General features: G+C 45.0%; 2 protein-coding genes across 7 annotated transcripts; both read right to left on the reverse strand.

The window, feature by feature from the left end:
* Nucleotides 1-967: 967 nt before the first annotated feature.
* LOC133380885 (uncharacterized) lies at nt 968-7,679 on the reverse strand. 2 transcript variants are annotated; one of them, XM_061619054.1, is made up of 2 exons: nt 7,256-7,679; nt 968-2,340 (listed from the first exon to the last, which is right to left on the reverse strand). In XM_061619054.1, the coding sequence occupies exon 2, from the start codon at nt 2,327-2,329 to the stop codon at nt 1,382-1,384; it is 948 nt and encodes a 315-aa protein (XP_061475038.1). In that variant the 5' UTR covers nt 2,330-2,340; nt 7,256-7,679; the 3' UTR covers nt 968-1,381. The 2 variants fall into 2 exon arrangements, with proteins under 2 accessions (XP_061475038.1, XP_061475039.1); XM_061619055.1 differs by lacking the exon at nt 7,256-7,679 and adding an exon at nt 3,756-3,822.
* A 20,688-nt stretch (nt 7,680-28,367) lies between these two features.
* On the reverse strand, nt 28,368-47,034 carry LOC133380886 (zinc finger protein 345-like). Of its 5 annotated transcripts, none has more exons than XM_061619059.1 (7): nt 46,544-47,034; nt 38,920-38,950; nt 37,998-38,151; nt 37,487-37,594; nt 36,417-36,488; nt 35,387-35,500; nt 28,368-34,075 (listed from the first exon to the last, which is right to left on the reverse strand). In XM_061619059.1, exons 4-7 carry the CDS (start codon nt 37,518-37,520, stop codon nt 31,797-31,799), a joined length of 2,499 nt encoding a protein of 832 aa, XP_061475043.1. In that variant the 5' UTR covers nt 37,521-37,594; nt 37,998-38,151; nt 38,920-38,950; nt 46,544-47,034; the 3' UTR covers nt 28,368-31,796. The 5 variants fall into 5 exon arrangements, with proteins under 5 accessions (XP_061475043.1, XP_061475044.1, XP_061475045.1 ...); XM_061619060.1 differs by lacking the exon at nt 46,544-47,034 and adding an exon at nt 39,054-39,089; XM_061619061.1 differs by lacking the exon at nt 37,998-38,151 and having other exon boundaries at nt 36,417-36,485.
* Nucleotides 47,035-71,502: the final 24,468 nt, after the last annotated feature.

The following is a 71,502-nucleotide window of genomic DNA, read 5'->3' on the forward strand; positions in this document are numbered from 1 at the left end:
CTGACTGGCAGTGGCTTTCCAGGGTTTCAGGCAGGGATCTCTCCCAGCCCTACTTGGTGATACTGGGGATTGAACCTGGGGCCTTCTGCATGCAAAGCAGATGCTCTGCCACTGAGCTATGGGCCTTCCTCTAAGAGACCACCCAGAAAGCGGTATATGATGGGGGCAGTGGCAAACAGACCAACATCAGCACCTGAGCACGGCAGGGCTGATGCTGGTTGCTGCAGCATCCTATTTTTTAAAATGTTAATAGTCAGGGGGTGACTGACTATCTACACACATGGTTACAGATGGCCTTTTTATTATCTTTATGTTAAAAATATATTATTCTCTTCTACATCAAAATGGTGCTGATTCCCAAGGGTGGCAGAAACAAACCTCACTCCTACAGTCATGATAGTTCTGTAACTGAAGTTACTTTAAGATGCAAAACTGCATCTGCTCAGAGTAATTTCTTCTTGTTGGAACCCTAATTTATTTTTGTTTGTTTTTCTTTAACATATCAGGACCATTGTAGAAGCAGTTGTGAAGCCTGGAGTAGCGATAGGAGAGAGAAAAGAAAAGGAATATTCTTTGTGTGCTTCACAAGTGAAGTAATATACAGACCATTAAGTTCAGGGTCTAAAATCATCTAGCTACACCACTTCAAACCAACACAGCAAATAACAGGCTACAACAGTAATAGATAATAGAGTTGGTGTAGCTCACAGGGTTGTTGTAAAGAGTACTGAAAAGTATGTGAAATTCTTGAGTGCTTAGAAAGGTATTACATAAATACCGTTATTACCAGTTCTATGAATAATTACCCTGCAAACTCCTGAGTGGGGCTTTGTGATACAAGTATCCTAAATTTATCCTAGGTCAAAGAAAACGAGTAAGATTAAAAATATAATATAGGTAATATATATCTCATATATTATAATATATAATTTTAAGTCCAGGGTGGCACAGAAGGAAAAGAAACGTATTTATTTAAATTTTTATTTAATAAATCACTAAACAGAACAAAAGAACAAGAGGCTTAAGGTGCAGCATGAGCTCAGGGGGCAGGGGGATTCTCACAAAAGATTCTGATCATTAATCACTTTTGCATATTTAGCATTATGATTAATACGTGCATAAAATTTCATTCTGAGGTTAAGACACTGTTGTTCACCTAGAAAGGATGCACCACCTGCCCTGGAATCATAAAATAGATTGTTTTAAGCATCACTTCTACATAATTCCTTGCCAACTATGTGATGGATAGGAACTGGATAGAACACTGGTCTTGAGACTGGTGCATAGTTGAAACCACAGCAGGGAGATGCTTTATAGTCAAGTCCTTGGACTCAGGAGAGCCACAAAGATACCTCCTGCACTGCCTCCTCCAGTCTGTCGCTCAACCTAGTCTCCCTTTGAAAAGCCTGGCCCACCAAGCCTGCCAGGTAGGTTTCACCTGAAACTGAATCTCCCCACGTTCTCTGTATACATTGATCTCGCTATCCCCATTACCAGAGATGAAGGTCAGATTCTCCCCTCCACATGTCACCACCAATTTAGCATTGTCCTGCAAAGTTGCTGGCTCAAGTGGAAATTCCTGCAAGGCCTTGCTGAGGCAACTCTGCAGCTCCCCCAAGCATTCCTGGGTCTTGGAGATGTTGGAGGCCAGGTCTTGGAGGACACCACTGATGCTGGCAAGACTGAGTGGCAATGGATGGCGGCCAAGCCTTGCCATATGGACTTCTGGAGTGGCCTCATCAAGTATGTAAGATGCCATGCCGTTGATCCAGACCACCTCAATGCGGATTTCCCCTTTTCCAGACACAAACTCCTGCCTTGTTCCATTACACTGGAGGATCATCCTGGCATTCTTCCGTACCATCTCTGGCTCCTCAGAGAACTTCTGAACAGCTTCAGCCAAGCAGTTATGCATGGCTCCCCAATGCGGTTCTTGATTCTTGGCATCAAGTAGGCTTGCAAGGCTGAGATTTTTGGCTGCTGTTGTGTTCTCCCCAGCTTCAAGTGAAGGTTGCTGTTTCCATGGGGAACAGAACAGAGCTCCAATAAAAGCGAGGGCAAGGAGGGTGACAAGGGCGAGGAGAACTAGAATCAAAATCCAGATTTTTCTTTTGACTAGGGGCCTAGTAGTCTGAGTCATAGTGGATTTATTGGAGAAACGGGGCACACCACAGTCTACGCTGTTTTTGATGTTAAGCCAGGATGGTGCAGAGCTTTGTGGAAGGATCCCCCAAAGTTTCTCTCTGTACGAGAGTCTCCGTACAGGTATGATCTTGCTGTCGTCTCCATCATCCAGGAGGGGCTCAAACAGGTTGCTGTCATCCCTCATGCTGGTGAAATCTGGGAATGAAAAACAGCTTAAAATGAATGTATTCACACCAGAATGCACCCCTTCGTATTAGTACTTCTTCACACAGTACATAACTGAATTCTTTAACCATTTGTTTTCTGGTTTAAATTCTTTTATCTGTGGCATTTTATCTTCTAAAGCTGCTTTGAGACTTTTTTCTTTTGTATAAAGTGACTAACAAATGTAATAATCTACATCTGTACTGAAACTGTTTCAAATATGTTTTTGTTGCTTTATTGTTTGTTGTTTGGTGGCGTGGGCTCCTTTGGGAGGAAGGGCAGGATACAGATTTAAATAATTAGATGATGATGATGATAACAATATATTGCATTATTATTATTATTATCAACAACAACAACAATAAATGCATTTATATCCCACGCTTTCCTCTAAGGAGCTGAAGGTAGTATACATGTTCTCTCCCCCTGTTGTCCATTTCATTCCCACAACAATGCTGTGAGGCAGATTAGGCTAAGAATCAGTGACTAGCCCAAGGTCACCCAGTGAGTTTCACAGCTGAGTGGGCATCTGAACCCTGGTTTCTCAGGCTCTCGTCCGACACACCGACACAATAACCACTACACCACACTGACTCCTCAGAGGTAAAAGGTGGGATATAAATACAATGATAAATAAATAAAACGGTATGAAAAACAACCCATGCTTCAATCTCCCTTCAGCTACAGTGATCATTGGTACATCGTCTAGGTTGTTGCACTGTGTCCTGATCGTACCACCACATCGATATTCGATCTGCACCAGTTATTTTATTTGTTTCTGGGCCCAATTTAAGTTGTTCTTGCCTTTAAGGCCCTAAATAGCCTGTCACCTGGGTATGTGAAGGATAGTGTTCCTCTATCTGTTCCTTCCCAAGTGTTTCATTCAACATCAGGCGCTCTGCTCTAGATTCCAGCTGGAGGGTGGTGGATATCTATAATGTGCAGCGCCTTTTCAGTTGTGCTGCCAATCCTATAGAACGCCCTTCTTGGGAAGCCTGCCTGAGCCCAACACAGAAGATTTTTAAATGCTCAGTCAAGACCTGACTTTTCAGACAGGCCTCTGGCATGGGCCGAGAATGGTTTGGGTGATTTAACTTTCTCTCCTGTGTTATGCTGGCTTTGCTTCTTTCATTTTTGGTTGCTTTCATTTTTGAGGATACTGTTTTGGGCTGTTGGTCGCATCCACACCATACATTTAGAGCACTATCATACCACTTTAAACAGTCATGGCTTCCCTCCAAAAATCATGGGAACTGCAGTTTATTACAGGTGCTAAGAGACCCTTAACAAACTATAGTTCCCATGATTCTTTGAGGGAAGCCATGACTGTTAAACGTTGTAGAAGGGTGCTTTCAATGTATGGTGTAGATGTGACAATTTCTCCAGGGTTTTGCTATTATCCTTACCAGCGACCGCAGAAGAGGGGAAAGCAGAGCCAGAAACAGGGGCTAAAGCTATGAAGATGCGGGACACAGTAGAAACGGCTGTAGCAGCAATAGTTGCTAGGGCAACAGAGGGGTGGAACCAGCTAGGAGGAAAAGAAAAATGGAGGGGTAGTATGGTGCTGTTGCCGCAGCAATGGAAATACATATCCCTGGTATACAAGACCTGGATGCTTCCTGAGGGAAAGGACTTCCCACTGCTCGTGCCAGAAGGCATTTAAAGGCTGGCAAAGGAAGCCCAGAACACTCTCAGGTCTGGGAGTGTCCGGCAGCAGCAGTAGGAGGGTACTGTAAACCCCCCTTCTGGAGCTGAGGCCACAGGAGGGCAAGTCAGCTCAGAAACTGGGCACAGGCCCAGCATGCACTTCATAGGGCAGAGCAAGAGGCCTGCACTGCACCCCCTCAGGTGCAGCGGAATAGACCATTCTATAACTAGTGATGAAGTAAGATTCAACCGCCAGTCTGGCTGGCTTCAGTGGGGCACCATCTTGTCCTTAGTTAAGCAGCCAAATTTCCCAGGGTGGCCCTGCTTCGAATATTACATTTCAAGTTTATCACACAAAATGTGCTATTTCTTAAGCAAAACATTTCAGTTCAACTGCTCTGGGCTATTGGGGGAAAAACGTTTCAGCTCATTTAGACCGCGTGTATATTTTGCTAACTAAATACAAGACAAATAAGCATGCTGAAACAGATCTCAATTGATTTAGAGCAGCCAACACCCCCCCCCCAAAAAAACTGGCACCACTGGAGGGAGGCAATGCTAGAGCAGTGAGACATATAAAGATGTAGTGGACAACCTCCTCTTCAGATGGTTACTTTTACATCAGGAACATAGGGATCTGCCTTATACTGAGTCAGAACCACTGGTCCATCTAGCTCAATATTGTCTACACTGACTGGCAGCAGCTCTCCAAGGTATGAGACAGGGGACATTCCCAACCCTCACAGAAGGTGCCAGGAACTGATCCTAGGACCTTCTGGGTGCAAAGCCAATGCTCTACCACTGAACCATGCCTCTTTCCCCTACTTGTGGTTCACAGGAGTATTTAATTCAGCAGATGGGGAAGCTGCAGATGCTGCTGGACCACAAGTTCCATAAACCCTCACCATGCTGGCTGGGGCCTGATGGGAGATGAAATCCAACAACATCTGCAGGTTTCCCATCCCTGCTCTCATGATTTCCTTCGTTTATTTCTCATGCCACGCTGATATTTCCTTTGTGGTGTGCAACTTTTACCCGCGTGAGGGCTGGCCGATTCTGACTGGCCACAGAGGACCAACTGGGAGGTGGTAGAGCCCAGGCTTTGCATGCTGAAGGTCCCAGGGTCAGACCCTGGCATCTCCAGTGAAAATGACAGGAAAGACCTCTGCTGCAGATCCTTGAGAGTGCCTGCTGCCAGTCAGAGTAAGAGACAATACAGGGCTACAGGGATAAAAACTGAGAAAAAGGGTAGGTGCATACCAAAGAAAAAGACCCACAGATTATCCTGCTACACATTATCAACAACTTCAGTAAATACCTCTGCAGCTGCAGAGGCGACAAGGGAGCCAACTGTAAATAATCTAGCCTGGTGAGAAGCCCCCCCCCAAGCTGCATCAATGCTAGGCTGCTGGGGTTCCTTGGAGTATAATAAGACAAGGCCTGTACCAGCAGCTGGAATTTGATTCTCTGTTCACTTTCTTCTTGCTTTGTATTTATGCATTTACGTCTAGAATATTTCTTTTGTAATATTGAATTTATTCTACATTTGCTAAATTGTTAACACTTGCTTATTTATTTATTTATTTGATTTATATCCCACCCTTCCTCCCAGTAGGAGCCCAGGGTGGCCAAAATTGTTTAAATTTATCAATATGTTTTGTAAACTGCTTTCTCCCCCAACCCTCCCTTCCATGTTTTGTATTTGATAATGAGTGTTTCTTGTAAGCCACTTTGGGCACAGCTCACTGTGGAAATGCAGCGTGCACACACATGTACATGTGTTTATGTATACTGCATGATGCCTTATTGTTCATGAACAAATGCTTACGTGTTGCCCCACTCAGCAATGTAAGTATGAGATGAGAGACTAGAGCAGGTATGGGGAACCTTTGGCTCATCAGGTGTTGCTGAACTACAACTCCATTGGCCATGCTTGCTGGCCCTGACAGGAGTTGAAGTTCAGTAACATCCGGAGTGCTAAAGGTTCCCCAGGAAGGGGGCTGAATGCCGAAGAATGGCTACTTTAGCAAATGGCAGGAACAAACTTTTAACAAAGCATCCTCAAAAAGACAATTATTTTTTTATTATTATTTATTAAATTTATATACCGCCCGACTAGCGATAGCTCTCTGAGAATAAGATAGGGAATAGTAATTGACCAAGAGCAGGGAACTGAAAATTAAACAGGAACAGCTAGAGCATAGGAACTCACAATGAGAAGGAAAACTACTATTGCCAGGCAGTTATGAAAAGATACAGGAGCCTTGCCTGAAGAAAACCAGTAACCATACTGACACGGGATCCTACCCATTTTTTGCACAGCACAACCAATCATAGAACCAGGCCATTAAAAGCCTCACAAGATTATTGCAGGAGGAATTTAATCACATACTGGAAACTTAGGTTTGCACAATTATTAAAGTGGATTGATGTGCTCTGGTGCAACAAATCCACTTTTTAAATAGGACTTTCCACGGTTAGGAAAGTGACAGGGAAAAGCACTAAAAAGTGTGGGAAGACGTGTAACCTCCCCCAGTGTTTCCCAACCTCTTTTTATTTTTTTGTTGCTGGACTGCAACTCCCATCAGCCCCAGTCAGCATGGCCAATGGTCAGGAATTATGGGAACTGTAGTCCAGCAACAAACAAAATAGCTAGCCTATTAACTCTGCGCAAGCTTTGTTCGAGCAAATTGGGATGAATCCTCAATAAAAACCAGATATGGTATAACCTCCGCGCAAGCAAATCAGGGCGGATGGTCAGTAAACAGGTCGTCTGCAGGAGCCCTAGCACCCTCTTATTTGGAAATTAAGAAACGTTAACATTTCAACAGGATTTACTTCCTGGTCAATGCTCTTATGATCAGACCATTAAGGAGGCCTCCAGCCACACACACACGCACACCCAAAACAATGAAAACTAGCTCCGCTTGCAGTATCTTTCCAGAAAATGGCAGTGGAGTTAAGTGCTCCGCTCTCTCTCGTTTTCGGCCCGCTGAAAGGCTTTTTAGTGATAGCTCCATAGCTACCTATGCAACGCGAAGCAGCAAAGCGCACACGTAGGCCCTTATGCTCGATCTATAAAGGAGCAGTGGAGCGAGGGAAGAGAAGACGGCGAGCGCGTATAATGGAAATGACATACAGGCGAGAAAGAACTATTGCCCGAAAAACAAGAAGAGAAGGAGAGGAGCAAGAGGAAGCGCGGTGGACTGCATCAGACAAGCAAACAGACAAACATTAGCAAGAGGAGATGTCGATTTACCACTCTACCCCACCAACGTGGGGCTCAGCTCTTTTCCCTCTCGTTTTCACGCAGGCTTGCTTTCACCTCCGCAGTCTCAGATATTCCTCCCTGCTGCCCAGCCCCGTTACGGTCTAAAGCGATCACTCCTCGTTCCAGCCAATGGGAAGCGATCCTAGAATTGTATTGGTCATCTGGTCTTAAGAGAGGTGGAGGAGGGTCTGGCAGGCGGAGCGTCAAGGGACGGTGTGTCTTCGCTTCAACCTTACCGGCAAAAGAACCCTTTATGTGCGCAGAGCAAGACTTCACGCGCAGGATTATAAAGTCACGGGGGGGGGAATCAGTTTTATGACGTGGGATATGCAACAAACGGGCTGTCCTTGTTCAGGGTTACAGCCAGCCTGGCCCTTTTCCAGGTACTCCATTCCATTCACCCAGCCCTTTTTCTGTTGTTTTATCCCATCGTTCATCAGCATTCTGTGGCCAGTGAGCATGCTCAGTCTTCACTGGGCTGTTTGGGGGGTTTCTCCTTTTAGGTTTTTTTTTTTTTAATTGGCTCTGCATAGAAGTTTCTAAAGACACTAGATCTTCAGGTTTTTCCTTTTGAAGGGGGCACGGGGCACACTGGATCCTGGAATGCGTCACTGTCTTTCTGTTTTCAGGCAAAATCTTAAATATTAAGAAGGGACAAACCTTTGAGCAATTAGCTGGCACAGAAGTCAGCATTTTCCCACTCCCTGACTATCACGTTGGAGCTGAAACAAACCCCTTTTTCAAGAAATTATGATCCCACGACCATCATTAACATCATGATTTTTTCTTCTAGTTTCTTTGAACAGAAGCTAACCTGACCTAGGTTAGTGGCAGAGCATCTGCTTTGCATGCATAAGGTCCCAGTTTCAATCCTTGCCATCTCCAAAAAGGGCTGGAAATGGCCCCTGTCTGAAATCCTGGAAAGCTGCTGCCAGTTAGCATATACAGGACTGAGCTAGATGGACCAATGGTATGAATCCATATAGGGCAATTTACTATGTAATTTATAATCCCATCTGAAGACTCCCCCACCCCAATTTTCATCCTAGCAAACTGGATTAAATTTAAACAGCTGGTCTGTAGATGCAAAGTGGGCATTTAATAACAAATCCTCTTAGGTTGCAAGTCCTGAAGCAGGAAGCTCATGGGTCTAGGAAATGAACAAGGGACAGAAAGTGTCAAAAATGACAGATCTTCGACCATCCTCCCAGCCTCAGTTCTTCATACCAACACTTCTTTGGGAGTCTTGGATCAGACATTTCTTTCAGTCTGCACCAATACCAAATCATGCTTTGGTTAACTTGATTGGACAAAGGTCAAACCTGGGCTCTGCTCTCAACGGAGCTGCTGGTGTACCCTGGGATAAAGCAAGTAATTTTCTTAAGAACCCATTCTGAAGTATTTCTCATGAAGTGACATTGCCCTCAAACCAGATCTTGGACCCAAAACACATTTGGACAACTGCTTTGCCTGCAAATATTTGTAGAACTGGCTCCACCATTTGACTGCATTTGGAGGGGGGGACTTTAAGATCTGTTGTAAAGTTTTAGGTACCATCACTTTGACTGCTTCCAAGTGGATTGTCCATTTCACTTTAATATTAAAATACATTCCCAGATTGTTAATGGAACTGCACTGCTCAAGAGAGCAGCCATCCATTAACCACTTATGCTTTCTATGACCTTTCCCCAAAACAGCTATCTCCGGCTGCAATCCAATACACACCAACCTGGGAGTAAGTCCCATTGCACCCAATAGAGCTTACTTCTGAGTAGACATATATTGGATTGCAGCCTTAGCTTTGGAATAGTTAACACTTAAGATATTCTGTCTTGCAGAAAGAACTGAGTTCAGTTGTCACAAATCTATCTGGTTAACAGATAACAGAACTACATTGTTGGCATGCATCAGGACTGGAACATTGCTGGTTTCAAGAGTAGTGGAAAAGAAGGCAGGGCACTGCACTATTAAAAAAATAAATAGAAAGGGTCCACAGTACATCATTGTCGGACCCCTTGACAAACATTAATGCCTTCTGCAAGATGTCAGTTTAAACCCCCTCTTATCTGAGTAACATTGTTCTGGTGGAGTTTTTGAATTAACCAAAGTAACCTTTTATCAATATTTGTATTAGCAAGCTTCTCCTATTTACTGAGTCAAAAGCTGAGGTCAGGTCTATAAACGCTTCAAACAAACTCTCAGAGGGTCCTTGTATAGTTTTTTTAAAAAATTAAATGGTAAAGGACAAAACATTCATCAATAGTGCTCTGGCCTTTATGAGATCCTCTTTGCTCATCACTGTGCTTGCTGGTTCCTAAGAAATTAATTTATGCAAAAGATACCTAGGGTATAGTTTAGATCATGGGTACGTAACCTCAGAGTGTTGAATTCTGATGATGACTCTTGCTTGCCTGGATATAGATGGGTGTTTGAGTGTGTGTAAAAACTAGACTACAAAGATAATGTTTACATTTATTGCTGTGCTCAATTTTGCCTCTTGCCCTACTCACCTCTGGCATGTGGCCCCTGAAAAGTTGCCCAGAAGGGAATGTGGCCCTTGATCTGAAAAATACTCCAGATTTAGATCCTACAATCAGCAGTCTTATTGGTCTATAGCTCTTGGGAAACCCAATTGTTACCTTTTTAAAAAATTGACCATCCTGGGGGTTAAATGCCTGTTGAACTGATGTATGTAAATTGTTCAGAAAGCAGGGGAACCTACCATTCAGGGTTGCTCTTAAATGACTCAGGGATAACATATCGCCTCCTGCTGCTTTTCCTTGAATCAATATGGCTAAGCTAGTTTCCTCTGATCCATATGACCTACCTTCCCTAATCTGTCTAAATAAGATATTAAGTATCAGGTGACCAGGATAAGAGGTAGCATACCTGTGGATACCAATTGCTGGAGAACAACAGTGGGAGGGAGCCATTGCACTGAGAAATTGTGTGTGTGTTATGTGCCTTCAAGTCGAATACGACTTATGGCGACCCTATGACTCAGCAACCTCCAATAGCATCTGTTGTAAACCACCCTATTCAGATCTTCTAAGTTCAGGTCTGTGGCTTCCTTTATGGAATCAATCCATCTCTTGTTTGGCCTTCATCTTTTTCTACTCCCTTCTGTTTTCCCCAGCATTATTGTCTTCTCATGATGTGCCCAAAGTATGATAGCCTCAGTTTCTTCATTTTAGCTTCTAGTGATAGTTCTGGTTTAATTTGTTCTAACACCCAATTATTTGTCTTTTTCGCAGTCCATGGTATCCGCAAAGCTCTCCTCCAGCACCACATTTCAAATGAGTAGATTTTTCTCTTACCCACTTTTTTCACTGTTCATCTTTCACATCCATTCATAGAGATTGGGAATACCACGGTCTGAATGATCCTGACTTTGGTGTTAAGTCATGCACTGAGAAATTAATATGATCAATTAAGGTTTCTTTAATTAGATTGCAACTGTAGTAATAATAAATGTGTGCCCATGTTAGTCTATCGCAACAAAAGCATCCTATGCAGGGATGTCTCAGGGGTCTTAGAGTCCTTACTTTTTTTGGAACAGTGTCCCAGCAGTGTCCCTATATCTCTAGCATCATATGAGACAATCAGCATGAAAAGGGAGTGTGCTTGCCACTGAGAAGAGTCTTCTAACATGCTTACTTGTACTTTCCTGCTGATTGGAGCCAATCAGAGTGAAAGGAGGTGCATCAGCAACTGAGAATTTTCTTCTCAGCAGAGAATACTCTCCCCTTTTATGATAAGAGGCTCCTAGGGATTCTGTCATTGTGGGAGAAGGCATTACCAAGGATCTCATTCTCAACCCAGCAGCAAAAGTGGTGGTGGTGACTGTGACTAACATGAAGGGACCCTTCACTTCTAAATTTGCCACTACAGTACTGGTGCTGTGGCACCTTTAAAGTGCATGGTTGCAATTCCAGCCATATTTACTGAGGAGTAAATCTCATTGTGACTTCCAAGTAGTCCACTCGAACCTATTTCATCAGATAATTATTTTATTAAATAATTGCTAAATTATTAATATTGCTAATTCATTGCCAGCTCATTCAAAATGATGTCATAGGGTTGTATAATAAAATAATTAAAACATCATACTGTCTCTCACTGTGAAGGGAGAACATGACAATCACAGCCAGTAGCCTTATCCTTCACAAATTTCTCTAACCCCCTTTCAAGTCATGCAAGTGGGTGCCCATCACTGCATCTCTATGCCAGGACAAGCTTCATGTACTCAGTGTTGTCTCAAGCAGCTGTTAGAGGAACTAGCTTTTACTCTGAATATATTTAGCTTTTTAATCTTGTATACTAAGTCTTTGTTTTTATTTTCTGTTTAACTGTATTTGTTTTTATGTCATATATGTTTTTGTGATTTATTATTGCCATGTATGTATTTTACCCTATGCTGTTTACCGCCCTGAGAGCTATTTGCTAAGGGCGGTATATAAATGTAACCAAATAAATAATAAATAAATAAATTCATTGAAATTAATAGACTTAAGTTAGTTATGGCCAATCATTTCAAGGAATCTGCTCTGAGTAAAAGGTAGCTGAATACACTCAAAGGTTGGCAATTGTAGCTTTCAGCATCAGAACTCAGTGTTGGATTGTGTAGCATTGGGGGCAGGGGGACAGCATCTTGAGCATGGAGCACCTTCCCCTCTCCCTGAGGAACGGCAATCATTCCCTCTCCTCTTTCCCAACTTGGTTTTGAGGGGTCAGCCCCTAAAACACATCTCGAGTGCCTCTGAATATATGGAGAGTGCCAAGAACCCACTGATCTCATTACTGTGCAGGTTTCTAGGTCCAAACACCAGCAGCTTAAGGCTGGTGCTAGCCCCTGCAGCACCATTTCTGCAAAGAAGCATCCAATTACCATCTCAATTAGGAGCCCCGTGGCTGTCACTTTTGGACTGCATATGTGCTAGTTGCTTTCTGAGGATTCATATTCGGTCTGTCTAGCAAGGGGCTGTCAGTACTGACCACAGATTAAAAAAATTCTCTTTTGCCTTCTCAGCCAGGTATCCCATAAGTCCTTCCTGGTTCAGATGCAACCACTGCATTCTGAGAGGTTTCAGCTGCCACCCCTGCAGTAGTGGTGACTTCAGCCTGTTCACATGTTCACACCTTGTCCTGAGCAACTTTGCTTTGAACTTTTCAACACCAGCTGAGACACTGGCAGGAGGGTCTTCCTGCAGAAGCTTTTAGCAGACCCCTCCCTTGGTAGGTGCCTCAATCATGCGCTTTTGTCTGCATCTCAGCTCACGAAGGGGGGTATGCAGTCAAGATGCCACAAAGCCAGCAGGGGTGGTGAACCTGTGGCCCTCCAGCTAGTGCAGGACTACAACCCCCCTCACCCCTCACCACTGGCCACAGCGGGGGGGGGGGGCTCAGGTTGATGGAGACTATAGTCCAAAACATCTGAAGGGGCATAGGGGTGGGGGAAGTTGGTTGAAAGCAGGGATTGCAAATCTTTGCTCTTCACCCTTAGCCTACTCTTTGGGGGCCACACGCCAGGGAAAGGTGTGGCTGCTTCAAATGCTTGCATGCACGCACTCATGCAGAAAGTATGATGTGTCACAATAACTCTTTGGGAGTCCCAACATCTGAAGCGCCAGAGGTTAGCCACCCTGGCCCCAGGACAGAACTCTGCTAAAGTTCCTGTTATCATTCTACTGCTTCCACCCACAAAGGAAAAAAACAGCAGGGAAGAAGTGGGCTGGGGGGGGGATTGTCATTGGGAGGCATGCTGGAGGGCAGGAAAAACCCTAGCAGCCTGCTGCCTAGCCTATCAACTAACAGCAAACTCATTCTCCAGCTGGGGACCTTCATGTAGGTCTTTCCCGACCTTTGGGTCCCCAGATGTTGCTAGACTACAATTCCCATCATTCCTGACCATCAGCCATGCTGGCTGGGGCTGATAGGAGCTGTAATCCAACAACAGCTGGGGACCCAAATGTTGGGACAGGCTGAGTCAAACATAAGGAAGGGTCGTAGATCAGTAGTGGAGCATCTGCCTTGCATGCAGAAGGTCCCAATTTCAACCCCAGCATCTCCAGGTAGGGTTGGGAGAGAACCCCGCCTAAAACCCCAGAGAGCTGCTGCCAGTCAGTGTAGACAATACTGAGCTAGATGGACCAATGGTCTGATTCAGTATAAGGCAGTTTCCTGTGTTCCTAAACAGTATCATCCATGCATAGGAGACCGATAGCAGCAGGCCTTAGGGGACCCCCAAGATTTACCAAAGTAGGGGGGAAAGCTCAAGGTGAGGACTGAGCATGCCCACAGGCCATCGAATGCTGGCTGACTGTACTAAGTGGTGGTGGATGGAAGGGAGTCTACTAGAAAAGGGCATAGCCAGGGACCCTGGCCAGGAATACTCCATACTGCAACATTTTGTTGTAGGTCTCACTTATCACTCCCTAATAAGCAATCTCCCTTGTAGCACCTCTAAGAATACATCTGGTGCAGTTTTCCGCTGTGCTATGAAGACAGAAACAGACATTCTGTATGCATGACAGTTTTATTGACATCTTTCGTTAAGTATTGTACACGAGTACACAAGTGCAATCAATTGCCATAGAAGAATAAGAGCAAGTGAATACATTCAGATAAATGAATACATTCAGGCCTATTTATCATTTTCTACACAGATGGACACTCTAAAAATATTCAGGCTACCAATGGAAAGGGAGGGTTTGGATACAGGACCAAGTATATACTATGAAGTTTTATCAAGCAGCTCAGGAACAAAAAAAATGGTTCCTATGCAAGTTCAAGTGAAATTAGTTAGATTGGTGCAGCAAGGCATCTGTGACCAGCCTCCCATTCATTCCAGTGGGGTATGTGCAGGAATGATTTACAGAAGCTTTTCTTGCAAGCCAAATATACATTTCTGATTTTTGGCACAGCTTAACAGCGCTATTTAGGCAACCAAAAGAACTTGGGCTGATATGCTTCACACATACCCAACACAAAGCTTTCTAAAAACACAGTTTGTCCAATCATCACTAGCAACTTAAATCACCAGGGATACCACCACAGTTATCGGCAGGCTCACATGCAATATACAATGATAGGACGCTGCATTGCATTTGATTATTCTGAAGCGCTGGAACAAAAGTGTCAGTAAAATGAAGAAATTAATAAGTGATGGTGTATTTGCTATCTCACACTGTCAGCTTAGAGAAAGTGCAATGGTGCTACCAAAAAACCCTGTCAGTTAACCATCCTGAGTATGATTACATTAAAACCCACCAGTGGGATTTGACACATAGAAGAGACCCTCTTCAATACACTGCAGTATTCAAGATCATATTGAAGAACAATTAGCTTCGGCTACTTCTGTTTATCAAGCATGGCTGAAATGGAAACACAGCTGAAGCTAGAGGCAGCTAATGGCACTGAACCTCACATTTATTACTTCACCCTTGAGTTTGAAGGTGAACCCATCCTCACTAGAGGTCTTCCATGTGGCACTAGGAGTAAGATGGACAAAAGCAGAGAAGTGGTCATCTCTAGAAAAGAAAGCTAATTACTTTTTTATTTCTGAGGAAGCTTCAAAAGCCTCAGGAGTCTTCCCAGCTAGACATACTGAAGGCTTAATGTCTTGATGCCAAGAGGCTTCTTCAGATGACTCTGGGGCTCCTTGATGAGTAAGGCTAGATCAAGGCAGGTCATATTTTAAAATAAATCACATCTTCATCCAAGGGAAAAAAGACATCCACGAGCCAGATGGAATAATTTTTTGAGAACTGTTTGTAGAAAGAGCAATGTTTATCTGCAAAGGTAGGATCTCCAGTACTGAGAATCTTTTATATTGTACAGCTAGTTATTTCTGTAGGTGCCGAAAGCATTGTTGTCAAGCTGCAAATAAGAGTCAGGCACACTTTGGATGGTGACCAGGACAATCAGTTGGCTATTTGGACGAGAACTTTCAACCCCAGTTGGCTTCATTACCAACTTGGTTGAGTTCTTGGGTGAACTGAGAGAGGATGTTCATCTCTTGCTCAATGGCTTGGACCTTATCTTCAATGGTGGACATGGTCTTCTGAAGCCTATCCACAAGATTCTTCAGCGTATCCTGGTTCATCAAGACCATTCGAAGAGCTTCTTGGTTCTTCAAGATGGCATCTGACCAGAACAAGACACTCATTTATACCCCACCATTACTCCAAAGCTGCCTCAAGTCCCTACATGGCTTCCCTCACACCTTCCCTTTCATCCTACCAACAACTCTTGTTAGGTAGGTTAAACTGAGAGACAGCGGCTGGCCCCCTAGTAAGCTTCATAACTGAATAGGGATTTGAGCGTGGGCCTCCCCAGTCCTAATTCACTACAGACATGGGCTCTCAGATGTAGTTTAAAGCAGCCTTCCCCAACGTTGAGCCCTCCAGATGTTGCTGGACTAGCACTCCCATAATCCCTGCTCACTGGCCACGCAGGGTGGGGTTGATGGGATTTGCAGTCCAAACATCTGGAGGGCACTGGATGGGGGAAGGATGGTTTAACACTGGAGTTGCTCATCTTTTTTGTGTGCTTCACTATTGAAGTGGAGGGGTAAGGAGAGAGAGAATACAAGACCATGAAGTCCAGGGCCTAAGTTTACTTAGCTGTACCACTGGAAACAAGCACAGAACTTCAACGCTGTGTAATCACGATACATTTAAAGCACATGCCTTCGCCCAAAGAGTCCCGAGAACTGTACCTGGTTAACAGGGGTGGAAATTGTAGCTCTGAACTACAGTTCCCAGGACTCTTTGGAGGAAGCAACGTGCTTTAAGTATGTTTTAAATGTGCACATTTAAACCCACACCTGTCAACAGGTACTACTTACCAAGCATTGGCATGTACCGCTCCCTGCTGTTGCCCAGATGCATCGCAGAGGCAGCCCTTGAAGGAGAAGTTGTCTGCAGCTGTTGTGGTGGGGGTGGGGGTGGGGGCGGCTGCAGCTGACTTGACTGTGCTTCTTCATCACCAGGGACCTTCTGGGGGCTGCCTTGATGTTCTTCACCATCTTTAACAAACTCATGGCCTACTTTAAAAAAATGCAGTCATGCATAAGCAGGGCCAGCCCACACCATTAAGTTGCCTGAGCCAAAGGACAAGATGGCACCCACCTCCATTTCACGTACAGAAGCCAACTGGTGTGGCAGTTAAATCTCATTTCAACAGTGGCCATGGCACAGCCCCATCCACCACAGGCTAGCCTAGGGAGGGGCAGATCATGTAAAATACACAGCTTTGCCCCCCTGACAGATGGGAATGGCTGGGGGAGCTCAGGAGGAACAGCTGGAGAGGTTTCCATAACTGCCCAGGCGTCCCAACGTACAACTGATGTTGTAAGCCGCCTTGAGCATGGCTCAGCTGTGGAAAGGCGGCATACAAATAAATGATGATGTCCCTCTGTCTAACGGTGGGGCTGGTCATGGCTGTTATACATTTGATGGCTTAGGCCAAATCTGCACTATACATTTAAAGCACTATTATACCACTTTACTAGTCATGGCTTTCCCCAAAATCTCCTGGGAGCTGCAGTTTCTTCAGGATGCTGAGAGTTAGGAGACCCCTATTCCCCTCACAGCAACAATTTCCAGAGTGGGTTAACAATGAATCCCTCTTCCCTGGTAACTCTGGGAACTGGAGCTCTGTGAGGAGAATAGGAGTCTCCTAACAACTCTCAGCAACCTTCACAAACTACACTTCCCATGATTCTTTTGCGGAAGCCATGACTGTTTAAAGTAGTATAATACTCCTTTAAATGTATATAGTGGGCATGGCCAAAGAGTCCTTGGGATGTCCTGGATTATAGAGAGGGCAGCTGACAAGATCCACCACCACTAATTTCTCTTTAAATTAGGTATAAAGCCTTAACTTCCTAAGTGGAGTAGCAGCTAGTTGTTGTGACTCTGTCAAATCACTGAGGGGGTTTGAAAGATCCCTCCCAGGAGATTTTGGTCCCCAAAGATACAGAGTCCAGAGGAACCCCTTCCCATATTAACATGGGGGGTCCTGTGGTACAATCCACCAGAAATATGTTCTTCTGTGTAAGGCTTACTGGAATCAAAGCTATACTGATAAAGAGCAGGGAAGCATGGCACATTAGGGCAAGTGGAGCACTGCCCCACCAAGTTCAGTCTGCCCTCAGCCAGCCCCCACCCGCCTACCTCAGTACTCACAACCAGTATAGGGGGTGGTAATGCCTGCCAGGCCCCTCCTCCTGAATCTCAGTGTTGCCGGAGTAGATTCAGCAGGGAGAAGGAAAACAAGCACAAACTAGAATTAGGCTGCAAGCCAATACATGTCTACTCAGAAGTAAGCTCCATTGGATTTAATGGAACTTACTCCCAGGTATGTGTGTATTGGATTGCAGCTCTGCCTGTCATTGGCTCTGGTTTCACCATGCTGATCTCCCTACCTTGTACCTTATCAGTCTCAATGAGTACTAGCCACCAGCTCTAGACTCTCTAACTCGTCCTTTAGAAAACCATCTCGTTAGCTGCATAGTATACTTATAGCCATAGTGTACTTACAGCCAAGAGGGAGCTCTGCCCCTAACCCCGTTTTCAGCTGCCTTGATTATTACTTCCAACGGTTAAGCTGCTCATACGCAGAGTGCATTTCCCTCGCTATTTAGCTATCGAGGCCTGTCTTTACATATCTGTGATTCAGGCACATAGTCAGATTCTAGCTCCAGTCAAGGGTTTTTTTGTTTTGTTTTTTGTTTAAATCCTATTTTTTGCGAAAGTTATGACAACAATGAAACAAATGGTAACATGGGAGAAAAATGTGTCTCAGTTATGAGTTCACAAGCATTTAATTTGTATGGGAAGCGTTCAGTAAACTGAAATGACTGATAAAAAAAGGAAATTGAGCCTTAAGTTTCATAAACTCACTAGACCTATATCTGCTGTGGAAGAGAATATTTTTTCCCCAGCCGAATGTTCCCCACGCTATTTTGAAAGGAAAACGACGACTGTGCACTTCAGAGTCAGATGCTCTCCCTCACCCAGTTCAACTTGCAAGTCTTCTTTCAAAGCGACCGCGCTCTGCACCAAGGCCACGATTCTCGCCCCCAACTCCTCCAGCCTTCCCACTCGTCCTTCCATCCTATCCACCTACAGAAACCTCGTCAACGGAACAGCAGCTAACCGCTCCAACGATTATACAGAGAGAGTTCCAGTCAGACTCTTAACGCCCCAACCAACACTCACCCCTTGACTTCCTCCTATGGGTTCCATTCAGGTCCGCCCTGATGAGGCCAATCAGTTTCTAGCATTATTCCATCCAGTTTCCTTTGATTGTTGCTTTAGCCTTGAAATCAGAGAGGAAGGCGCGTGGACGGCTTTTGTTTTTCTCGCTTTCAGTCGGGTTATTCAGTTTTTCTTAAGGTGGTGATGATGATGATGAAAAATCGAACAAAATCAGAAGGATATTGGGAGTTTCAAGGACGACATTTTTCTCCATTATTATTATTATTATTTGGTGTTTGTAGAAGATAATATGCTTTATCCTATTCACAAACTCTGGGTTATTTGTAGGAGAGCTTGTTTTACCCGAGTTTTAGGAGAGCCAAACTATACGAGACAACCCTGTGTCTTTTTTAGGCTGCAATCCTGCACTCCGTATTTTAGAATGGAATAAGTGCTATTGAACCCAATGGGACTTTTGAGTAAGATTATGCATAGGATTGCACAGTCAATCTATTTGAAAAGAAGTGGAGGAGTGGATCGGGACCATGGCGGTAGAGGAGAGGTGTGTTAAATTTCTTACCACAATTTTTTCTAAACTAAAAATCTTTGGTTCCCCAAAACGCTGTTTACATTAAAACACACACACACACCCAAACCCGCAGCCCCAAATCAGGTTGAAAACCAGGCTAATGGTAAGGGTTATAGACGTTGCAGTCCAACTACATCTGGAGGCTGTGTGGCTGTGTCAGGACCATAGGGACCAGGGTGTTACCTGCTCCTTACCACCAAGCTCCTAAGGAAGGATTGGGCAGCAGAAACAGATGCATTGCCATCTGACTGAATAAGCCTCTGCGCCTTTAACAGTTGCACAACAGAAATTCAACAGGGGAAGCTTTCCCTGACCGTGGGGAAGCAGTAATGGAAAATCTTCCGTCTCGATTTCTTCCTATTATCCAGCTGTTAGGAACCTGGCCAAGAAAAATCAAACAAAATCAGAAGGATATTTGGCATTGCAAGGATGATGTTTTCTCCTTTTATGGAGGCTCACCAATATAATAATAATAATAGCAGCATATAGTATAACAATTGTCATAGTGATTTTTCTGTACTGCTGAATTCCAGATGATTTCATTTCAGACTACTGTTACATTATGATCTCCCCAAATAATTTAAGAACAGTGTTGAGAGGTAAGAAGCATCAAGGCTAATAGAGCAATGGAGAACACAGAAGGGCAAACTGAGAAAGCAAAGGATCTGGTCTGTTTGTTGGGCTTCCTAATATTCTATTATCTGTTAACTCAGAAGTCCCACTGAGTTCAATGGAACTTACTCTTAAGGAAATGTTACTGGATTGCAGCCATCTTGGAATAAATGTTCTTGATCAACATGATTTGCATGTACAATTTGCCCTTTCTTGTCATTAATTTTTTTCTTTGCTGCAGCATAAAGCATGACTTTGGGGAAGGGCCATAGCTCAGTGGTAGAGCATCTGCCTTGCATGCAGAAGGCTCTAGGTTCAATCCCCACCTTCTCCAAGTGGGAGTGAGACAGACTCCTGCTTGAAACCCTAAACAGCCGTGGCCAGTCAATACTGAGCCAGATGGACCAATGGTCTGACTCAGTGTAAGGCAATGTCCTATGTTCCTGTCATTTTCTCTTGGGAAAGAGATGCTTTTTCCCACTTAAGTGCTATACTACACACCGAAAACCCATTTGGGCAGCTCTTCCCAGCACAGAGCTGCAAAGATGGAGAAAACGGCTTCTGCTGCATTTCTGCCTTTCAAACCCATGGGAATAAAGAAGTTCCTTCCCTCTGCTTGAATGTTGCCAGGTTTGAAATATCCCTCTGACCCAATAGGATACAAATGGGGAACCTGTATAGCCCTCCAGATGTGGCTGTACTCCAACTCCCATCAGCCGCAATGTGGCTAATGGTAAGGGTTATAGACGTTGCAGTCCAACTACATCTGGAGGCTGTGTGGCTGTGTCAGGACCATAGGGACCAGGGTGTTACCTGCTCCTTACCACCAAGCTCCTAAGGAAGGATTGGGCAGCAGAAACAAATTGGGGGTGGGGGGAGGAGACAGAGACTCCCACACATGCTTTAAATCTGGTTGCAATGGTCATTCATAGGAAACAGAACACGTTGCCCATTTTTGAGACTGACTAGAGTTTTGAGTGGTTGCTCTATGCCCCTGCATGTCTCATTCCAGTCACAAGTCCTATGTCAGTGCTCCATTCTTGGGATCTGAGGTCTCCTGTGCACCATTCCAGATTTTCCTGCCTGAAACCCTAGACAGCCACTGCCAGCCAGTGTGGACAATACTGAGCAAGATGAACCAGTGATTTGGCTCAGTATAATAAGGCTGCTTCTTACACTCTTTCTACTGCAGCACCATCATATAAGGCCAGAAGCATGTGCATGTGGAGGCCACCTCAGAAGAAGGTGTGCAGTTGCCCTCCTGATGAGTGAGGGACATTGTTGCACAGTGGTGCAACCGTGACACCTGTGATGCTTTGGCCATCTTTCAGAGGTTTCATTTCTGTAGCACGTAGGATCCTATGGGACTTGATTTTGAGAAGCAGGGGAATGTCAGAGAGGGATGTCGTGAAAAAAGGGAGGACAGGCTGGCTCATTTGAAACTGCATTATAACAAGTCAGGCCATTGGCCCATCTTGCCCAACATTTCCCAGCCTGGTGCCCTCCAGATGTTCTTCAACTTCAACTCCCATCAGCCCCAGATCAGAATACCCAGTGGTCAAGGATGATGGGAGCTGTAGTCCAGCAACGTTTGGAAGGCACCATGCTTGTTGCTGTTTACATACTTGGAGAGGACAGGCACCATCAGGACAGGACGTTAGGGCAGAGGTGTGGGGCTCCATTCAGCAAAATGAGCAGGAGGGCCCCCAAATCCAACTTATCACATTTTGAAGTCAGTGGAATAATATACACATGACCAACTAAAGTAGCCACCACCCCAATAAGACCATTAAATCTAGAGTCTAATATTATTTGAGTGGACCATTGAAGGCAGCAAGAACAAGGAGGAAGAGAAGCAAAGCCAGGGACTGTCAATGGGCTCCTTACTGGGATGTGGGCATTGGTGGGTGCCCATGATGCTGACCCCTGGTGCCGAGGGTGGCCATGTGTTCTCACTGACAAAGAACAGGCCTCTGTTTTCAGGTCTCTCAGGTCCACGTGTGGTTTAAAGACAGAGCACTAAGAAGGGAGAGTAGGAGTGCCCTTGAACTTACATCTGGACTGCACACTGAGCACATAGGTCACTTGGTTGCAGTTTTCCCTACTTTGGTGAGATATACTGCACTTCCATGTGAATTGATAGCAATAATGAGAAGACATGATTCACTAGAAAAGACAATAATGCTGGCAAAAACAGAAGGGAGTAGAAAAAGAGGAAGACCAAACAAGAGATGGATTGATTCCATAAAGGAAGCCACAGACCTGAACTTACAAGATCTGAACAGGGTGGTTTATGCTACTGGAGGTTGCTGATTCATAGGGTTGCCATAAGGAATAATCGACTTGAAGGCACATAACAACATTTTGACATTTGTTGCTTGTTGTTGTTGTTATGTGCCTCCAAGTCGACTGCGACTTATGGCAACCCTATGAATCAGCGTCCTCCAAGAGCATCTGTCACGAACCACCCTGTTCAGATCTTGTAAGTTCAGGTCTGTGGCTTCCCTTATGGAATCAATCCATCTCTTGTTTGGCCTTCCTCTTTTTCTACTCCCTTCTGTTTTTCCCAGCATGATTGTCTTTCCTAGTGAATCATGTATTCTCATGATGTGTCCAAAGTAGGATAACCTCAGTTTCATCATTTTAGCTTCTAGTGATAGTTCTGGTTTAATTTGTTCTAACACCCAATCATTGGTCTTTTTTGCAGTCCATGGTATCTGGAAAGCTCTCCTCCAACACCACATTTCAAATGAGTTGATTTTTCTCTTGTCTGCTTTTTTCACTGTCCAACTTTCACATCCATACATAGAGATTGGAAATACCATGGTCTGAATGATCCTGACTTTAGTGTTCAGTAATACATCTTTGCATTTGAGGACCTTTTCTAGTTCTCTCACAGCTGCTCTCCCCAGTCCTAGCCTTCTTCTGATTTCTTGACTATTGTCTCCAGTTTGGTTAATGACTGTGCCAAGGCATTGATAATCCTTGACAAGTTCAATGTCCTCATTGTCAACTGTAAAGTTACATAAATCTTCTGTTGTCATTACTTTAGTCTTCTTGACGTTCAGCTGTAGTCCTGCTTTTGTGCTTTCCTCTTCAACTTTCATCAGCATTTGTTTCAAATCATTACTGGTTTCTGCTAGTAATATGGTATCGTCTGCATATCTTAAATTATTTATATTTCTCCCTCCAATTTTCACACCTCCTTCATCTTGGTCCAATCCTCCTTTCCGTATGATATGTTCTGCGTATAGATTAAATAAATAGGGTGATAAAATACACCCCTGTCTCACCCCCTTTCTGATGGGGAACCAGTCAGTTTCTCCATATTCTGTCCTTACAGTAGCGTCTTGTGCAGAGTATAGGTTGCGCATCAGGACAATCAGATGCTGTGGCACCCCCATTTCTTTTAAAGCATTCCATAGTTTTTCATGATCTACACAGTCAAAGGCTTTGCTGTAATCTATAAAGCACAGGGTGATTTTCTTCTGAAATTCCTTGGTCCGTTCCATTATCCAACGTATGTTTGCGATATGATCTCTGGTACCTCTTCCCTTTCTAAATCCAACTTGGATGTCTGGCATTTCTCGCTCCATATATGGCAAGAGCCTTTGTTGTAGAATCTTGAGCATTACTTTACTTGCATGGGATATTAAGGCAATAGTTCGGTAATTACTGCATTCCCTGGGATTCCCTCTCTTTGGAATTGGGATGTATATGGAACGCTTCCAGTCTGTGGGCCATTGTTTAGTTTCTCATATTTCTTGACAGATTTTTGTCAAAATTTGGACAGATTCAGTCTCAGTAGCTTGTAGCAGCTCTATTGGTATGCCATCTATTCCTGGTGATTTGTTACTTCCCAGTATTTTGAGAGCAGCTTTCACCTCACATTCTAAAATTTCTGGTTCTTCATCATACAGTTCCTCTGTGAATGAATCTGTCATCCGGGCATCTCTTTTGTAGAGTTCTTCAGTGTATTGCTTCCATCTTCCTTTTATTTCATCTCGGTCAGTCAGTGTGTTCCCCTGTTGATTATTCAACATCCCTACTCTTGGTTTAAATTTCCCTTTCATTTCTCTAATCTTTCGGAACAGGGCTCTTGTTCTACCCTTTTTGTTGTCCTTTTCTATTTCTATACAGTAACTATTGCAATAGTTCTCTTTGTCCCTATGTACTAGTCGCTGTATTGTTGTATTTAGGGTTCTGATGGTGTTTCTATCTCCTTTTGCTTTTGCTTTCCTTCTCTCTTTAACCATTTGAAGAGTTTCTTCAGTCATCCATTGAGGTCTTTCTCTCTTTTTAACTAGAGGTATTGTCTTTTTGCATTCTTCCCTGATAACGTCTCTGACTTCATTCCATAGCTCTTCTGGTTCTCTGTCAACTAAGTTTAAAGCCTCGAACCTGTTCCTTATTTGATCTTTATTATATGCTTCTGGGATGTTATTTAAATTGTATTTTGGCATTATGACTGCTATGTATATAAATTAACAGATACAAATTATATACATTTTGTGTGGGTGATACATCAGTGACCTACCTACTGAGCCAGCCCTGCCATTCTCAGTGTCCTTCCTCATGGAGAAGTCAGGCAGGTGGTGACCAGAGAGGGCCTTCTCAGTTTTGAAGCCTGGCACGTGAAATGCCCTCCCTTGGGGCAGCTCACTCATCACCCAGCTTGATATCTTTTTGTTGCTAGGTAGGCGATAACCTTTTTATTTGGCTTTAATCTGGTTTTATTTCTGCTTTCTGCATCCCATGTTTCTCTCCTGCACTGTTTGGTGATGCAAAAACCACGTTTTATTTCTGTGGATGTTAATGACTTTGGAAGCCACTCTGAGCACTTGCCAGCTGAAGGGCAACATATCAGTATTTTAATAAAAGAAATATTAAATAGGTAGCCCTAGGCACCCTCCTAATCTGTAATATTCCCACTTTACAGGTTTGTTGTATAGATTACTGAGCTAATGTATGCAGAACATGTAGAAAAAGTGCTATATAAGTATCATATATATCTATAATCATCTCAATTCTCTTGAGACTTGGGGAAATATTTTTCTTTATAGAAAGAAACCTTCATGGAGGATTTTCCACCTCCCCAGCCCAATGAGGACTGAGCATGCTCAGTGAGCATAGAATCATAGAATCATAGAGTTGGAAGGGGCCTTGTAGGCCATCGAGTCCAACCCCCTGCTCACAGCAGGAAATCCACAGCTAGAGCATCTCCTGCAGATAGCTGTCCAGCCTCTACTTGAAGACATCCAGCGAAGGGGATCCCACCACCTCCCTAGGCAGTCGGTTCCATTGCCGAACCGCCCTTACTGTCAAGAAGTTCCTTCTAATGTCCAATCTGAATCTACGCTCCTGCAACTTAAAACCATTAGACCTAGTCCTACCCTCTGGGGCAGCAGAGAACAAATCTGTACCCTCCTCTATGTGACAGCCCTTCAGGTACTTAAAGAGTGCAATCATGTCACCCCTCAGCCTTCTCTTCACCAGACTGAACATGCCAAGTTCCTTCAACCTTTCCTCATAAGACTTGTTCTCCATACCGGCTATCATTCTCATCGCCCTCTTCTGGACCCGCTCTAACTTGTCTATATCTTTCTTAAAATGAGGCGCCCAGAACTGAACGCAGTATTCCAGATGGGGCCTGACCAATGCAGAATATAGTGGGACTATTACTTCCCTCAACCTGGAAACTATAGCTCTGTTTATGCAGCCCCAAACCGCGTTTGCCTTTTTTGCCGCAGTATCACACTGCTGGGTCATGTTGAACTTGCGATCCACTACAATTCCAAGGTCCTTCTCACACGCACTACTGCTAAGCCGGGTATTTCCCATCCTGTACCCGTGCATTTTGTTTTTGTGGCCTAAATGCAGAATCCTGCATTTGTCTTTATTGAATATCATTTTATTAATTTCAGCCCAATTTTCTAGTCTATCCAGGTCCCTTTGAATTTTATTCCTGTCTTCCATTGTGTTAGCTATCCCTCCCAGTTTCGTATCATCCGCAAACTTCATAAGGCTTCCCTCCACCCCATCGTCTAAATCATTGATAAAAATGTTGAAGAGTATCAGCCCTAGGACAGAACCCTGTGGCACTCCACTCGAGACCTCCTTCCAGTCCGAAGCAGAGCCACCAACGACCACTCTTTGAGTACGGTTTTCCAACCAGTTGTGAATCCACCTGACAGTATTTCCATGTAGTCCGCATTTGACTAGTTTGCTAATCAAAAGGTCGTGGGGGACTTTGTCAAACGCTTTGCTGAAATCTAGATAGATGACATCTACAGCATTTCCACCATCTACTAAGCTAGTGACCCGATCAAAAAAAGAGATGAGATTAGTTTGACAGGATTTTTTCTTGACAAACCCATGCTGGCTCCTTCTAATCACAGCATTGTCATCTAGATAGTTGCCAATGGACTCTTTTATTATCTGTTCTAATATCTTTCCCGGCATTGAAGTCAGACTGACCGGCCTGTAATTCCCCGGATCTTCTTTTTTACCCTTTTTAAAGAGCGGGACGACGTTTGCCCGTCTCCAGTCCTCCGGCACCTCTCCCGTTCTCCAGGATTTCTCAAAGATGATGGCAAGAGGTTCCAAGAGTACATCCGCTAGTTCCTTCAATACTCTGGGATGCAGTTCATCAGGCCCTGGAGATTTGAACTCATTTAGGTTAACTAGGTATTTCCTGACTATTTCCTATCAATCTCGAACTGCAGTCCTGACCCCTTACTGAGATTGCTACCGATGCAAGGTTGCACACTGTTCCGTTTTTGGGAGAAAACGGTGGCAAAATAGGCGTTGAGCAGTTCTGCCTTTTCCTAGTTATCTGTCAACATTTTGCCATCCTCATTGAGCAGCAGTCCCACCGTTTCCTTGGTCTTTCTCTTGCTTCGAACATATCTGAAAAACCCCTTTTTGTTGTTCTTTGCTTCCCTCGCCAGCCTCAGCTCATTCTGGGTTTTAGCTTTCCTTACGCTATTCCTGCACGTCCTAGCCGTTCGTCGGTACTCTTCCTTGGTGATGCGTCCTTCCTTCCATTCTTTATACATGCTCTTTTTTACTTTTACCTCCTCCACCAGTCTTCCGTGTAGCCACATTGGCTTTTTCCGATGTCTTCCGTTTTTCTTCCTCTTTGGAATTGTTTGCGATTGCGCTTTTTGTAATACGTTCTTCATGAACTCCCACGCGTCTTGGGCTCCCTTTTTCTTTAGTCTATCTAGCCACGGGATCCTACCCATCATTTCCCTGACCTTGCTAAAATCGGCTTTCCTGAAATCCAAGGTCCATGTTTGACTATATTCTTCTTTGGCTTTTCCCAGAATCCCGAATTCCAGCATTACGTGGTCACTTTCCCCCAAGGTACCGACTGCTTTAATTCCCGTGACCAATTTGTCCGTGTTAGTTAAGATCAGGTCCAGGATTGCCGATCCCCTTGTTCCTTCTTCTACTTTTTGAAAGAGGAAATTATCAGCAAGGCCCATCAGGAATTTGTTGGAGGCTTTGTGCTTCGCAGAGTTTGTCTCCCAGCAGATATCCAGGTAATTGAAGTCCCCCACCACTACTACTTCTTGCCTCCTTGAGATTTCGGAGATTTGTTTGAGAAAGGCCTCGTCTACCACCTCTTTCTGGCCAGGGGGTCTGTAGTAGACACCTACTACCATGTCGGTTTTATTTGTTTCTCCATTTATTTTTACCCAAATGGTCTCTACCTGACCCCTTTGTTCGCTCTGTTGGATTTCCATAGAGGTGTATTTGTCTTTGACATATAACGCTACTCCCCCTCCTTTTCTGTTGCTTCTATTCTTTCTGTAGAGTTTATATCCTTGAATGGCTATATTCCAATCATGGGAGTCATCCCACCAAGTTTCTGTTATCCCTATGAAGTCATATTTGCCTTGATGCACTAAGACTTCAAGCTCCCCTTGCTTGTTTCCCAAGCTCCGCGCGTTGGTATATAGACACCAGAAGTCTCTTTTGTCCCAATTGGATTCCTCCGTTAATATACCGTGAGCTTTGCCGTGCATCCCTTTCTCCCTCCCAGTGTCTGCTGTACCCTTCAAATCCTCGCGTTTACAACCCACTGTCTTTGGGTCGGTATTTAAGCTATCATCTCCATCCCCCAGAGGCTTTAGTTTAAGGCCCTCTTGATGGGTTTTGCCATACTTCTGCCAAAGAGATTCTTCCCAGTCCTCGTGAGGTGTAGCCCATCTCCTGCCAACAGTCCCCCCTCCAAGAAGCTTAGACCATGGTCCCAGAATCCAAACTTTTCCCGTTGACACCATCTGCGTAACCAGTCGTTGACCTGCAGTATCTTCCTTTCCCTTTGTAGTCCTCTATCCTTCACGGGAAGAATTGATGAGAAGACCACCTGCGCCCCCAAATGCTTGACCTTCCTACCCAGAGCCTCATAGTCCGAGGTGATCTGTTCCAAGGTGTTTCTGGCCATGTCGTTTGTGCCCACATGGATGAGGAGAAAGGGGTACCTATCTTGTTTCCCAATGAGCCTCGGCAGGTTGTCAGCGATGTCCCGGATGCGCGCCCCATGGAATGCAAGACTGGCTGTGTGTGTATGGTGGTGGGAAATCAGAAAACTAAGAGGAGGTGGGGAAGGGGACAGAGTGGCTGGAAACCTCAGCAGAAGCACTCTTAGTGCAACATTTTGTTGTAGCTCCCACTGATGTCATTAATATAACAAATCATTTGGGAGTAGGTACTTGCATGCTGAAAGAAGACTGCTGCTACTTTAAAATGAATAGTGGTGTGTTCCTTTACCACCATTTAACTCTCAAAAAACACATTAGAACTCCAAGGCCAGCAGTATAAAGCCATTCTTTAGGCACATGGGTTATATGTGGACTGGTGCTTATAAATCAGGTGTCAGGAATTTGTGGCCTTTCAGATGTTGCTGGACTAGAACTTCCATCATCCCTGACTATTGGCCATGCTGGCTCTAGGGCTGATGGGAGTTAGAATCCAACTACATTTGGAGGGTTACAGTGACTTTCAGTGTTCCAAATGATGCTTTGTGGTGATGAGCACAGAAGCAAGGCTAGAATTTATCCAAGAGTAATTGCTCTGGAGCAAACAGGCATGTCCTTGTACATTTGCAGCCTCAACATAGCATGTAATCCTAAGCATGTTTTCCCAGAATTAGGTCCCACTGTGTTCAGTGGGCTTTACTCCTTAGGGAGTGTGTTGAAGATTGCAGCCTTAATCTTTTTTTATGCAGGTAAAAGAAGGATCTTACCATTGCTGCTATGGCTTTTTGGACCCCCCCTAAATTCCAAGTGCCCACATTTTAAGATTAATTTTTAAAGAGAGGTGTTGGCCGCATCCCCTTTCACTTGGAAGGTTTACTTCCTAAGCCCAGGCGTCGTGCGGGCAATGAGCAGTGGTCTTGAAAACAGGTTCTGGGGCTGTGTCCTGGACAGCCTTGATTCAATTTATTACTGAACTGCACACTCCTTTCACAAATGTAATGAGCTTAGTATAGGGGACACATCAGCAAGAAGCAAATAGGAGCTTGCCAACTTTTCAACCAGCCTCTGTAGCTTCACCTTTAACCACAGCTTGATGTGCAGGACATCAGTGACTGAAGTTTATGTCCATACTGTGAAATTTGAAACACCTGCTTATTTCTGCATTATCAAGCTGCTGTTAAAGGCACAGTAGGTCAATCTGCTGGGGGGGGGTGTTCCTGGTCAGATGGCAACTCTATACTAGCTGTAAGTGTATAACAGGGTGGAGGGTGAATACACTTGTTCAGCATGGGGGAAAGGAAATTATTTCCTCCTAAATAGACTGCTCCCTGCCATGAATCTTTTAAACCATCTATTCAAACCCCACACTCTGAACTCCAGGCCAAGAAAAGAACTGATTGTAGAATGAGCTGGTTATGGAAGATGACCCTCCTTTGGAATGTACTCTAAAAAAAAAAAACAGCCCCCAGTTATTAGCCAGACTACTCAGCTGGGTCTGGAAGGATATGTTGCAAACCAGGAGAAAGGTTTAGCAGAATCAAGGGATATCAATAGTTGGTTTTCCGCTAAGATTTCCTATGACTGTAGTCGGTGGAGACAGGTGGCTCCAATGTCAGTGGGGCAGTGAATCCGCTCCGGGTTCTAGACTGAACTTTCAAGGAGCCATCCAAGGTGCTTTTGCTTCTTCCCCATCAAGCATAGCATTGCCTGCACTGCCCGTCACCTTAAACTAGGGGTGCAAACTGGGCTGGCTCTAGATTTTTGTGGGGTCTTGGACAAAAGTCACTCCATCTGAGCCTTCCAAGTGCCTCTATTCTCCATACACTGCAGGGGGCAGGTCTCGGCTTGGCTTGAATGGCTATTGCCATAAAGCAGTAGTTAAATGATAGTGACTGCATGGCACAGAACAGGGACTGGAAACCTCTGGCCCTCCAGGTGTTGTTGGGCTACAACTCCCATCATCCTTGACTATTGGCCATGCTGGCTGGGGCTGATGGGAGTTGAAATCCACCAGGATCTGGCCAGCCACACAGTCCTTCCGTGCCACAGAACATAGAAAGCGGCCTTATACAGAGTCAGATGATTGGTCCATCTAGCTCAGTATTGTTGACTCCAGGGCTTCAGACTTGCCCAGTCCTATCTGGAGATGCTGTGGCTCTCCTCGGGGCCGTCTACACATGAAGCAAGTGCTCTGCCACTCAGCTACAGCACAGAGGTGGGAAAATGCCCTGCTTTTCTTCCAGTTGCCTTCACCTTCCCAGCCTTGCAACAAAACACCAGAAGGGAGAGAGGTGATTTACCCCAAAGGACTCCGCTCCCCACTTCTAGATTTAAATCCATGCATATTTCCTACTCTGAATCAGCACCTCCTGCTTCTGAAGAACTTGATACAAAGCCAGAGTAGCCCACGATCCTGTCCTTCCCCTAGATATATATATATATATATATATATATATATATATATTTATATATATATATAAAAAATACCTGGGACCTCCTAGAGGTAAATAATGGGCTCCTCTGATTAGGTTTGTACAACTTCACCTCCATCATGCCTGGGTAGGAATGCACCTGGATCCTCTCCTCAGGTCACTGCAACCTTTCAGTTTGTCCCCAACAACCAGCATTATGAGCCAGTTCAAACACTCGGGGGGGGGGGGGGAAGCACGTGGTACAGGCCGCTTGGGATTGTATCACCCCATTCTGCAGGGAACACAGGCAGGAACAGAAGAGGAGCCCTGCTGGATCGGGCCGGTGGCCCATCTATTTCAGCTTCCTGTTCTCATAGGGGCCAGCCAGATACTTGTGGGAAACCAGCAAGCAGGAGCTGAGCACAGCAGCACTCTCTCCCCTTGTGATTCCCAGCAACTGGCATTCAGAGACATACTTCGACAGTGGAGGAGGGCTGGCCCGACCATTAAGCAGGGGGTAGATGCTGGGGGGGGGCAGTGGTGGGAGCCCAGTGGCTTTCTTGAGCTCCCTTCTGTTGGGAGGACAGGGCTGTGTCCGCCGTGTCGCCTCTCCTGCACCCTTGCAACTATCCTGCTGCTCCTCAGGTGCAGGGGAAGGCACTATCCCATAGCTACTATTGAACTAAGGCTCAACTACCAGTCCAGTTGGCTTCTGTATGTGGAACGGGAGGTGGCAGAATCTTCTCCATCACCGCAGGCGGCAACAGGTCTCGGCCCATCTCTGGATGCAGGAGTTGCGGCATCGTTCAACACGCTGCACATTAAAAGCTCCCAGAACATGGAAAGCTTAAGACCATAAGAGCCCTGAACCTGGATCAGGCCAGGGGCCCATCTAGTCCAGCATCCTGTTCTCACAGGGGCCAACCAAATGCCCCCATGGAAAACCCAAAAGCAGCTTCCCCACAAGAAGGGAGGCTTTTAACTTGGCCTCCTCCTCCAAACATTAGCTTTCTACATGCAGGGTTTTTTTGTTTTTAATGTGAATAAGCGTTAGAATCGTCTCCTCCCCATCCCCCCCCAATTCTGAAATGGTACCATCCCAGCAGGACTAGACCTCATGCTTTTTCAGAATGTCTGAATCAGTTAAGAGACGGAAGGGAAGAAGGCTACTTCCTCTCCCCTCCCCCTCTAAAATGGCTCCAGAAGACGAGGTCCATCACCCAGTTAGGACGTGGGGGGAAGTTGTGGCCAGCCCTCTGGGCAGAGGGTGGATGCCCAGCTACAGCTGCTTTCCCCCAGTCTCCACGTATCTGGAGGCAAGAACCCCTTCATGCCCCATCCCCGTAGTCCCCCAGTCGGGGCGGCATTAGGGATGGGACCTTGGAAGGGACCTGGAACCTCGGGCCATGTGGGAGTAGCTGGGGGGTTGCTGTTCCTGTCTCCCTCACTCCACCAGGGTGGCATGAGAGACAGTGTGGACTCAGGAACACTAGGGACTGTCTCCTTGTAGTGCTTGACACCGGAAGAAAAGCCATCTTTCCTTCCCTCAGTTCCTCCCCGTGCCCCTCCCTTAGGAGGCCGGTCAGTTGCATGAGTGCGTTGGTGGCGGTTTCGGTGGGAGCTGCGGCTGAAGCATTTCCCGCACTCGGGGCACTGATAAGGTTTCTCGCCTGTGTGGACCCGCCGGTGCCTCTCCAGGTGGGAGACAAAGCCAAAGCTTTTGCCACAGACACTGCACTCATAGGGCTTTTCACCCCGGTGGGTCCGCTGGTGCGTCAGCAGCTGAGCACTAGCCAGAAAACGCTTCCCACACTCCTTGCACTTGTGGGGCTTCCCACTTGAGTGGGTCCTCTGGTGCTGCAAGAGGGTGGAACTGACACTAAAGCTTTTCCCGCACTCGTTGCAGCGGTAGGGCTTCTCCCCCGTGTGGATTCTCCGGTGCCTGTCCAGGTGGGAGCTGACACTGAAGCTTTTCCCACAGTCATCACATTCATAAGGTTTCTCTCCTGTGTGGATTCTCCGGTGTCTTTCCAAGTGGGAACTCCAGCTGAAGCTTTTCCCACAGTCAGGGCAGTGGTAGCGCTTGCTCTCGGCCGTGTGGGATTTCTGGTGCTTGATGAGGGACACCAGTTCCCCGTAGGTTTTCCCACATTCGGTGCACTTGTGCGGCCTGTCAGGAGAGTGCACACGCTGGTGCCTCTCGAGATGCGAACTGACGCTGAAGGCTTTCCCACACTCCTCGCACCGATACGGCTTCTCTCCCGTGTGGATTCTCTTGTGCTTGATGAGGGCCGAGCACCAGCTGAATTTTTTCCCGCACTCAGGGCACTGATAAGGCCTTTCTCCCGTGTGGATCCTCTGGTGCTTAACCAGGGATGAACTCTGGCCAAAACCTTTCCCACAGTCGGGGCACTTGTAGGGCTTCTTGCTACAAACCGGCGGCAAGGGTGGAGGAGGGGGCTCTGGGGCTGCCTGTTTGCGGCTACATTCTGAGCATTTTGTAGGATCCCTGCCCCCTGTCGGGGCTGTCTGAAGGTGATGGAGGGTGGCTGCACTGAGGTAGAAGCTTTTGCTACAATCTAGGCACTGGCGCGGCTTCTCACCTGTGTGGATTCTTTGGTGCCTGTAGAGGTGGGAGCTGCGGCTGAAACTCTTTCCGCAGTCAGTACACTGGTAGGGCCTCTCCCCTGTGTGGATTCTCTGGTGTCTTTCCAGGTGGGAAGTGAAACTGAAACTTTTCCCGCAGTCTGGGCACTCGTACGGCTTCTGGCCTAGATGCTTTCTTTGGTGAGCGACAAGGTTAGCACTGAGGTTGAAGCCCTTCCCGCACTCCTCGCACTGGTAGGGCTTGTCGTTTGCGTGAGTCCTCTGGTGCTGGACCAGAGTGGAGCTGACGGTGAAGCTCTTCCCGCACTCCTTGCACTGGTAAGGCTTCTCTCCCGTGTGGATCCTCCGGTGCCTCTCCAGGTGTGACCCGACACTGAACGCCTTCCCACACTCCTTGCACTTGTAGGGTCTCTCCCCTGTGTGGATCCTCCGGTGCCTCTCCAGGTGAGAGGTCCAGCTAAAGCTTTTCCCACAGTCCTCACACTTGTAAGGCTTGTCGCCCATGTGGCACTTCCGATGCCTGGCCAGAGCCTTGGCCTCAGAGAAGCTTTTCTCACACCCGTCACACTTGTGGGGCCTCTCATCTAAGTGAAGCCTCTGGTGCCTGAGCAGGTTGGACTTCTGGCTGAAGCTTTTGCCACACTCAGGACACTGGTGGCCTCTGTTGCCCCCGTGTGGTTTCCCAGGGGGCAACAGTGGTTTGGAAATGCCCATTGCTTGAGAGAGGATTTCTCCTTTCTCTTTGTTCCCTTCTGCTGCTGTGTGCCTCAGTCTCCCTTCTGGCTGCCTTTCTCCCTCGATTGGATTCCCATCCAGGGCACTCTCTGCCTGTGGATCTGTCTTGTTGGGGGCCTCTTGCTGAAGGATATCCTCATTCTTCCTTCTCAACTCATCACCTAAGAAGACAAATGATGTAAATACGAGCTGCCCAGTGATGTACCTTCTCCCATAACTAACCAAATGGAACTGTAGTTAATTGCTGCTGTCTTTTATGCTTTCAGAGGGAAAATGGCCATTTCTTGATATTCCACTAGTTCCTGATTTTTCAAATGTTTATATTACCAAACATCTAGCCTGAAGAAGAGTTCAGGAAAACCTGAAAGCATACTCATTGCTTTGTGAAATTTTCATTGTTGCTATTATACTACTGTTGCTTTTTACTTTGAGTTTTTACTTTTTATTTTTTGTCCCAGTGTTGAAAAGCGACTATCACTTTGTTAAACTTTCTGAATCTTTAATCCCTCCCCATTGAAATGGAGATGCTGAGGACACACACACACACACCAGGGCCCGGGGGAAGCTGATGCCCAAGGGCCCCGGCATGCCTGGGGCCAGCCCTGGATGAGGCACAATAGTCATTCAGACAGCAAACATATATCCATTATAGTCATTTGTAGCAATCTAGGGCTGCTTCACATCTATATGTTTATCACTCAGTAACTGCACTGGTTATCAAATGGTGACTTGCCTGTGTGAATAAGCCACTGCAGATCAAAAACCACAGAGAGAGAGAGTTTTTTCTGCAGTCTTTCCACTACTTTGCTTTTCACTGGTGTTGGATGACACAGCTGCCAGTCATCAAGAGTTGAGTGATTAAGTGATGTGTGTTGTAGATTCAGAGAGGACTAGGGACATTCTAACCAGGGCCAGCCCCAGACATGCTGGGGCCCTTGGGCATCAGCTTCCCCCGGGCCCTGGTGTGTGTGTGTGCGCATGTGAGTACGCGCACGGCCTACCCCCCCCACCTACCTGTCGCCTGTCTTTTAGCATTGCCATTAACCAAGATGGAGGCCACGGTTTCCCTAAGGGAATGAAGCCTCTGCCGCCATCTTAGCTGATGGCACGTGTACGTGCTAGGCGTGCGCATCTCTGCCATCAACCAAGATGGCGGCAGGGGCTTCAGCACCTTAGGGAAACCTCGGCTGCCATCTTCATTAAGGGCAATGCTAAAAGGAAAGAGACAAGTAGGTGGGGCAAGGGAATGGCAGGCAGGTGGAAGCTCCTGCCCTGTGATCCGCAGCTGCTGCTATGGATGTAGCTCCAGGAGCCCTCGGGCCAGTGCCCCACCTGGCCGCCCTTTAGAACCGGCCCTGGCCTCATCAGTTAGACTTTCCTTGCCAGAATCTGCAACTAGTCTGGTTCAGGAAAGCTGGCATTAAGTTCTGAAGTTCAATTCCATTTTTTTTTAAAAAAAATTGGCTCCTCACCTGGGCTGGGACCATTTGGCATCTCCCTTCCCTCTGCCTCCTGGAGATCTGGAACCCATGGGTCTTCCCCTTGGTCCATCCAAGAGAGCAGGTCGGGTTTGGAAAGTGGAAATGCTGCCGATGAGATAAAGTTGGAGCTTCAGTACCATGAATAGTGCCCAGTCCCTCTCCCCAGCTGGGACACCTTCTTTGTACATTTGCCGAAGCAACACGGAGGGTTGTATTCAACCAAGTCCTACTCAGAATAGACCGACTGAAATTAAAGATCCTAAATTGGCCATGTTTATTCATTTAAATAGGTCTACTCTGAGTAGGACTAACACTGAATACCACTCCTACAATTGCATACACGTCTACCCAGAAGTAATACTCACAGTTCACAGTACATAGTTAAAACTATGACATTTGCTACCACCTGATGTGATGAGAGCCACCAGCTTACTGTGCAATCCTAACCGTATCTACTCAGGGGGCAGAGCATCTGCTTTATATGCAGAAGGTCCGAGGCTCTGTCCCTGTCATCTCTAGGTAGGGCTAGGAATGTCCCCTGCCTTGAAACCCTGGAGCGCTGCTGCCAGTGAGTGTAGACAATACTGAGCAAGTTGGACCAATGGTCTGACTTGGCATAAGGCAGCTTCCGATGTAAGTCCAACTGAATCCAATGAGGCTTACTCCCAAGTAAGTGGGGTTAGGGTTGCATTCTGCATCTTGTGTTTAAGATGTTTTGTTTTTAGTGCTTTATCATCTGTTTGACCCACTGGGCTCCCTTTGAGGAGGAAGGGCAGAATATCAATATCAATAATATTAATGATAATGATAATAATAATAATAATAATAGATGGCGTTAAAAGAGGGTTACACAACTTCATGCAGGAGAAGCCTATCAATGAATCCTAGTAATGGATGAGCAGTTTGTAGAATTTATTCTAAACGCAGAATGTGGGCTACTTGGCTGCATTGATTAATATGGTAAAGAATTTCATTTTTGTTTTTTGGTTGTAGAGCACAAACAATCCTGCATGTGACTTACCTGATGCCAACCCTCTCCGGTGGGACTCAGCCAGTGCAGTGATCCGAGGCAGGCTGATAGCCATCTCTTCTGCTAACGAGAAAGAGATGCGAGGATGCCATTAGAACACAAGGCAGGTTGGCCGCGCATGTTTGGCTCTGAGCACTTTGACACTACTAGCTACCTTTCACTGTGTGGAAGCATTCTCCCCACATGCAGCCATGCTCTCCTCCATACTTTATGTGGGTCACGCTATGATGGCTGCATATCTGCTATCTGTTCAGAGGGAATATGCAACTAAATCCCAGTTGCAGGAGAGCGGCACCAGGGGAAGGCTGTCGACTTCATGCCCTGCTTGTGAGCTTTCTTGAAGCATCTACTCGGCAGGATACTGGACTAAACAGATCCTTGCTCTGATCTAGCAGGAAACTGTGCATGTTTTTCACATTTTCCACTGCCATGCTAAAGGGTGAAGGGGAGATGAGCCTTCCTAAACTTCAGGGGTTGTGAACTGGAGATGTGATTGGGACTCTACCCAGGCTGCAATCTACTGGGCTGCAGTGTAGTGGCAGAGCATCTGCTTTGCATGCAGAAGGTCCCAGGTTCAATCCCTGGCATCTCCACGTAAGGCTAGGGATGTCCCCTATCTGAAATCTGGGAGAGCCTCTCCTGGTCAGTGCAGTCTATACTGAGCTAGATGGACCAATGGTCTGACTCAGTATAAAGGCAGCTTCCCGATCCTATTTACATTTGCCCATTGAGTTCAATCAGGCTTACTTCTGAGTAGAGATGTACAGGCTTGCACTGTTCACCCCTTATATTACAGTAATATAGTATAATCATCATCATCATCATACCAGGCTGTCTCATAGGATTTTTTTAAAAAAACAAACAAACTGTGGCAATGTGTTTTTTGTTTAAGTTTTTGACCTAACATATCAGGAATGTAGCAGTTGTAAAGAACAGAATGATGGAATAAGGGAAATGTGGGTTTCACAATGCAAGATAATACACATGGATGTTTAAAGGGGATGGAAGACCATCGTGTTCAGGGTGTAAAATAACCTTGCTGGCACCAGTGGAATCCTTACCCAGAGAGATTAATGTCTCATAATTCTCCTGCATGATATTCCAGCGGAGGGCTCAGGTGGCAGGCCCTGCTCTCTTGCGACACCTACTGACTCAGAGGCTTCTGGCATCTGGAACAAGACATTGCCCATCCGTCAAATTAGTCCTGGAGGTCACCTTCTACATCTGCTTGCCCAGTTTGAAATTTATGTCTTCCTAATTCTAATCATGCCTACTCATTTGTATACGCAAGGAAGCCTATGCACGAATGACATTGACTTTGGAGGCTTTAGAAAAGGAGATATTACAACCCAAATTGCTAAAAACATTTGAACTGATGTTGAATTGAAAAAAAATCATCCACAAAACATAAGGTTTAGGGCAGAGGTGAGGGAGTTGAGGGCCGCATTCCCTTCTGGACATCCTTCCAAGGGATACATACCAATGGTGGGCAGGGACAGAGGCAAAAGTAGGTGGAGCAACAATATGTTTACCTTTGTACAAGTAGACTAGATTTTACATAAATTCACACACCTCTCCATCCAGACAAGCAAGAGGCTTTATCAGAGTTACATTCCAGCCAGGTAAAAACACTCGAGGTGTGAAGCAAGGCCAGTGAGGGGTTGTGGCCTGTGGAGAGATCTGAGGGCTGGATGGAGCAGGCTGGAGGGCCACATTTGATTCCCACCTGATTTAGTGGTTTGTTGAAAAGTAAAAAAAGATGTTAAAAATCAAGTTTTAAAAGAAAAATTAGCATATTCAGACATTTTCTCTGTCTCAACAAAGGTACTCTTCACAAGCACTGCCTACGCAGTTCGAAACAGGAGCTAGAGTTTAAAATAATTCATGAGGGCTAGAACCTTGCTTTATTTTTAAGTGAAAGTTGAAATCATCAGGAAGCTGTCACCATATTTTGTGTAGTTTTCTGTTTGCAAAAAATGCAAAGCCCTAATCATGATTATCTCCCCTGTGGCTCATACACATGCTTACATTATTTTATTCCAGATTAATTAACTCAGTTTAAATACCACACTATGTTTTAAAACACACAAACACTAACAAGTATTAAACTCCCCAGTAATACCAATAGCAAAGTAGAGGAGGAAATCCACAGTTCCTTTGATTGCAAGTCAAAAAGAGCAACTAACAATACAATCCTATGCATGCCTCCTCAGAAGAAAACCCTCTTACGTTCTGTGGGGCTCACCCTCAGGTAAGCTCAATAGGGCTTATTATGTGCAAGGGTGGAGCTTAATGGAGCTTACACCCAGGTAAGTGTGTGTAAGCAATCCCATACAAACTAAGACATGCATATGACTGCACTGCAAACCATGTTAGAGAAGCTGACTTATTTGAATCAAGTGACCTTCAGTAGTCAGTGCATGGAAGACTTTTCACTAGCAACCAGCGTATTGGTTATGGCTGCCTGAACTATCAACCAGCACTACATACATACCTGAGTGGCAAGGATTGGCTCTTTGTGGTACCTTGTGGAAAAGAAAAAAGAAAAAAGGGGGAATTAGAATGCAACCAACTGGAGATAAATAAGGGAACATTAGGGAGATCCCCCCCTTTACTGTTATATCCTACCAGGGCATTTTTAAAGGAATTGTTACTGGCCATCCATCTTTTCACTCAAGTGGCCTTGCAAGTGGAAGCCTCTCTGCCTTGTACAAGCCCTGAAATTTGGATTGAGGTGAAAGTGGTTCAAACTAAAAACAAAAATTAAAAAACAGGGAGTGAAGACTGCTTCACGAGCTAGAGGGAGTCCCAGCTGACGAAGCGTCAAGGCCCCAGCTGACAAAGCGTCAAGGCGAGTTAAGCAGCAGAGCGAAAAGAGGGTAAGTAGCTCCCATTTATTCCATTATTTAATTGAAGTAAAACAGCTCAGAGCAATAAGTAATAAGGGCAGCCCAAGGTCACCCTGAGCTAGGAGCCAAATCCTGAAAGAACCTATATCTTAGGAGACAGATCCTAGGAGAAGGAAGCCCATAGAAAGCTAGTTTTCAACACCACCCTAGCAGGAAAGCTTCAGGGGACACTGTAAACAAGGCTAAATTCCAGTCGGAGAGAAGGGGGAAAAGGAAACTCCACCGACACATACAGGGAGAGAGTCAGCTCAACCCTTGCTAAAAAGGGCAGTTTCAGCCTTCCTGAAACACAACCACAAGCTCTGTTTCCCTAGGTTAAAGAAAGGTCAGGCTGTTCTAGGTGGGAAAACAACAAACACAAAAGACTTGCCTGGAAAGCGCAGCCCCTTGATTAGATTAAAAGCAGCCAAAAGCTTAAACAGCCCCGCCCCTCGCTCAGGAAGAAAGGAAGCCTGAGAGAATACTAAAGTGTTAAGCCCCAGCTGATAGCCATCAGCCTCAAGTAACACATCATTGGCTGGCAGCAGTAGCTGGGAGGAACCAGCCACACATATAAAGTCAGAGCACCCTAGCGAGGGAGCCTGTTCCACGAGCTAGAGGGAGCCCCAGCTGACGAAGCATCAAGGCGAGTTAAGCAGCAGAGCGAGGAGGCCAGGGCCCCCCACTCTGCCCGTCTGTTCCCTGACCTCAACTAAACCGCAGTCTCCAACACATTGACGTAATAAACCTTAAACAAAACTATGCAGGTAAGAAGCCAGCAGGGGTGTGGGGGCTTTCCAGTGTTTTGCACCGCCTGCAGCATGTATGACTATCTGCCTGTTGGACAGAAGTCGTGGGTGTGCTCTCGGTGCAATGAACTCCTGGCTCTCCGGGAACGACTTCATTTCCTTGAGGCCAAGGTGGCGGACCTGGAAAAGCTGAGAGAGGCAGAGAGGTGTGTGGAGGAGGCCTTCAGGGACGTTATAGCTGTGTCCCACTCCAACGATGATAGCTCTCCTGCTATCATGGACAACAATGGTCTCGGGGAAGGAGAGCATCCAGCTGAGGAAGAGGGAAACGATCCCTTAGAAGGGACCCATTCCTTGGGGGATGAGCAGCTATCCTCTCGTGCCGAGGATATATCTCCAGGGGGTGGAGGGATCCTTGTAGTGGGTGATTCGATCATTAGGAACTTAGACAGTGGGGTGTGTGATGGGCGTGTAGACCGCAAGGTGTTTTGCCTGCCTGGTGCGAAGGTTGCGGATATCGCCCGTCGTTTAGATAGTTTGGTAGACAGTGCTGGGAAGGAGTCAGTGGTCGTGGTGCACGTTGGCACCAACGACATGGGGAAATGCAGCCGTGAGGTCCTGGAAGCAAAATTTAGGTTGCTAGGTAGGATGCTGAAAGCCAGGACCTCCAAGGTGGCTTTCTCTGAAATGCTACCGGTTCCACGCGCAGGACCAGCCAGACAGGCCCAGCTTCGCAGTCTCAATGCGTGGATGAGACGATGGTGTCGGGTGGAAGGGTTTGGATTTGTTAGGCACTGGGGAACATTTTGGGACAAGCCGAGCCTGTACAAAAGGGACGGGCTCCACTTGAACCAGAATGGAACCAGACTGCTGGCACTTAAAATTAAAAAGGTAGCAGAGCAGCTTTTAAACTGACTGAGGGGGGAAACCCGACAGGAGCTGAGAAAGGTCCGGTTCGGAATAAACCTCCCCCCTGGGATAAAAACCAAAGAAATGATGAAATTTTAAAAGGGGTAGGCCTAGAAGTAGGCATTGTGAGAGCAGGGGCACAGGATATAAATTCAGAAGAGCAAAATTACCACAGGCCTAACCACAAGTGCCAAAGACACTTGAAGAGAGACACTGCTTACAAGTGCCTGTACGCTAATGCTAGGAGCCTGCGAACCAAGATGGGAGAACTGGAGTGCTTGGTCTTAGAGGAGAGCATTGATATAGTGAGCATAATGGAGACCTGGTGGAATGGAGAAAACCAGTGGGATACGGTTATCCCTGGATATAAACTATATCGGAAGGACAGGGAAGGACGTATTGGTGGCGGAGTCGCTCTATACGTGAAAGAAGGCATTGAATCCAGCAAGCTCGAAACCCCAAAAGAGGCAGACTCCTCCACAGAATCGTTGTGGGTGGTGATACCGTGCCCCAGGAGGGACTTAATACTGGGAACGATCTATCGTCCCCCTGATCAAAATGCTCAGGGAGACCTTGAGATGAGATATGAAATTGAGGAAGCATCCAAACTAGGAAATGTGGTAGTAATGGGTGACTTCAACTACCCGGACATAGACTGGCTGCATATGTGTTCCAGTCATGACAAAGAAGCAAAGTTTCTAGATATTCTAAATGACTATTCCCTAGATCAGTTGGTCATGGAACCGACCAGAGGGACGGCAACCCTGGACTTAATCCTCAGTGGGGACCGGGACCTGGTGCGAGATGTAAGTGTTGTTGAACCGATTGGGAGCAGTGACCACAGTGCTATTAAATTAAACATACATGTAACTGGCCAATTGCCAAGAAAATCCAACACGGTCACATTTGACTTCAAAAGATGAAACTTCACAAAAATGAGGGGATTGGTAAAAAGAAAGCTGAAAAACAAAGTCCAGAGGGTCACATCACTCGAAAATGCTTGGAAGTTGTTTAAAAACACTATATTAGAAGCTCAACTGGAGTGCATACCGCAGATCAGAAAAGGTACCACCAGGGCCAAGAAGATGCCAGCATGGTTAACGAGCAAAGTCAAGGAAGCTCTTAGAGGCAAAAAGTCTTCCTTCAGAAAATGGAAGTCTTGTCCGAATGAAGAAAATAAAAAAGAACACAAACTCTGGCAAAAGAAATGCAAGAAGACAATAAGGGATGCTAAAAAAGAATTTGAGGAGCACATTGCTAAGAACATAAAAACCAACAACAAAAAATTCTATAAATACATTCAAAGCAGGAGACCATCTAGGGAGACAATTGGACCCTTGGATGATAAGGGAGTCAAAGGTGTACTAAAGAACGATAAGGAGATTGCAGAGAAGCTAAATGAATTCTTTGCATCTGTCTTCACAGTGGAAGATATAGGGCAGATCCCTGAACCTGAACTAACATTTGCAGGAAGGGATTCTGAGGAACTGAGACAAATAGTGGTAACGAGAGAGGAAGTTCTAAGCTTAATGGACAATATAAAAACTGACAAATCACTGGGCCCGGATGGCATCCACCCGAGAGTTCTCAAAGAACTCAAAGGTGAAATTGCTGATCTGCTAACTAAAATATGTAACTTGTCCCTCGGGTCCTCCTCCGTGCCTGAGGACTGGAAAGTGGCAAACGTAACGCCAATCTTCAAAAAGGGATCCAGAGGGGATCCCGGAAATTACAGGCCAGTTAGCTTAACTTCTGTCCCTAGAAAACTGGTAGAAAGTATTATTAAAGCTAGATTAACTAAGCACATAGAAGAACAAGCCTTGCTGAAGCAGAGCCAGCATGGCTTCTGCAAGGGAAAGTCCTGTCTCAGTAACCTATTAGAATTCTTTGAGAGTGTCAACAAGCATATAGATAGAGGTGATCCAGTGGACATAGTGTACTTAGACTTTCAAAAAGCGTTTGACAAGGTACCTCACCAAAGGCTTCTGAGGAAGCTTAGCAGTCATGGAATAAGAGGAGAGGTCCTCTTGTGGATAAGGAATTGGTTAAGAAGCAGAAAGCAGAGAGTAGGAATAAACGGACAGTTCTCCCAATGGAGGGCTGTAGAAAGTGGAGTCCCTCAAGGATCGGTATTGGGACCTGTACTTTTCAACTTGTTCATTAATGACCTAGAATTAGGAGTGAGCAGTGAAGTGGCCAAGTTTGCTGACGACACTAAATTGTTCAGGGCTGTTAAAACAAAAAGGGATTGCGAAGAGCTCCAAAAAGACCTCTCCAAACTGAGTGAATGGGCGGAAAAATGGCAAATGCAATTCAATATAAACAAGTGTAAAATTATGCATATTGGAGCAAAAAATCTGAATTTCACATATACGCTCATGGGGTCTGAACTGGCGGTGACCGACCAGGAGAGAGACCTCGGGGTTGTAGTGGACAGCACGATGAAAATGTCGACCCAGTGTGCGGCAGCTGTGAAAAAGGCAAATTCCATGCTAGCAATAGTTAGGAAAGGTATTGAAAATAAAACAGCCGATATCATAATGCCGTTGTATAAATCTACGGTGCGGCCGCATTTGGAATACTGTGTACAGTTCTGGTCGCCTCATCTCCAAAAGGATATTCTAGAGTTGGAAAAGGTTCAGAAGAGGGCAACCAGAATGATCAAGGGGATGGAGCGACTCCCTTATGAGGAAAGGTTGCAGCATTTGGGGCTTTTTAGTTTAGAGAAAAGGCGGGTCAGAGGAGACATGATAGAAGTGTATAAAATGATGCATGGCATTGAGAAAGTGGATAGAGAAAAGTTCTTCTCCCTCTCTCATAATACTAGAACTCGTGGACATTCAAAGAAGCTGAATGTTGGAAGATTCAGGACAGACAAAAGGAAGTACTTCTTTACTCAGCGCATAGTTAAACTATGGAATTTGCTCCCACAAGATGCAGTAATGGCCACCAGCTTGGACGGCTTTAAAAGAAGATTAGACAAATTCATGGAGGACAGGGCTATCAATGGCTACTAGCCATGATGGCTGTGCTCTGCCACCCTAGTCAGAGGCAGCATGCTTCTGAAAACCAGTTGCCGGAAGCCTCAGGAGGGGAGAGTGTTCTTGCAGTCGGGTCCTGCTTGCGGGCTTCCCCCAGGCACCTGGTTGGCCACTGTGAGAACAGGATGCTGGACTAGATGGGCCACTGGCCTGATCCAGCAGGCTCTTCTTATGTTCTTATGTTCTTAAGACAGCCTTGCAAATGCATTTACACAAGTTACTAGTCTAGCAAAATTCTTACTAGCCTGCTTAGCCACCAGTAAATAAATGAATTAAAAAGCAAATTAAAATTTAAAACTGCTGCTTATGATGCATGCCCTGCTGCAGCAGAATTCTTACAGAAAAAAATGAACAAAGGAGAGAACCAGACATCACTGTGTACAGGGAGAAAGATTTTGCTAAGAAGTTTTTCCAAAAGACTGGTGGTTTGTAATAATCATAAGAATTCTTGTGTAATGTGCCCCTATGTTCTACTGTTTCTATTCAAGTTCACTAAAATTTCATGCCTCTCGGGTGCAATCCAACTTGCATTTACGCTGGGCTGAGGGTAATTTATGCGGCAGATCTCCAACTGAGCTGGCTCAGACGAGACTGGCGCAAGTGGAGCCAGCATATGTTCCAAAAAAGGGGCATGTCAGGGGAGGGGACTCAGGCCACATCCAACTCCTGTTCGCAAAACTTCCCTGCAAAAGTTATGCTGGGAAAAAGGTCAGTTAACAAAATAATTGCAATAGAAGTCAGTGGGGCTTATTCTCAGGTAGGGGTGTTTGGGAGAGCAGGCTTTTATTTTCTGATCCCTGTGTGTCCCTTCTGGCTGAGCCAGCATTCAGGCAACCCAGAGGCTCCTGAACGGCAATTGGATGTGGCGGAACTTTATGCTGGCTTCTTTTGCTCCAGCACAATTTATGCTACCTTCCCCTGAGTTGGATTGCTTTGCCCGTCAGTGTTTCAGTAGCTTCCAATCTGAATTTCTTACTTCATTTATTAAATTTGTTAAATGTTATGTGTCCATTTGTGTCCGCAACCTAGGACTGGGTGTCCATTTGGACACACAACTGTTACTTAAAAAATGCTTTGTATGCAATCTTTTCTTCAAAAGCAGTTCCCAGGTGGTCCCCCATCCAGGCACTGACCAGATCCAGGCCAGCTTAGCCTCAGCAAGGTGGTGGCCTCATGTGCCCTCAGATCATACCCTCTGACTTCTACTCCCATCATCCCTGACCATTGGTTGTGGTGGCTGGAGCTGCTGGGAGCTGGAGTCCAACAACATCTGGAGGGCCACAGTTCCCCATCCTTGCCTTAGTTTGTGTGGTCCTAGGAGCCCCACCTTGTTCCATCCATATTGGCTTTTAGGTACCTGGCAAAGGTGGTTCTTTTCCAGAGATTTTCAGTGGCTCTTTGAGTATTTGACAATTTCCAGAGGAGTAACCATGTTTGGATGCTTCCAGATGGGGGCTTAATATCACAAATGGGTCACTGAACACCATTTTTCTTTAACTCATGGTTTCCAAACTTACCACCTGAAAATGACTGAAAATGATTTTTTTCTGCCTGTTGCAGCAATTCTAATGCACTGGGCTAGATGCTATATGATTTTTAATTGTATCTAATCGTTTCTTTTGTGTCTTAATGTTATGTTTTATTATATTACAATTTGAATTCCATAGAATTCTATAGAATTAAAATTGTAAGCGTTCTTCACAGACATGCTGTGCACTACCTGAATGAAACTCACGGACCACATTATGGCAACCCCTGCAATAAAACACAACATAAGAAACAAATGAAGCAATAAAATACAATAAAAACCAACATGAATATTTAATGTAAACATGCTGCGGACCACCTGTACGAAGCTCATGGACCACTGGTGGTCCACAGGCCACAATTTGAGAACCCCTGCTTTTGAACATTTATATACCGCTATACATTCATGGCAATTAACAACGCAAATTAAAAACAATTTTTAAAAATGCAAATTTTTAAAAGAACATTCTTTAACACAACTGAAGTGTGTTACACCAATTATGATAGGTGCTTGTGCTGTTTTCAGTTCTGCCAGGTTCTGTTCCTGTGTTTATTGGTTTGTTAACCTAACTTTTGTTTTTGTTGTGCATTGCACCTTTTATTTTGTGTTAACTGCTTTATCCATAGATCAAAAGGCAGCGGCTACATATTTCAGGAGGAAAGCCACTGTGGTGTTGTGGTTTGAGTGTTACACAGCCATGAAGCTCACTGGGTGACCTTGGGCCAGTCACTGCCTCTCGGCCTCAGAGGAAGCAATGGTAAACCCCCTCTGAATATTGCTTACCATGGAAACCTTATCCGTAGGGTCGCCATAAGTCGGAATTGACTTAAAGGCAGTTCATTTCATTTTCACGTATTTCAGGAAAGAGTGATAAAAATAAAGAATAAAAGCATGCCCCTAATGTGCCTCCCATAAATGAAAAAACGTGGCTCATCACAGCAAGGAATATTTCAGCCCAGAGGCAAGCACTGAAAAGGGGGGGGGAGCTCATTCCTTCACCAACCTGACGGAGTGGCATCACATTTCCAGCGTCACCAATGCTGTGTGAAGCGATGTTCCAGTGTGTGGCCCTATGGGTTCGTACAGGTTGCAGATCTAACGTGGGCAGGTAGTACGATAAAGGTCGTTGGAGTATGACTGACCCCTTCCCTCCGCCGGCCCCCAATCTTGGCGTTTTAGTCTACTGACATCCCCAACTCAGGACATTTCTGTGGCATTAATCCTTCCCGGAAATGGTGATAGCAAGCCGGGGTAGCTCCCACCTTGGCTGGAGAAAGCTAGGGAAACCTATCCGTCGTTGGAAAGATCTCTCCGGGCTGGCTGACATTGATCACAGGTGGGGCGGTGGCAGCAGCTGATCTGGGCCGATTCTCAGCTGCATCCGCGTCACCCAGGAAGCTCAAAGCCCGGCGCCCCGAGCGGAGGAAACACGGAGCGAGAGAAGAAAGAGGCGTTTTTCTCTTCCCGAAGCAATACTCAGAGCCCTCTGGTGGCTGCAAAGCACGGAGCCGCCTCTTTTGGCCTGCTGGACAAGCCAGAGGGATGGATGGATGGGCTGAAGGAGTCGTGATGAGTGGCTCTCTCGGCCTCTGGCGGGGATTGCTCTGCTGGCAGGCATGATGGGCGAACTTGGGAGCAGACTGCGTTGTGTTTCAGCGGGAACTTGGAAGAACTGGTGTCCGAGCTTGCTTTTTCCCTCCCCCTCCCATTTTATATTCCAACCTTGAGGTCAGGGACTGCCTTCTTTAAATAATTATTTCCATTTTTTATAATAATATTGTAAATAGTTTTGGGATGCCTCATAGGAAACGATTCATAAATACAACAGATGATGATGATGATAATATATCTTTGTTTACTGGTCCAGAAGCCATTTTTGGGGGAAAGAGTATAAAGAACTACAGAGCTTGCTCCCACAACACCTAAGTTGAAGGTGCTGGTTTTGGTATACAAAGCCCTAAAACAGCTTGGGACCAGGATACCTGAAAGACCATCTAATCCCTTATATACCCAGTTGATGACTGCGCTCTGCAGGTGAGGGCCTCATGCAGATTAGATACCATCTTATCAGGAGGTCTGTTCTGCACAATATAGGAAACGGACCTTTAGTGTGGTGGCACCTACCCTGTGGAATTCCATCCCCTTAGACAGGCGCCATCTCTGTTATCTTTTCAGCGCCTACTGAAGACCTTCCTCTTTCAACAAGCCTTTTAAGCAGAGAATCCCAGTCTGCATCTGTGTTGGAACTGTTTTTAAGATGGTTTTAAACATTTTTTAAAACGTTTTTGTTAAAAGTTGTTTTGTTTTTATGATGTTTTTAAAATGTTTTGTTTTTAATATGGTGTATAGATGTTTTTAACGTTTTGTCATTTGTTTGCCGCCCTGGGCTCCTTCTGGAAGGAAGGGCAGGATATAAATTTAATTAATAATAACTGATGGTCACCAACTTGAAGAGACAATTAAACTAAAAGACAATTAAACAAATTAATGGAGGAGAAAGATCTCAGTGGCTTCTAGCCGTGATGGAGATGTTCTCCCTCTTCTTTTGGAGGCAGTGTGCCTCCTCTGTATACCAAATGCTGGGAATCCCAAGTGGGAAAGTGCCATTATGCTCGGTTCCTCCTTGTGGGCTTCCTATAGGTATCTGGTTGACTGCTGTGAGAACAAGGTGCTGGACTAGGGCCACGTTCATACTATACATTTATTCCACTTTAAACAGTCATGGCTTCCCCCTGGGAAGGGTAGTTTATGAAGGGTGCCAAGAGTTGTTTGGAGATCCCCATTCTCCTCATAGAGCTACAGTTGCTCGTGTGGTTATAACTATCAATCCCTCTTCCCAGGGAACTCTTTGAGCTGTAACTCTGTGAGGAGAATAGGGGGGTCTCCTAACATCTGTCAGCACCCTTCACAAACTACACTTACCAGAATTCTTTGTGGGAAGTCACAAGCAGGGCATGACTGTTGAAAGTGGAATAAATGTGTGAATGTGGCCTAAGAGGTACCCTGTAGGTTAGGAAGCAAGTGGGCAGCTGACTATATGGAAGGCTGGGAACTAGATTTTCTCTAATAATTTGAGGGTAAAGTTGCTTGCCTCCGTAGCAATCTTGATGCCCCATCTACATCTACTGTAGTCCCCAATAAGGTGTCCAGTGCAACATCTGCTGCAATTTCTTGGGAACGGTTTCAGTTGATGCGGCCTGATGACGTGGACAAGGTGCTTGTGATGATTCAGCCAGCAACGTGTCTTCTCGACCCTTGCCCTTCTTGGCTTATTACAGCTTGCCAAGGTGGTCTGACCGAGTGGATCCAGGGTGTGGTCAATGCATCATTACGGGAGGGAGTGGTTCCAGCTGCCTTGAAAGAGGCGGTGATTCGACCACTCCTGAAAAAACCCACCCTGGACCCATTGGTTTGTGACAACTACCGACCGGTTGCAAATACCCCCTTTTTCGGAAAGGTGATTGAGAGGGTTGTGGCACCGCAACTGCAAGTACTCTTGGATGAAACAGATTATCTTGACCCATCCCAGTCTGGGTTCAGGCCTGGTTATGGGACTGAATCGGCCTTGGTCGCCCTGATGGATGACCTTTATCAGGAGAAGGACAGGGGGAGTGCGACCCTGTTATTCTTACTTGATCTCTCAGTGGCTTTTGATACCATTGACCCTGGTATCCTTCTGGGCCGACTTTGTGAGATTGGAGGCACTGTTTTACAGTGGTTCCGATCCTATCTCCAAGGTCGTTCTCAGAGAATAGCATTGGCTGACTGTTTTTCAGCCCCCTGGCAGCTGTTCTATGGGGTGCCACAGGGTACCATCTTGTCCCCCATGCTGTTTAACATCTATATGAAGCCCTTAGGAGCAGTCATAAGGAGCTTTGGTGTGAGGTGTCAGCAGTATGCTGATGATACCCAGCTCTATTTCTCCGTAACATCTGAATCGGGAGAGGCTGTGCAAGCCCTGGACCGCTGCCTGGACTCGGTGGTGGGCTGGATGAGGGCTAATAAACTGAGTCTGAATCCTAGCAAGACAGAGGCACTGTGGGTTGGTGGTTCCCGAGTTCGGATAATTGGTTAGTTGCCTGTTTTGGATGGGGTCATACTCCCTCTGAAAGAGCAGGTCCGTAGCCTGGGGGTGCTCCTGGATCCATCTTTGTCTCTAGAGGCCCAGGTGACCTCAGTGGCTAGGAGTGCATTTTACCAGATTCGGCTGGTGAGACAGCTGCGGCCGTTTCTGGACCAGGATAGCCTGACCACTGTTTTCCATGCACTGGTAACCTCCGGTTGGATTACTGTAATGCGCTCTATGTGGGGCTGCCCTTGAGTTTGGTCCGGAAGCTGCAGGTGGTGCAAAATGCGGCGGCGAAACTGCTCACTGGGCAGGGTATCGCCAGCATGTCACCCCGCTGCTGAAAGAATTGCACTGGCTGCCCATTTGTTACAGGGCCAAGTTCAAGGTTCTAGTTTTGGTGTACAAAGCCCTATACAGCTCAGGACCAGGTTATCTGAAAGGCACCATCTCTGCTATCTTTTCGGCTCCTTTTGAAGACTTTTCTTTTTCAAAAAGCCTTTTAAGTTGAGATATCCCAGTCTGTCTCTGTGTCAGATTTGTTTAATATGTTTTTAATAATGTTTTTAACCTTTAAAAAAAGTTTTTAGAATGTTTTTAAAGCTGTTTTGTGTTAATGTATTTTAAGATTTGTTCTTATGATATTTTAAAGTGTTTTTAGTGCCTTGTTTGCCACCCTGGGCTCCTGCTGGGAGGAAGGGCGGGATAGAAATTAATTAATTAAATAAATAATAAACAATAGCACTGGATGTCTTTTTGTCCTCTTTTTGGCGAAGCAATACCAATAAGTAAGCTGAATGATATACATATTCAGCACCAGGAAATCATCATAATGTTATTTATTTATTTTGTTTATGAATTGCTTTCCACGAGGCATTCCAAAGCTATTTACAATATAATAAAAACATATGCAAAACAGTTAAAACAGTTGCATATATAAAAACAATTAAAAATTACATATATATATATAAAAGTTAAACATTATATATATATAAAAACAGTTAAACAACAACAGCCATAGATAAAATCAGTCCAACCGATACAGTAGTCAAATGAGAGTATAAAAGTGTCCATGTGGAAGAAGGCTTGTTGAAAGCGGAATGTCTTTAGCAGGAACCAAAGCTGGTCTGATATACAATGGGAAAGAATTCCAAAGGGCCACACTGAAGGCTCAGTGCAGGTGAAACTGGCAAGGCTGGCCCCCTTCTTATGAATGCATAGGTTTGAGGATTCTTGCTTTCTCTCCTTACACATATCTATTCAGAGTCCTTATATGTTAGATGTTAGCTCAGCTAAGCTCACAGGTTTCCAACAGCAGTTGTCTGAGTAAGCAGATTTAAGCAGTTGGAGACCCCAACCAAGGAGTCTTGGGTCTTGGGAGGTATCAGGAAATTAAATGGGGAGTCAGACAGTAGAATATTCTTATAAAATCCTATTTGTTCGTGTCTTGCACACTACAGCTACAAAATGTACTCTAGGTGGCTCTAGCCATGATATCAGAAACAGAAAAGAATATAAAATCAGCATGAAGTTGGTTGCTGCATATATTCCCTTAACATCAAAGTACTACACCTTGAAGGTACAAAATCTCTTAGGTTACAATATATGAATGGACAAAGTCCAGACTCAAAATCTTGCTACAGAGCCAGAGTTACAAAGTTTAATTTTATATAATAATATTATCTGTCACCATTATTTATTTATTTTATTAATGTATATCCCGCCCTTCCTCCTAGTTGGAGCCCAGGGCGGCAAACAAAAACACTAAAAACACTCTAAAATACCATAAAAACAGGCTTTAAAATATATTAAAACAAAACATCTCTAAAAACCCACTAAAACAAATGTCTTCAAAAACGTCACCATCAGATGACATGGATGGAATACACAACACCTGCAGCTCTTTAACCAGTCCCCAGAGAGACTGGTATAGTACCTCAAGTGGCATGGCTTTTTATATGTTTTGTTATCAGAAGCTGTGCATTCCAGTGTTTCTCCATCTAGTTTCTTAATCCAGTGTCTCAACCTGGTTGCTCAGTCTGATGTTCTCAGATACCTGAAAGGGATCGTGAAAGCCACAACAGTCCATTGCCTTTTAATGAATTCTGTCCACTCAGACAGACATACTGGTATCCTTCCCAGAAATGTTCTCTCTATGTACTCAGTCAACTGAATCTAAGAAAAGATTCACTGCAACTTCCACGGGAGGGGGGGAGGCTGCTCTTTCCTCTATGAAACAAAAGAATATAATAAAAATATTGCTCTTAAGTGAGCAATAACAGCAATCTGAAGCATATAAAAGCCATTATAGGGCCTGGCCCATAACTGGCATCATGAAGAACTGATAGGATGGTATTTGCATGATGCCCTCCCCTACAGAACACAGCGATTGTCTGGGTATGTAGGGGGCGAGATGAACTTTTAGTCTTCTTGGTCCCAAGCTGTATAGGGCTTTGAACAGCAATACCAGCACCTAGTCCAGTAGCTAATTGGCAGCCAGCATTATGAATCTGATACAACCTTAGCTATAACAGGATGTATCAATAATATATTTTATTACATGTGAAATATATTCATAGAATGACCTGGAAGAATTATAAGAATGTAAGAATTTCTTTGACAGATTGCCACTGCCCCCCATGCTCTGAAAGCATTATTCTCATTATTATTATTTAACTTAGGACTTACCCTCCAGATTTAAACAAAGCAGAGCACAAGCAGCAAAGATCAGGGGTCAGACCATTTTGACTGTGTCTCTTTTGATAAAAACTTCATTCAAGGGGGAAAACATGTACAGTAGGGCCCCGCTTATACAGTGGGTTAGGGACCAGGCCCCTGCTGTAAAGTGGAAATCGCAGTAAAGCGGAACCCACTGGCTATAATGGACCGTGTCACGTGAAAATGTCGCAAAATGCCATAAAATCACAAAATCGGCTTTGAAATGGGGAATTTCCCCGAATTGAAAGCCGCCACATCAGCGGAATGCCGCAAAACGGAACGCCGGTAAGCAGGGCCCTACTGTACTATATTGGCAGAGTCATCATGGCAGGGGACAGACCTTTGTAAAAGCACAACCTGTAGGTGGTGGGTGAAGTGAGTGGCTAATCAGTCCCAAGAATGGGAAGTAGATGTACCTGAATAATCAGATGCCTCGCCCGTATCTTATTTGTGTGGCAATGCCTCAGCATCCCCAATAATATCAATCAGCAGCAACCAAACCAAAAGTTATGTTCAGAATAATATGATGCAAACTTTTGTGTATCTTGAGGATGTTTGCAAAAGGTACTGTAATGGGAATACTATATACGTCTTACTCATTTTATAAGGTGTTGAAAGTGACTACAGTAGGGCCCTGCTTATACGGTGGGTTAGGGACCAGGCCCCCACTGTAAAGCAGAAATCGCTGTAAAGCAGAACCCATTGACTATAATGGGCCGCGTCACATGAAAATGACTCGAAAATGTCGCAAAATGCCGCAAAATCGGCTTTAAAACGGGGAATTTCCCCGAATTGAAAGCCGCCGCAAAACAGAACACCGGTAAGCGGGGCACTACTGTATTATGTTTTGTAAACGGTGAAATGAAGACCCTCTCTTTAGTCTTTTGTCTATTGATGAAGTTGCTTACTCTGCAAGGGATGATGGGAAGGGTGGGGGCACAAAAACAGTGTGCAGTTTTGCAGGAGAATGACCAAGTGTGATCTAGGAGTTGGCTGAAGATGAAGCACAATAGGTTTCAGAGACTCTCTTTGGGACTACAGTATAGTTGATTTGAATTATATTTATTTGGAGTATACATACAAATCTATGAGGTTTTCCCAAAGATAATTCATTAGTCTGGTCCTGATGAAATGCTGTTATACACACAGATGGACAACTTGATGAATTTTGTTTTCTCATTTTCTCCATTCTTAAGTTCAGTTCTCCCCATTTCCACATCAGTTTGCAATTTTATTTTTATTTGAAGTCTGCATGCATTTTCATGTGCGTTTCACCTTATATGCTCATTTTTGCAAGTCATTTCCCTAATAAAAGATTTTAATGTCATTTTTCACCAAATCAAGCATTTTTGAACACATTTCCTGATAATATATGTTCTTTTCATGCTCATGTTTTTGGCTGGAGAACTTCATGTCGACATTTGGAGAAGTGTGCATTTCCAAGGATAGCTGTGTTTTGGTTTGTGTCTTGGTTTGGGAAGTAAGTGTCATGCCAGTTTGATCCCCTTAATTATTTTCCTGGGTCACTGGTAGCAAATAGTTAAATCTTTTGATATTTCCCATCCCGGTGACCTGGTGATTTTACAGCCCAGCTGTATCAGCTTGCAGCAATTTGGCACCTCTTTATCAGCAAGAGGGGCCTGGTTCCGTCAAGGCCGTAAAAACTCCTTCGGCTTGTTATGGGAAACCAGGAGGAACGGTGCCTGGTGCTGTGGGAACATCATTTCATCATTCCTGTGATGAAACTGCTAATTAGTTGATTGTCTCCGGCTGAGGCAGGAATTTTCTCCATAAGAGGAGGCCTCGGACTTTGGGCTATGTTCCACTTGTGGGCACCACCTTGCTTATGGTGATGCTCTGCAGTGGCTCCATTATACCTCCTGACTGGCAATCCCTGAGGGGAAGGACGCTAACGACTGAGAGAGAGCTGAAGCTTTGTGAGTATAGCTGAGGCAGTTAGTTTTATTATTTTCATTTTGTGCCAAGAACCTTGTGTAGATTGTTTGTTATATACCTTGCCCCTTTGGGTGTTGGTCTTAGGATTTGATTTGCTGCTCAAAACTATTTGTATGTACCTTTTTATCTTTTGTACCCTTTATCCCTTTTCTTATTTTTTTCTTTTAATAAACTTTACTTATTTTAAAGCAACGTGTGTTTATTCCAGAGAAGGGGTTCAGTTCCTAAATTCAGTCCTGGCTACTTGACCAAACTACCGTGTACTAGAGGAACGTTTTCACTTAAGACTTCTGAAGGGGCCAGGAGGGTATCAAGCCTCTGGTCCTGAGAGGCTTAGGTGTTCAGTGGGCTCTGGGGGTCCCTTCACCCCAGAGTAGTTAACCAATAGAAGGGTGGTGGCAGTACTACCGTGCAGGGTTGGTGTAAGCATACACAACCCTAGCAGACCAGGTTTGCTAGGATCAATTGCCCAAGGCTGGGGATTGATTCCTGGGACAGTAAAAGTAGGAGGAGTGGAACTCCCTGCTTTCACTACATGTTGGCAGCGTTTGGGGTCGAAAAAGGACTGAACCTATCTCTGGTTAAACATATTTGTGAAAAAGGTACAATTGGATGAATTAAAATTGTTAAGGTTCTGGCACAAAGGTTTGTTGTTTTGGAAAGTCAGGATGGATACAAGATCTAAACAAAAGAAGGCATTAGATCAGGTTTCTGCTGAGAGTAGTGATGAGGAACAAACAGATATGTTACCTCAAGGCAATTTTGAAGCAGCAGGAGGCAGCGCAGAGGGGCTGCCAGTTCAAAGCTTTACTCCGGAGGGAGAACAAGCACCGTCACCTGTACGGGGTCGACGGAGTATGGATAGTCAAGCCAGCCAGAGTGGGGGTGTGCCACCCATGGATATGTGGGCAGAAATGCACAACTTCTTCTCGAAACAGATGGCTCTTATGACTACCCTTGTACAACAACAACAAGCTTTTGCCCCACCAAGCCAAGGACTGAGGTCTGGCAGAGTGTGTTTGGGAGGAGCAGATCCAGCAGATTTTCCATTTTATCAAGCGGGAGAGGATATTTCTGAGTTTTTTTTAATCTTTGAGCAGGCGTGTGTGGACCAGTCATTAGATAAAAAATACTGGATGAAAATTCTACGCACTCAAGGAAAAGGAGAGTTAAGAAGTCTAATGTGTAAACTCCCGAGAGAGCTAGCTGATGATTATGAAAATTTTGTAAAATTGGCAACAGCACAGTTTGCGCTATCCACTAGGGCGTGTTACCAAAAGTTTGAGACTTTGACAAAAAAATCAAAAGAGACATTTTCAGCATTAAGCGCCCGTACTGCTCAAGCCATGGACTTGTGGATTGCAGCTGCAAAAGCTAATACTTTTGAGCAGTTAAGGACAGTGTATACTCTGGAGAAATTTTATAAAATGCTGCCAAAGGAGCTTGCTGCGGCTGTGCGAGGCAAAAAGCCAAAAAGCTTGCAGGAAGCAGGTCATTATGCTGATGAACTGGATTCCTTTCAGGACAAAGAGGAATTGCCCAAGGTATATGTTAAAAAACCGGGCAATTACAAAGGAAATCAACAAGCGGGAGGAGGAAGTGAATGGAAGAAAAAGACGTGGCCACCTGTAGCTAAGCCCGAGGACAGAGGGGAGAGCTCTGTTCCTGCTGCTGTTCCTGTGCATCCGCCAGTTTACCAACAAAGTAAAGCAGTTTTGGAGAATTTATGCTTTTTATGTAAGCAACCGGGGCACAGAAAGGACCAGTGTTCCCAATTGATTAAAAAGCAGAATATGGGCGTCAACAAAGGAACTAAAGTAGCTGTGGTGCAGAGAGCCTGTGATTATGAAGAACCGGGAGGGCGGTCATCTCCAGAGATTTCCCGTTGGTCATCTTCTAGTTCCAATTCGGAAAATGACTGGGAATTCTCAGCTCCTAGTGCTGAGAACAGCCCCGTTCCCCAAAGGAAAGGAGGCGAAAAGACTCCTGCGGTGAGTGTTATTCAACCGGGAGAAAAGAAGGGGGGTGGAAAGAGGAAGCCAACCCAGAAACTACTCCAGGATGGGAAGGGAGAGAATGGACGACTCCCTGCAGACAACGCTAACTATTCCTGTTTGCCTGGCCAAGTTGCTTGGTCCAACAAAATGTTTAAAGAGACTATTTTTGTGAATTATGTTAAGTTAATGGCATTTCGTGATACGGGAAGTGAGGCTTCTAGTCTATCTCGCCATTTAATTCCGCCTGAGTTAATTTTACCGGGGGTTAAAGCATCAGTACATGTTTATGGGATGTCTAATAAACTTTGTGATGTGGCTGATGTCTGGATTTCATATAAGAACTGGTCGGGAAAACATAGAGTATTAATTCATGATTACTCTGACCAATTTTTTGATTTCCTGTTGGGAAATGATATTGCCTATGCACATTATCTACATAATCAGAAGACTGGGGATGTGAATGTGAATGTTTTAACTCGAAGTGCAGTTAAGAAATTAGAGCAAGAACCTGATATCGAAATTTTGCCACTAGATGGTGCTGTGACACAAGAAGTTGGTGATTTAAACCAGCCGCTGCCAAACGGAGCTGGGAATAGGGCTGATATTGAATCTCCTGAGGAAGAGTTGAAATTAGATTCTGTTCGTTCTAAGGCGTTTAGGGAAGCTCTCCTACAAGATGAAAGCTTGCAAAAATGTAGGGAAGCTGCAGAAAATGCTCCCTTGAAACTGTCTAAATCTGTGACAGTAAGATTCTATTGGAAAAATGGGTTGTTATACAGAGAGCATGTGCCGCAGGGTGCATCTGTGGATTGGAAACCTGTTAAACAACTGGTAGTTCCATCAGCGCATAGGCTGGAAGTGTTGCAATTGGCTCATGATGCTATTAGTGGTGGCCATTTAGGAATAAAAAGAACTTTAGCACGAGTAACTCGTTGCTTTTATTGGCCCCAGATTGCAAAAGGGGTGCAAGATTTTTGTAAAAGCTGTTTAACCTGTCAGTTAGTAGGACATGCTCGGGATCACCCCAAAATGCCTATGCAAGTTTCTGAGATCATAGCAGAACCATTTGCCAGAGTCGCAGTGGATATTCTTGGTCCACTGAATGTGACTCCCAGTGGGAAGAAATTTATTTTGACATATAGATTATGCAACACGATTTGCTGAAGCAGTAGCTTTAAGTAGCATTACTGCCACGGCTATTTCAAAGGCTCTATTAGAGATTTTTTCTCGGTGGGGATGCCCGAAGGTTATTTTGTCAGATCAAGGCCCAGGTTTTGTAGCCAAACTAACTAAAAAGTTATGGGAGATTGCTGGGATAGAACATGTGACGTCTGTGCTTGGACAGCATGAATCCAATGGACTTTGTGAACGTCTGAATTTGACCTTGGGGAAAATGCTAAAGGCTTATGCTTTAAAACATTCAGGTAACTGGGATGTGGCATTGCCGTTTCTTATGTTTGCCTATAGAGATACTCCCCAAGCCAGTTTAAAATCCTCTTCAAATCAGTTGGTATTTGGGAGAGACATTGCAGGTCCCCTGTCTTTATTAAAGGCAGATTGGGAGGGGAAGATGGAATTTTCTTCTGTACCAGTAACCACGTATTTGCAAAACTTGCGTGAGACCCTAAAGAATGCATTAGAGACTGCTCATGAGAATTTAGTAGAAGCCCAGCAACAGCAAAAGGCTTATTATGATTCTCATACTAAGGCACGTCGTTTTGCAGTTGGCTCTGAGGTCCTGGTGTTAAAACCTCAACCAGGGTCTAAATTGTCAGTGGCCTGGACTGGGCCTATGCTTGTTAAGGCACAACTAAGTGATACCAATTACTTATTGGCCTATCCTGATTCAAAAAAGAAACCACGGGTTTACCATATTAACACCCTTAAGCAATTTTGGTCTAGGGCAAAGCTGGTCTTGGCCTGCACTAGGGTGAAAGAGCAGGAAGAAGGGTTTGTGGACCTAGTGGCAGAAAGTCAACAAGAAGGGGGCATTGATGAGGCTTTTCTGCCTGATAACTTGGCATATGAACAGCGTATACAATTACGCCAAGTTTTGGTAGATTTTCAATCATTGTTTTCTAGTAAGCCAGGAAAAACACATTTGGCAAAACATTCCATTCTGACAGGTGATCATCCACCAATGCAGTCCTCCCCTTATAGGGTAACTGGACCACATGCCAAAGTGGTGGAAAAAGAAATACAGGCAATGTTAGACTTAGGGGTTATTGAACCTTCTGTTAGCCCCTGGTCTTCCCCCATTGTGCTGGTAGCCAAGAAGGATGTTAATGAAATTCGTTTTTGTGTGGATTACAGGAAATTAAATTCAATCACCCAAGTGGATCCATACCCCTTACCCAGGATGGACCATCTGATTGAAAGGTTGGGGGCTGCTAAGTTCATCACCACCTTGGACCTAACTAAGGGTTACTGGCAAGTACCCTTAGATGAAGATGCTGTCTTGAAATCTGCCTTTGTCACCCATATGGGCTTGTATCAATTTAAAATGATGAGTTTTGGACTTAGGAATGCTCCTAGTACGTTCATGAGATTAATAAATTCTGTCCTAAATGGTTTAGGAGATTACGCCTGCGCCTATCTTGATGATATCGCGGTGTATAGTGGGGACTGGGAATCCCATGTGAGACATTTAAGAACTGTATTTCAAAGGCTGCAGGATGCAGGACTTACTATTAAAGCCCAGAAGTGCCAATTCGGGTTGGGAGAGGTTTCCTATTTAGGCCATAGGGTGGGTAGTGGCTGTTTGAAACCTTTGGATGCCAAAATTGAAGCAATCTCTAATTGGCCAATACCCCAGACCAAGAAACAAGTCCAGTCATTCTTGGGCTTGCTGGTTACTATCGGCGTTTCACTCCTCACTTTAGTAGCCTTGCCACTCCTTTGACTAATTTGTGTAAGAAATGCAAACCAGCACGAGTGGTGTGGTCGTCGGATTGCCAACGGGCCTTTGAGGCTTTAAAGACCGCATTAATAAATTATCCTGTTTTAAAAGCCCCAGATTTTGCTGAAGCTTTTGTGGTACAGACTGATGCTAGTAATTTTGGTCTGGGTGCTGTACTCTTGCAGAAGGATATGGATGGAGAACTCCACCCTGTAGCCTATCTGAGTAAAAAACTAATAGAGCGAGAGCGCCATCTAGAGACCATTGAGAAGGAGTGTCTTGCCATAGTTTGGGCCCTGGAGAAATTAAGGCCGTATCTTTGGGGACGTCACTTCCATTTGCAAACGGATCACTCTCCTCTGTGCTGGTTGTCCAGAATGAAGAATTCGAACCAAAAACTATTGAGGTGGGCTTTGTTATTACAAGATTTTGATTATTCCATAAATCATGTAGCTGGGAAAAATAATAAAGCAGCTGATGCTCTATCTCGTATGTACCATTCAGATGACTGATGATGATCCTGTTGACTTGTAACTGATCTTGCTATGTTATGCCTGAAAGTTTTATAATAAGTGTGTAATTTAGTTTTATATTTCTATTGTGATAGTTTTTTTCCTTTGATGTCTTCTAGAGCGATGATATCAAAGGTGTTCAACCTTTGATGTCATCTTCCTCGAAAAGGGGCGTGTCATGCCAGTTTGATCCCCTTAATTATTTTCCTGGGTCACTGGTAGCAAATAGTTAAATCTTTTGATATTTCCCATCCCGGTGACCTGGTGATTTTACAGCCCAGCTGTATCAGCTTGCAGCAATTTGGCACCTCTTTATCAGCAAGAGGGGCCTGGTTCCGTCAAGGCCGTAAAAACTCCTTCGGCTTGTTATGGGAAACCAGGAGGAACGGTGCCTGGTGCTGTGGGAACATCATTTCATCATTCCTGTGATGAAACTGCTAATTAGTTGATTGTCTCCGGCTGAGGCAGGAATTTTCTCCATAAGAGGAGGCCTCGGACTTTGGGCTGTGTTCCACTTGTGGGCACCACCTTGCTTATGGTGATGCTCTGCAGTGGCTCCATTATACCTCCTGACTGGCAATCCCTGAGGGGAAGGACGCTAACGACTGAGAGAGAGCTGAAGCTTTGTGAGTATAGCTGAGGCAGTTAGTTTTATTATTTTCATTTTGTGCCAAGAACCTTGTGTAGATTGTTTGTTATATACCTTGCCCCTTTGGGTGTTGGTCTTAGGATTTGATTTGCTGCTCAAAACTATTTGTATGTACCTTTTTATCTTTTGTACCCTTTATCCCTTTTCTTATTTTTTTCTTTTAATAAACTTTACTTATTTTAAAGCAACGTGTGTTTATTCCAGAGAAGGGGTTCAGTTCCTAAATTCAGTCCTGGCTACTTGACCAAACTACCGTGTACTAGAGGAACGTTTTCACTTAAGACTTCTGAAGGGGCCAGGAGGGTATCAAGCCTCTGGTCCTGAGAGGCTTAGGTGTTCAGTGGGCTCTGGGAGTCCCTTCACCCCAGAGTAGTTAACCAATAGAAGGGTGGTGGCAGTACTACCGTGCAGGGTTGGTGTAAGCATACACAACCCTAGCAGACCAGGTTTGCTAGGATCAATTGCCCAAGGCTGGGGATTGATTCCTGGGACAGTAAAAGTAGGAGGAGTGGAACTCCCTGCTTTCACTACAGTAAGAATCTGGTGTGTTTGTATGAAAATGAAGACCCAACAACTTTCTCTCCCATTCCAAGTCATACAGGAGATAAACTTAAATGAAGGAAAGGGGCTGTGCGTCTGTGGATATGCATGCAACAAATCCATCAGCTGGATAGAACAGCCATTAAAAAAAACAAACCCAAGCATGATCCACAGGCACTTTTCTTGCTGCGTTGGAGATTGATCACCACAAATTCTCAGGGTAATCCAGAGTATCGTTCCAGAAATGCTTGTTGCACATCTCAGGTTCTGTGCAGCACTCAAATCTGATGGAATAGTCACCTATATTTTCCTCTGTGCTACAGATTTTGAGGCCGGGCCTAGTGCAACCATGGACACGATACAGCTCTTGTTCATCTGCAAGAGACAAGAAAACATCAAGCTAGCAAGCAATGAGCTACCCTTGTGCATATGGATGGCCTTTACTGGGGTTCTAAAATATGGAGGCTATCTGGACTGATGCTGCTGGTTGCCCACACATACACTCCCCTTTGTGCTTTACATTTTTATTTGCTGCAAAGAGCTAGCCGAGGCTACAGGCATCCACCATCTTCATTTTCTGTGTCTCCGGGTACCACTATGCCAGGGCCTAGAGATGGTTGTAGCCTGGGTGCTGCAGCCTCGCACTGAACTTTGCATTGTACCTTCTATGTCATCACAAATGTCAAGAAAATAAAAAAGGGACCCTTCTCTGCCACCATCTGGTAACCTTACTAGGGAGATGGGGGGGGGAGAGAGCAGGGACACATATGAAACATAAGTGGGAGTGAACCATATGGTGGTGGAGTGCATGGAACTTAAGGTGGAGGAAGCAGGACTTGGAGGCTCCCTTACTCGGGACACATTCAAACCTTGTGCCAGAGCCAGCCCTGCTATTAGGCAGAGTGAGGCAGCCGCCTCAGGCATCTGATTTTGGGTGCAGGAAAGGGCAGAGGATTGTAAGTTGCTGCCTTATAACTGAGTGACCAATTGTCCATCTAGCTCAGGATTGTCTACACTTAAAGGCTGGCAGCAGCTTTCAGACAGGGGAGACTTTCCCAGCCCTGCCTGAAGACACCAGGGATTGAAGTTGGGACCTTCTGAATGCAAGGTTTGTTGCTCTACCATTGAGCTATGGTCCTCCCCCATGTTATTGGTTACTGAATGCATTTTTGCTGAGTTTTTAATGCCAGGGAGAGAGGTGTTTATGGGATTTTGTATCTCAGGTGCTAAAATAACTTGACTAGGCTTGGGTATTGCGCACCTTGACTTGGGGTGGGAGCGGGATACCATCTGTTGCTCCACCTCAAGCAGTACAATGGGCTGGCCCTGATGGATGCCTGCTCCTGCCTTTAACCCTCAGGGGCCTCTTCAGTCTTAGGGCTTATCCAAATGGAGTGGGATAATCCATGCTTTCCATATTCAGTTTGTCATCTGATAGTCCTCACTTTTCCTTTTAGTTCGCTCTTTCCCAATTAAAAAAAACCCGCTTTTTTGCACCCGTACACGCAGCGGTAAGACCCCTACATTCTTTTCGCTTTTTCCAAGCTCCGCCTCTAAAACCTCCCCCTATCAACCAATTGGTCAGCAAAAAAATTACATATGCTCCTCTCCCCCTTTGCAACGAAGCACAATATGGCTGTAAAGGAGTTCTCGCCTTGGAAGAAAAGGCTGCTGGTCGGTTTCATGACTGCCTTGTTTGTATTTGGATATTATGCTTAAATGAATGTATGCTTTTCTGCCTTTATTGATATTTAAGGAGATACACACACTGGCAATTGCACTTATTTCTCCAAAAAAGCAAGAAATGTGTCACCCCCCCTCCTTCTCCCTTTCCTTCCCAGGGAGAATGAAATTGACAAATCTTTGGGAGCAGGCTTGAAACCGACCAGAAGCCCTTTTCTAAGTTTGTATTTGGGATATTACACTTAAAGGAATGTATGCTTTTCTGATTTGAAGCAAAAACCCCAGCAAGTACAATGAAATTGACAAAGCTTTCCGGAGGCAGGCTGAAACCGACCACCACCACCCCTTTCTTGCTTGCTGTGCATTGCAGTTCTCACCCAGAGCGGCCGCTCAGTTTGCAGGCTGGCAAAAAATAAAATGCATCTGCGCAGTAGTTGCAGACCCCCCCCAACACCCCACCATTGCGATGATTGGTTCAATTTTCCCGGGCTTATTCTCGCACATGCGCAAAAGTGCAGATACGTGATTGGCTGGAATGAGGAGAAGGAGCAAGGGGAAACGCCCAAGAACCGCCCATCAGCTGTAAAGTCAGTGGTATTGCATCCTAACTCCTGAAGGCACAGCGGATGATTCCCGATTTTAAACAGCAAATCGCATTTTTGCTGGTATTGCAAGGAGCGGATTTAACCTGCAAAAATGCGTAACAGCGCGAGACGTCATTTGGACGACCGAAAAATAATGAACACACATAGCGGGCGTGTCACACATTTTGCAGTCGCCTGGATGAGCCCTTAGTTGCCTCAACAGTTAGTCTACCTTCTGTCCAGCAGGTGGCAACAAAGATCTAATTATCGGAACACAACAGGGGGTCCCGTGTGTGTTTTTGCTAGTGGTGAACTCAGGATTTTGCTCCCTGAGTTGCAGAGCTTTGTCTTCCTTCCAGCCCTGAACTACGGCTGGGTCTGCACCTCAGCAGCCAGATCGAGGAGGGAAAGAGGGGGAAGACGTAAACTGGGTTGTATATTTTTAGACTGCAGATGTATGTGGCAGTGGTGGTGGTGGTGGGGAATCATATTTTAAAAAAACTCATTGTAAGTAGGAATTTAGCACTGCAGGAAACAAAACCTTTATCCCTTATGTGCTTGTTTTCTACCTGCAGGGAGTTTTCATGTAGGAGAACTTTCAGAAGTAGTATCCCTCTATCTCAGGGATAAGGAACCTCTGGCCCCTGATCAGATGTGCCTTTGGAGACTTCCCATTCGGCCACGGGAATCTCTGCTACTTGGCCTCACCGCATCCTCCCAGATTTCTGTTGTAGTTGCAGGAGGGACGAGAGGGAAAACAGCATATTGCAGGTGCTGGGGGCCTGATCCGAACTGGGACTGTGGTGTCTGTGGGTGGGTGGGGGATGTAGATCCTGATCTGCACCTACAATTCGCATTACCAAGAAAAGAAAAAATAATCTATTCATTTTTCAGGAATCTCCCCGCAGCCTGATGTGCTGTGCTCTGCCTTACCCTCTCAGCTTTCCACCTGATCTTGCTGCATGATTAAATCAGGCCTCGGATCTGTGCCTCAACCCAAGAGGAATTTCAGTTGTGTGCAAGGAAAGAAGAAAGAGTGGCAGCAAGAGGCCACAACATCATGACTTACTGTAGGAGAAATGGAGAGTTATACAAGCCTGGCCTCTCTTAAGATTAGCCCCACATGTCTGTCCTCCAGTTAAGCATCCAGATCCAGGGTAGTTCATGAGGCAGCTGTAGCAGTTGACACGTTCTGTAACAGGAAGCAGCATGAATGAGATGTGCTAAGCACAGCCTATCCTTTGGGTGCGATCAAGGCCATTTTACCCATTTAGTGTGGACAAATCTTTTAATTTTGGTTTCCCATTTTTTTACTCTTAAGTTCGGTTGTCCACAGGGCCGGCACCAGAGGGTGGCCAGGTTGGGCCGTGGCTGAGGGCCTTTGCAACAAGAGGGTTGCTGAAGGGCCCCTTTTTCGGGTGGGAGGGTGGTGCTCCCATTCCATGATCCACAGCAGTGTCAGGTCCTGCAACTCAGCCCTGCCATGGATCACGGAGAGGGAGTTCCCAGGCATCCTCCCTAATACAGATAGCGCAGGCTTTAATAAGCCTGCCCATATGCCCCACCTACTTCTCCCATAACCCAAGATGCCTGCCATCACCCAAGATGGTGGGGGGGGCTTCCCTAAGGGGTCATTCACATGACACGAGAGGTAGGTGGGGCATGTGGGTGGGCTTATTAGCCCTCTACCATCTGTATTGGGGCAGTGTTGGGCTACGGTGCTGCAGAGCCCAAGGGCCCAGTCATGCCTGGTGCCAGCCCTGCTTCTCCATATTTCCACATCTGCTTGCAATTTATTTTTTAACAAAATGTCTTCATAAAAATTCATCAGCGTTTGTGTGCTAATTTCTCCTAACAGGGCTGGCGACAAAGGGTGGCCAGGTAGGGCCCTGGCCAAGGGCCCCATGGCACACAGTGGCCCCTGAAGGGCCCCTCCTTAGGGCAGGGGAATAGTGCTCCCCTTGTGCGATCTGTAGCAGGGTCCCTGCCATGGATCATAGGGAGGGAGCTGCCTGCTGGTTGGCTCGCTCGCCGGCTGGCCTGCACCCGCTAACTCACTCACCCTTCTCCCTGCCGCCTGCCCACCTGCTCACCCGCCCTCCCCCCTGCTCACTCGTCTTTACACCTGCCTGCCTGCCTGCCTGCTCACCTGCCCGCTCACCCTCCCCCCACCCACCTGCCCATTTGCTGAATCAACCAATCAAGGTATTGTGTGGTTTCGCATAAGGGAAACCAGCCAACCATTTTACTGCCAGTTAAATCAATGTTTGGAAGCAATAGCAAGGCAGGTACCAGATTAGAAATGGCAGCTTCTGGGATTGGCAATTGGGATTGCCATCTGCATCTCAAAGCCTGGCTTGTTGTGATGATAAATTACAACCAAGTTTACACTTTACATCCAAAAATGGGCTGTTTGAATTTACTAGAACTAGGAATGCCAGAGAATTCCAATAAAAACAGAAATGGGAGCAGAAATGGTCAATGTTTGTCCCTTGTCTGGAGCAGAATTCAACCCAGCAAATACGATCAGTAATTGCCTTAGTTGTTGCTTTCAGTCTGTAAGCAATATGCAATTGATTCCATTCTTTGCATTGAAATGAATGGGGTGGGATAATGTAATGACAACATAACAGGTGATTTTTGGTACTTAATTACCAAAATTATGTAAGTTATACAAGTTCACCACACTGGACAGCAATACAAATAACATTTTTATTTATTTATTTATTGTACTTTTAGACCGCCCTTTAGCAACAAGCTCTCAGGGCGGTGTACAACAGAATAAAACCACATTAAATACAGATGAGTATGGGTACAATACAACTATAAAAACATTTTAAAAACAAGGTTAAGACAAAGATAAAGATAAGTTTTTGGTGGAAGATGAACTGCAGCAGAGCAGAAATAGTGCTGCATGCAACGAATACAGGGCAGAATGGAAAATGATGCCTTTTTACACCCATACTTTGGACTTACCTGCAAGACCCAGATCTAAGCAGAACAGCACACAAGTGGCAAAGAGCAGAGCCTGAACCATATCAGAATCTCTTGCTTCTTACTTGGCGGAAATTTTCATAAAGGCAGAAAACAGACACCTGGCAGAGTCACCCCGGCAGAAGGCAGACTTTTACAAAAGCACACCTTGTGGGCAGTGGATGACATGAGCTGATGAAGTTTGGACAAAGGGTTGAACTCTGCCTGGAAGCAATAACATCACAAGAGAAAAATGATAAGATCAAATGGAGAGAGGAAGTACTAGATGTTTTAAAACTTTGGGTTTGCTGAAGGTGATAATATGAAACTAAAAGAAATAATGGACAAGTTCAAAGAATACTGTGTGTCTAAACAGAATGAAACTTTTTAATTTTATTTTTACATGCATGCAAAAATCGGACCAAACTATGGGTCTATATGTTAAAGAATTAAGAGGGCTGTGCAAAATTTTTGGTTTTGGTGACTTGAAATGAGTCTCTGATAGGGATAGAATCATCTGTTATATCTGAGACAGTAGTGGTACACACCATACATTTAAAGCACATGGCTTCCCGCAAAGAATCCTAGGGAAACTGTAGTTTGTTAAGGGTGCTGGGAATTATAGCTATGTGAGGGGTAAACTACAGTTCCCAAGATTCCTTGGGGGGGAAGCCATGTGCTTTAAATGTATGGCATGTATGCAGCAAATGGCTTCAGAGAGTGGCTGCTACATGAGGGAGATCTTTCCCCAGAAATAGCTCCAGAAAAGAGAAGAAAGATGTAGTGATTCTCCCTGTTTGAATGACTTGCTAAAGTGCAATGTGGGAGGCTGATATTAGCAGGCTCACTGAGGTAGGTATGGCGAGGTGGCTTTAATCTGGACATGCTTTATGGCACTAGATCAAGTTATCATCTAATTATTTGCAAGAATATGGTGTAGCTATAGAACCTACGCAGTGTCCTTTAAACATGTTTCTGAATCTACCAGGCAAGGATCACATGATACACACTGTGGAACTTCCTTCTCCAGGAGTGCTTCCAGTTCCACATTTTCTGTTTCTTTGCCTTTATCCCAACCCTGCTACACCATCCTCAGTGAGTTTGCTGATATCAGCCTGTCTACACCAACAGAGAGAGAGAAAAAATCTGCATTAACTCCCATTGCCCACTTTCTGTTCTTTGCAACCTGCATTCTGGTAAGTCCCGACAATGGAAGTGGGGATGCATAGACCAGGAGAGTTTTTCAAACTGTATTGAACTATTTTCTTTTTGTAGCTCACCACCCTTCACTATGGCTGTGTCAACACCTTACATTTAAAGCACATGGCTTCCCCCAAAGAATCCTGGGAACTGTAGTTTACCCCAGAATAATAATTCCCAGCACCCTTAACAAACTACAGTTCCCAGGATTCTTTGGGGAAAGTCATGTACTGTTACTGTAGTTAGTTATTGTAAACCACCCAGAGAGCTTTGGCTATGGGGTGGTATATAAATACAATAAATAAATAAATGTACGTGAAATGTATGGTGTTGTACAGAGCCATACATAAATCATTACTAACTTTTAGGCAAAACGTAAAAACATTTCTGTTTATCCAGGCATGTGATGGCTGAAAGATACCTGGCAATCTTGAAATAATAATTTCTGTGAGGGCATCCAAGTTGCTCTTTCTACCACAGGAGAAAATATACAGGCATCTAAGCCTAGTGTATATTTCCTCTCACAAAGCGAATAGCAGTTAGGGGGTCTTCTTCCCACACAGGCCCGGCCCCAGCACATGGCCAGGTTGAGCACTAGGCGAGGGCCCTGCAACTGACTGAGGGCCCCTGCCACTAGCTGAGGACCCTTGAGGCTGGGAGGGTGGAGTTCTCGCTCTGCAATCCCTGCCAGCATCAGATCATGGGCTGCAATCAGACAGAGGCATAGACTGCAGAGCAGGAGGAGGAGAGAGGAGAAAGAACAGCCCTGGAGATCTGACCATGAAACTCCAGGCATCTTGTCTTTTTTGTGGGTTTGTGGCTGCGTATACACCATACATTTAAAGCACATTTCCCCCTGCCCCAAAGAATCCTCCTGAGAACTGTAGTGTACTACTTATAGAACTATAATTCCCAGCACCTTTAACAAGCTACAGTTCTCAGGATTCTTTTTTTGGGGAGGGAAGGGAATGTGCTTTAAATGTAGGGTATGGCACACTAAAGTGAGGAAGGAATTACTTCCATTTGCTTTCCAGAATAGTCACTATGGAAGCTTCCACAAGGCTGTTTATGGTGGAATTGGTGTTGCTCATACATGCAAGTTATTTGCAACATCTACCTGATGTCATCTTCATCAAAATGTTATCCTGTATCCCACTCCCGCAATCTGTATGTGCCCTTTCCATGTTTTTTTTACTTACCAGATTTTCCATAGATCAGGTAAAAACAAATGAAATAGTAAATAATACGAGATGGCATTTTGATGAGGATGACATCACGGGGATGTTGTTCAAGACTTGCACGCATGATCAGCACTCAGTCCACAATACTGTAGCTTGTTGAACCCCCTCCTCCTCCTCCTCCCTTTCTGCCTATTTGAGAATGACCCCATCAAACCTAAAGGGTCCTCCTTCTGTGTACACTTCCAGAAGACTGGGAGTTCAAATCTGCGGTAAGGATGGAAGGGTCTGTCAGTTTTGGTCTTCTCTGTTTCTTGTTTTTCCTATCTTAAATTCAGTTCTCCACATTTCTGGAGAAATTTGTAACATCCTCATGAAAATTCTCCAGCATTTTAGTGCAAATTTATCCTAAAACACATTTTTGTATGTAATTTGGACTAATATACACATTTTTGCAAACAATTTCTCCTAAATTGCTGCATTTTTGTATGTTATTCTCACTAATATATTCAGCTTCATGCACATTTCCCATGAATTTTGAAGGATGGCTATGTTTTGGTTTGTGTATTGTTTCGGGAAGTGCAAATTTGATAGATTTGCCTTTAAATGTGAATGGAATTGAATTTCTCCCCAACCCTAATGTGTGGTAGCCGTGGTGAAAACTGAAACATTTTGTTATGCTGTACACAAAACATAAAAATTATTAAATATTTGTCTGCTTTGTGTATTTTATGGATCTGCAAAGCACATTGAGACTTTTTTGTGGAAATCAATGAATAGATGATTTAAAAAAATAATGTGGATATTGTCATTTTGTGAGTGTTGTATTTTTGCAGAAGCTGCCTTGTCTGTTTATTTAATTTGTTGTTATTGATGGGGTGATTTTGTTTGCTGATGCTTTGTTGAAATTATTTTGTAATTCTGTAGGTGAAATGGATTCTTGGGTTGAAGCCCTGAATGATTTGGGCCCCAAATATCTGATAGAGTGCCTCCTTCCTTACAGACCAGGGGGTTGGACTCAATGGCCTTATAGGCCCCTTCCAACTCTCCTATGTTTCTGTGAGACCATCTTGGGTGTTAAGATCAGTAGAGGGGGGCTCTCTTTGTAGGTCTACTGCCCTCAGAAGTTCAGGAGAGGGCATTCTCTGTGACAGCTCCTAGGTTGTGGAATTTCCTCTCCACAGAGGTGCGCCTGGTACCTTCATTGTAGAATTTCTGTCATATGCTGAAAGATGTACTTCTTTACCCTGGTCTTTGGCACCTGAGATATATATTAGCAGGACCCACCTTATTCCTGTGTAACTGTAATTTGTTTTTAAATGTTTTTAATATTGAAATTTAAATTGCTGTATCCCACCTGGAACCTTATGGTGAAGGGCAGGTAAGAAATTGAAACAACAACAATAATAATAATTTGTATTATCTGCAGATGTGATCTTTGTTGTCATATTTCGTCATTTCTGTGGGTTGTAAGACACCTTGAGTTCAGTAATATAGAAAAGTGGTGCACAATGAAATGAAATGCCAGGTATGCACTCATGAAGCCAACCTGGTCTTTGTATGTTGAGCAGGTGTGGATCATTCCCCACTGAGAAGAAAAAGGAGACTCTCGCATGGCCCAGGCTTTCTTCTTTGCTGTTTTGACTCTGCTCTGCCTGGGACTGGTTGGTAAGGTCTAGTTGCAATTACAATCAGTTACTGTGATGACTCTTGTTTTATTGCCTTTTGCAAGGGCTCTTTTTCCAGACTGTCCACCTTTTGTACACCTAGAAAAATTAATATTGAATAAGGTGGTTTACAGTCAATTAAAAACAAAAAAGTGTCTTAACAGAACAATTAAAGTAAGTGGAGTTCTAAATATGGTCACCACAGCTAACAGCTTCCTCTCCCCTGTTGCCACCTATCTAATCTGTGATGGCAAGGACATGCCGAACACAGCATCAGCCAATGAACTCAGTATATCGGTAGATTGATATGGGAGTAGATATTCCATTATGTCCCAGGTCCCCAAGCCACCTAGAGCTTTATAGATAAGCATCATCACCTTGAACTGGACTTGGAACAAACTTTTAGTCAGTGAAGCTCTTTCAAAGCAGGTGAGTTACATTCCCAACAAATTGTCCCACCTACATTCCTACCAGCTGCATTCTGAACCTACCACAGTTTCTGAACCGTCTTCAAAGGCAGCCCCACATACAACACAGTGTAGTAGTCTAATATGGAGGTTACTAGAGCTGGGATAACCGTGCTAGACCAGGGCTAACTATAGAGCCCCACAATTTAGGACTGTAAAGAGGTGGTTTTGAGTGGCAAAATAGATATTCAGCCCCCAAAATATTGTCAAAAGGATGGAATAGATGTCAGATATACAGAAGTTGGCCCTAGAGACGACCTCTCCCAGCTCAGATCTCTTGTGCCCCTGTCAAAAGCAAGCAAGAAAAGAATATCCTTAATGTTGAGATGTTGAACACTGTAAAGTCATTCTTTTGGATGGAGTGGAATGCTTTGCCCCCTGTGTCCCTATGGTGAAGGTGGTGGTGTGTTGTTTGCAGCACCTGGTTGTGGATTGCTGCAGCTGCTAGTTAAGTGCCAACTGGTCAAGGGCCTGAAGTTTTTCAACTCTGGTTGTGCTCCTATTCTGAGGAAGCTGGTTCAGGAAGGACACCAGTGGGTCATCTCACAGTGCTGAGGCCTCAGAAGCTACCTGACAATGCTGCCCCCCCCAACACCAATGCTGCCTATGAATGCTAAAAGGTTTACAAATTCTGTAAAGTGATAAAAGTGAATGAAATTTTTAGCTGGAGTTGCATCATTCCATCCATAAGAAGAGCCTCAGATGAAAGACCCAACTAATCGAGCATCCTCGTCTCATAATGGCCAACCAGATGCCCACAAGAATCCAGCAAGCAGAACCTGAGTGCAATAGCACTTTTCCCACCTGCAACTCCCAGCAATTGGCATTCAGAGGCCCATTAGCTCCAACAGTGAAGGTAGAACATAGCCATAA

The sequence above is a fragment of the Rhineura floridana genome, chromosome 3, assembly GCF_030035675.1.
Source record: "Rhineura floridana isolate rRhiFlo1 chromosome 3, rRhiFlo1.hap2, whole genome shotgun sequence".
NCBI lineage: Eukaryota > Metazoa > Chordata > Lepidosauria > Squamata > Rhineuridae > Rhineura > Rhineura floridana.

What these genes read in the sequence shown, in the direction of transcription:
- LOC133380885 (XM_061619054.1), bottom strand. Translation starts at nt 2,329, where the DNA reads ATGAGGGATGACAGCAACCTGTTTGAGCCCCTCCTGGATGATGGAGAC.
- LOC133380886 (XM_061619057.1), bottom strand. Translation starts at nt 37,520, where the DNA reads ATGCAGGAGAATTATGAGACATTAATCTCTCTGG. An exon ending in TGAGACATTAATCTCTCTGG is followed by an intron (nt 36,489 to 37,486) that starts GTAAGGATTCCA and finishes CTTTCTCGTTAG; the next exon opens with CAGAAGAGATGGCTATCAGC. An exon ending in GCCAAATGGTCCCAGCCCAG is followed by an intron (nt 34,076 to 35,386) that starts GTGAGGAGCCAA and finishes TTGTCTTCTTAG; the next exon opens with GTGATGAGTTGAGAAGGAAG.